We start from the raw sequence: 61,313 nt of genomic DNA, 5'->3' as shown, positions 1-61,313 counted from the left end.
GAATAGTAATTTCAATAAACTAAAACGCCTTTAAATAAGGCAAGGTCAGAATTTTTTTTAAGTACTTCGCAGTACAATACTACGTTTTATATGTTTGAATTATTGTTATGTCAGTTAATTATTGGTGGGGGCCAAATTAATAAAAAAAAATACCTAATTCGCAGTATAGTACTGCGAATTAGCTAAATAAAAAATTTTATGATACGCAGTAGAATACTGCGAATCAATAATTTTTTAACTAATTCGCAGTACTCTACTGCGAATTAGCTTAACGGCTAAATTTCCGTTAAGTCAATTCGCAGTATAGTACTGCGAAGTGCCTATTTGTGTAACTTTTTTTTTTAGCATTAAAAATGTGGTTTTTGTCCAAAAAAGCATCAAAAAAGTTTCGGACTCGTTGAATCACTTAAAAGTTATTGGGTACTTCTTTTGCCCCTGCAAATTACCGTTGTTAATTAGCTTGGATTTCTTAATTGGTATAGAAGTAGAGCTAATTAGCTTTGAGAGTCATATTAGTGCAGCAAAATAATGGATTAGACAATGCTAAAAGAGCCTTAATTTGAATAGCTGTGAAACATACGGAGTATAATTTAATGACAGAAGAAGGTTGCAGATTAATTAAATTGAACAAAGCGTGAATATAATATAATGGTAGAAGAAAATTATGTGTAAGTCTAGCTCTGGAGTCTTCAATCTTGACAAGCCTTTTATTTCTAGAATACATTTGACCTACAAGATTATGAGGATGCTGACGTGGATGTGCGGGCACATTAGGATAGACAAGATTAGGAATGAAAATATTCGGAAGAAGGTGGGTGTGGCCCCTGTGGATGACAAGATGCGGAAAGCAAGGCTCAGATGGTTTGGGCACGTGCAGAGGAGAAGCCTAGATGCGCCGGTAAGGAGGTGTGAGCGGTTGGCCGTGGTGGGTACGAGAAGAGGTAGAGGGAGGCCTAAGAGGTATTGGGGGGGAGGTGATCAGGCAGGACATGGTACGACTGCGGATTTCCGAGGACATGACCCTTGATAGGAAGGTCTGGAGGTCAAGCATTAGGGTTGTAGGTTAGGGGGTAGTAGAACTTTCCTTACTTCATTCCGGGGGTGAGGCGGGGTTGGATTAGGGTTGATCTTAGATAGCTTGCAGTTTATGCTGAATACACTCTGTACTTGCTGTTTATCTTAGCCCTGGGCCTTAGATACTGGTTACTGTTATTGCATGTCTTTCATCTTTTGGTTGTTATGCTTTCGTTACTATTACGGTTTATACTGGAGTTACTAATGAGTTGTCTTTTCTTGTTTTTTTTTTTTTATTTCCGTTTTTCTGAGCCCAGGGTCTATCGGAAACAGCCTCTCTGCCCTATCGGGTAGGGGCAAGGTCTGCGTACACATTACCCTCCCCAGACCCCACCTGATGGGATTTTACTGGGTAGTTGTTATTGTTGTTGTTGTTGTATTTGACCTACACTAACAAAAGAGATTTATTCCTATGGAGTAAAAGTCCTTTAATTTGCTCCATGAAGGAACATTTGCTAATAACCTTCCTAAACTGTATCCTTAGTTCTAACACCAGCTTTGGTTTTACTTTCTAATCAAAGTTTTTCATTTGTCTTGAGACTAATAATTAAATCACTTTTGTTTCCCCCAATGTAACAGAGGAAGGAGAAATTGAACTGCATTTACAAGGGAAACTAGACCATTTTGACACCAATTTTATCCAGTCTACAGCATATCTAGCAATTCATGAATAAAAGAATATACACCATCTCTAAAACTCACTCAAAACCCATGTCTTTACAAATAGGGAAAAATAACTGAAATCGAAAAAAGAAGGAAGTAATTCTTCTATAAACAACTTTGTCAATAACTTGTCCTCCTGTGACAAATATGATCTCTCAAACGTCCCTCTACATCTTCCTGTCTCGAATAAGACTGGATGGCCTTAAACCTTTCTTGATGTTGTTGGCTATCTCTGTCAAGATATCTTCAACCTACAGAAGATGTCCCTACTCCTAGCCAGAGACTTGAGCTTGGATTTCAAATTTTAGCCTACTTTGTCAAGTCTTCCAAGTATGAATATCAACTCTACTCACTTTCAAATTTCAATTCAATGGGACTTAAAGAACTAATCCAACTTACACTTGATCCGGTGAAATTAAATTGTCTTCAAACAATTTCCAGGGAACCATTTGATCTCGTGGACCCTGATTTGGTGGAACTGTTCTTGGTTACAGAATGAGGAATGGATCGCGTGGAACTGTTCTTCGTTACAGAACCTTCCTTAGGATTGGAATACATGATCAATGTTTTCACTACTTGTCTGAATTTCCTTCTATAAGTAGGAAACTTAGAAACACTTCTAACCATTCCCACCATCCTGCCAAAACCAACAAGAATAAATCTTGTTTCAACCCTTCAAATGTTAATGAAAATTTAAACAAGAGGCTTACCTTCGGCTTATGCCTTCAATTTGAGCAGCTCTAAGAGAATCTTGAGGCGCCAAGCTTCCATTTTCCCAGGCCTTAAAGCGTTCAGAATTGCTTTCGAAAAGTACAACTTTCTCTAAAAACCTCATTTCACCTTCTTCTAGACTTAGGACTCTAATTTGTTCCTTTAGGACCATAACTGGTTGGAAAAACCAGTCCAATAATCTGTCTTGAGGTCTGTTCAGGTGAGTGATCTCAAGATCCTCGAGAAGGAACAACCCGTACGATCCAGCTTTAATGGAATAGAAGATGATCTGTAGAAATGTATAACATGGTAAACCAACATTCACGACTGCAACATCAAGTCCGTGTTTCGCCTTCAACCAATCATCTAGGTCGCTGGGAGTTATCACTTTCGCGTCCAATAATTCCTTGCCCCTTAATTCACATGATCTTATCATGTTCTGCCACACCTGTTACATTTTTTGTGAGATGCCAATTACCCAAATTCATAGTTTCCTAGACAAGAAATAGGATTCAGTATATGAAATATAATTTGAATTGTGTGACCATCTCACTGGCCCCTTTCTTTACTTAATTATATTCTCAACGTAGTTATAGGGTCATAGGGATGTTTACTCGAGTAGATCATTTCACATGTTTGTCAGCATTCTTGCTAATTTAGCCTTTTCTTCCGGTGTACTTTTTACTAAAAAAACCTGTAAAACAATGCAGAAAGAAAAGCATACCTGCACCATTTTCACTTCTTGTATTGCCTCCCTGACTGATCTAGATGAGGTTAGGCTCGGCACAAGCATTGCAGGTGCTTCAGCAAATATAGAGTTTAATCTGCCTTGTACTGAACCATTTCGTTTCACAGAGTACTCGGACGAGTTGGATGACTTCTTGTTTCGATAACGAGGCCTGGCAAAGATTAAGCTGATCAGTAACTTAGATAAGAAAACAGCACAGAGTAAAAATGAAGAACTTGAGTAATTACTTTGGAAGAATGGACCCTTCTCGAAGATAAAGCCAATCGTTTGTATACTCGTCAAACTCTGCCACCATTGCAATCACAAAAGCAACACCTCTTTGGAAGGACCTTTCCTGAATTCAGATAGTTTTACTTATAATAAATCCGACTGTCACACTAAAATAGCAGAATTGAGAAAGTAATGAGGCAAAGAGATAAATAATTACCTGATAGACAATAACAGCACCATATAATCCAATGAAAAAGCTAGAGAAGATAGCCATTACAACACTTCCAATGACAACAAGAGGCCACAGAAGGATAGTCAATCCAGCAATAGGAATGCAAGCAGTTTCAAGAAATGGACCTTCGCGACTGATCAGATCATGTATGAGTCGGTACCATCCCTTGAACAACATAAATGGGCTCTTGACTACGGCTATAGCAGTGTAAAGAGGAATTTCCACAATCAGACCTAGTATACCAACCATGATACATCCTGGTACATGGATGAATCTGCAATAGAAGATTAAGCATATTACTATATAATGTGGGAATTGTGAAATACTGGTAATCAATTCCCTGGACATCCACCATTCAATTCAACTATCCGCTGGCTATTAGTGTATTTTAACCTTTTGAAGCAGGTTATTATACGACATAAGTTACCCAACTAGGAATACTATAGATGGTTAACTGTTGTTGTAGGTCATCTTAACTTTATGGTGTAAAAATATTGTACGATGTTCGTACACATAATTTAATCTCTTTTTGAATGGCTTCATCTACCTTATTTTTGGGTAATGTCTGCTACTTAATACTTATAAAACTTCCTAGAATTCATCCAAAAAAATTTCTTCTCATCTTCACTGATTAGTTCTTCAGACTTTTTCTTATCATTTTCTAGTTTCTACACTTAGCATTACCTTTTTTCCATCTTATTTTTCTTGATTGCTACTCTTTTTCTTTTCTTCCTCAGTATACTATTGCTAGTGTCGAAAATATCTTAATGTGATTATTGAGGGCACAGAGGCCGAGCTAGAATTTGAAGTTTATGAGTTCTGAATTCATCACCGAACCCATAACTCGTCTTAGCTAATGGGGTTTGCAATTAAATATTTATATGTATTTTATGAATTTTCTAATACAAACACTGAGTTTAAGGAAAAGTTACCGGATTCGTTGAACCCGTAGTTAATGCTCTCCCTCCGCCCCTGGGCACGGGGGAAAGTCAACCACATTTATTTTCTGAGTGAAGGGTAGTTTATTGACTTTTTCCTCAAAATAGAAAATGAGCATGATACCGTGTACAACAATGAGACATATGATTCTCCCCTATTTCTTTTTTCTCTGAAAGTTTATATATAGAAAGAAAAATTAGAAACAAACCTAAAAGGTTGAAGGTGAAGAGAAGAAGGCGAATCACGCAGCTCTTTCAAATACATTGGATAAGAATGATAACACATATCTGCACAATCTCGGACGGCAATGCAGCTACCTTTTATGGTTCCCCATGTTCCATCCTAAAAGTTGACCAAATAAAAAACAAAAACAAAAAGACATTACTATAATACTAACTAAACTGCAGTACCAAACAAGAAGGGATTCTTACCACAATGCAATGAATAAACTTGTTAAATTCGTCGTCATGTCTAAAAGCTTCAAAAGCAGAAACCCAGGGAGCAAAGAAGCCATATCCAACTCCCACAAGAAGAGTACCAGCTATGCTTAAAACCAACCATATTCCAAATAACGCAGGCAAAGCAAACAAGAAAACAACTTTAAGTGGCGCATCAAATCTATTAGTCCTGTTTAAGAACGAATTAAGAAATGCATGTTATAATCATAAAAAAAAAAAAAAAACAGAATTCAACTTTGGACAACATAATTGAATGGCCTAAGAAAAGCATTTAATTTACTTGAAAAGGGTGTAAACTGTCCAGAAAACATGTGCTGGGAAGAGACATAGGATTACTCCAACATTTCCTATGATAAGTATAAGGCCAGCAATTGGACCCACTAACACACCTGCATCATCAAAATTTTGGAATTGAGAAGCAAGAATGACACAGAATATCAGAGCGAATAATCACAAATTCAGATATTTAAGGGTACTAACTTTTAAGAGCACCCAAAAGTAAAGCAGAGCAAAACGCAAAAACCACATAGACGGCATTGACCCAATTGTCCACGTTGTTGGACATGTCTAGTTTTATGAACTAAGAAGGACAATTTTGTTGAAATTAAACTTGGGATGAGAGAAAAAAAGACAAGAGACAAAGTATGATTAGCTTGAAACCAAGACTCTTTAAGAGTTATTGCCTTGCTCCATGACGTAAGGAGGGTGCTAATTTTGCTTAGTCATTGGAACATAATTTTGCAGGACTTTTCTTGCTTGCCTATTTCTTTCATAAATTAAAGTCAGCCAACTTATTTTGAAAATCCTGGAAACACCAATAAAAAATATATATTTTTGTCTTCTAGAAACTGAGGCGAACAAGTTGAAATATTGTTTATGCTTCAAAAGGAATAGCTTCTACTACTTGATTTCTTCTCATAATAATTAATATACCTGAAGTTCTGCTACCTATTTTCAAATGACTAAGATATTAGTACAACTTAGACTGCAAGAAATCCACAAAAAAATTAAGCCGAATTTCTAATTTTAGATATTACCAATAAACTGCTACTATACTATAAATTGAAGTTGCAGTTTCATGATTTGTTTCTTTTTATTTGATTATCTGGTATTCAAAATCTATCGATTTCAATAATTCGGATTTTCGAAAGCACACTATAAAAAGTTTAGCATAACAAAATTCCCTCACACATTCACCGCCTGCTCGTATCTCAAAAAAAAAAAAAGAATTAAAAAGAAAAATGTTACAAATACTACTTATTTTTCTGTGTAATATGACTAGAAGAGAAATGGGGGTTAAAACAAATTTTCTTTTTGGGGCAAAATAAGCCTTACATACTAGATTTGTTGAAGATATATATGGGCAATGTATTTTTTTTTTCCTTGTAATTGCATGTGCTTTTATTACAAAAGATTATGAAATGAAAATAATAGTAGTGAATAGTGATAAGATAAGAAGCAAAGGAGGCATGTGGTGGGTTACGTGTGAAGCACAAAACAGAAAAGTTGCCGTCCTCCGACTGGGGATAGTCAACGCTAGCAGGCGATTAATTTTGACTCAAGTGAAGACACCGTCATGTTTTAGCTAATTGTTCCATAAACCTTTCAATTCATTTTCCTTAACCAATTCTCTTCCCCTCTGGCAACAACATAAAAAACATAACCACTAACCTCTAATACATGTTCCTAGTCCAAGAATGATTTGTTTTTGTCTTAGTTATCACCAAACCTCAATCAATAAAATAGTCTTTCAATTGAAAATTTATATTTATAAGCATAAGAATATAATTAACAAGCTGCTGATCAATTTTAATCAAACTCTTCCCCTTTTTTCTAATTCAACGCTTTTCTATCTTTTAATTGGTTGTTTTAATCTTCGCTTCATGTTCCTGCCATGGGGGGAAAAAACTATACACACATATATATATATGTGTGTGTATTAGTGAACCCCATCAATTTGGTCCCTAATCTACTGAATTGCATGTATATAGTTATCACAATATATATAGTTGTCTATAGTTCTTTCATACATTTTCCAAAGAGCTAAAAAATTGGCCTAAGTGATTAGTGAACCCCATCAATTTGCTTTATATATAAGTCAAGCATAGTTATTATAGTCTTTTACCATAAATAAAAGAGGAAAAAGTCATACCTGTTTTAGTATGTGGTTTAAGTGCACCTGATCAAAAGAGATTAGAGACCAAGCCAGGTAGCACTCTTGCTTGACATTGTGACGAGTAAGTCCTCTTTCTTTTTTGATATTTTCGAATTGCACTTGATGATTGTGAATTCACTTGATATAATTTTTCTTTGGAAAGCGGAGTTGTACTCGCAAGAAAATTGGATACTGAAATTATGCGTATGGAATTAAAACGATAAGGAAGTTTACAGAAGTAATCTGTACTTTTGGTAATCTCCTAGTTTGATGGCTTACTTCAAACAGGAGCAAAAGATAACATAAGATGAAGGTGCAAAAACTAACTCGAGAAGCTTCTTTAATTTCAGTGCTGTTTAGAGATACTTGAAAAGGGTCCTGAGCACTGGATCTAGCCTGGATACGAATAAGTATTTAACCTACTAGTACTTGACTCAAATTGCAACATCTTGACTAAATACTGGTTATACATGGGCCGCCGCTCGTTAATAGGTGAATGTTGAATACCATCCTCTAATTAACAAGTAGTAAATTATGATGTATGAAGTCGACTAATTCGAATAGGTAGTATGAATTTTGCTTGTTCCTTATATGCCTATTGTCAACGAATGGTCTTCTTTAGTCCCAAGTCTATTCCGTGTTTTACTAGACTGGCACCAACTCTTTCTCCAGTGTCAGGAAATCCAAGGAGTGTTAGCACACACGTGTAAACCAGGTGGCTAAGAATCATCGTTAATAACCATAACTAGACTAGATACTCCAACAGTAAATCAGTGCCCACTAATGACTAATCCCATTGTTGCAGGAAAGATCAAACCACAAAATGCATCTGTAATTGTGTTTGTGGATGTTTCTTTAACCGTTCAACCAAACGAAACGGCCATCTAATATACCCTCGACCCAACACCTAAGCTAAAACACCCCTCTCTCTTTTTCTCTCTACTAGTTTTCCAGCCAGGAGTGGTAGGAATAGGATCTGCTAGTACAATCCTTATTCCAATTATGAAGATAAAAGTAGTTCATCGAAGTGAACCCCCAACTCAAGAACATCGTATTTCCTATCCAGATACGCCCAAGAAGGAAGTTTTTGATGAGGAACCACTAGGAACTCAACTCCCTGAACCTGAACCTGAACCTGAGCCTGATTCTGCAATACCCAACTCAAGCAAAGACAACAATTTGATTCTTGTTGATGCCTCCAACCCTATTAACTCTGTAACCCCATCTGCCCAAACTCTCTCATCTTCCTTGCTGGTATTTCTTTTTGCTCTAATTTGTACGTACAAGTTTTGTTTTGCTTTTTGCCTCTCTTGATTTACTGAATTGATTGTTGGATCTGGTTGTTCAGGGTAAAAGAAGGAGGAAGCCCAAGGAGATAATTGATCAGATTTCACCAATTCCCTTCAGGAGGAAGAGGGCAATCAAGAAACAACCTTCTGCTTCTCAATCCAACAATGTGAGACACCCTTCTCTTAAATCAACTATGGATCACTTGATATTTGGTCAAATTTGTTGTTATACTCTTAGCCTGGTTATAACCTTACATTTATTCCCTCTTGTTTGCTGGTAAAGCTTCAACTAATTGCTACAGTAATTTGCAACTCCAAGTCTCTCTAACTGCTCGACCCTCCTTGACAATTAGGATCTCTTCAATTGCAACTTGCATGGACCTGTGACGGGACAATTTTAGCAATCAGGCTGGTGTAATATGAAACCGGGATTGTCTCTAGCCTAAGCCGGCTGTCAAGTTACTTAAGCAACCACAACATTTCCCTGTTGAAAAGACCTATTTCTGTTATAGATTTCTTTAATTAGTCCTTTCAGGTTTTTTGTATGCTTAAATCTGAATCTGAACTGGTTCTTATTAGGTATTTGATCAGTTTAAATAGGGTGGGAATGTTATATGATGTAGAGTTTCTAAAGTAGGAGTGATGATGAAACTAGTTGTGACAGCTGAGTACATCATGAATGGAGCTGATTGGGGTTGACTTAAAGTTGATTCGAACTCATAAAAAATTTGTATTTTTTGAGTGGCTTCAGATTACTCCCATTGGCTAATACTATAACGGGAGGAAATGAGCTTTCAGTTTTTCTGTTATTATTCTGAATAACAAAATAAATTACAAAATTTGAGATTTATATAGTGCAAACTGCATTCTCATTCCCACTCCGTGATGCCAAATACGTAGCTCACTTGGTAGCAATCCCTTTTACTGGGTATCATTTTCCTTCCTGTTGCATTCAATATTAAGATAGTATTTCAGGAGATCTCTGTTGTTATGCCAATTTTAGATTCAGAAAATAGTTGTGATCTTACAAAATTTCCTACATTGTCTGGTTCTAGTCACGTTCCATCACTGTTTATATGTACCAATAAATGATATTAACAGCTGTATTGCTGTTCCGCTTATTCTTGAGCAGGCAGTAGCTGATGCTGAGGGCAAGTCAATTATGTGAGTGTTTTTGTACAACATATTCTTTGAATATTCTTACACAATTGCCAACCTTTGATACTTGAGAGTGACAGTTTTTTTGTATTTTCATTAAGCACCAAACAAGAGAGGGCTACAGCTGATGGGTCTGGTAGTGCTACCCAAATGAAATCACCAATCATCATTCGAGCAGAGGAGTTCCTGTCAAGTATAGGGAATGAATATCCCAGCTTCATGAAATTATTAGTTAGATCACATGTTGGTAGTTGTTTTTGGATGGTGAGTTTTGTCTAAACAACTTAGCTTTGGATTTAGTTAAGGAAATATTTACTTAACCCTGTAACTTTGTTTACTACCATCCATACAATAGGGACTTCCGGTGCCATTCTGCAAGAATCATCTACCAAGAAAAGACACCCCAGTTATTCTTGAAAGCGAGACCGGCGAAGAATTTGAGATAAAATATATTGCTGAAAAGACCGGACTTAGTGCGGGATGGAGAAAGTATTGCACTGCTCACAAGTTGGTTGAGGGAGATGTTTTAGTCTTCCAACTAGTTGCGCCTACTAGATTCAAGGTGACACTCCAAGTTTCTTTTTATAAACATCTTTTTGCATGTTTGAACTAACCTTTATGCATCGGTTATATGCCATTCCCTACTAGTCCATCTACCAGTACAAAGTGCAGCAGATAACTGTGGTTACTGATAAGCGGGATTGATTTTCTTTTTCCCATTTCCTGGCGTATAAGAATGACGGCACCATGTAAAACCAACTTATCCACATATGACACGTCTATTAGAATTTTGCAACAGGAGTGTGAATTGCAGTAAAAACAATTTCAGCCGGTGCTGAACTATTCAAGTCCAATCATGGAGAGCAGGCATGTTAATCTGTTATAGGTTTGCAAAGAGAACTATCATCGTTGTAAGGTTTGTAGGTATCTGTGAAGAGCTTGTCCCCGGTAAAGGGTTCATTTCTCTTTAGTCTATCGTGGATCCAGATAGAGTATACTATTTGCTGTGGTACACTTCTTGCTTGGTTCGCAGTGTTGTTCTGCTAAGGTCTCATAAATAGTCTCTGGACACTGTCTTATCAACATTACGTTAAGCCCCATATGCCTTCGCTTTAGCAGTTGAACAACTGGATTTATAACAGTCGGCTAAGTCCTAGAACTGAAATTAACAGCCTTCAAACTGGCACGGCATCACCATTGATGTCAACCAAGTAACGTTAAGTAATCTAACTTGTTCTACGCTAGTATAAGATGCATCTAATGATGATATAAGCAGTTATACCTTGATTCCTCATGTAGGAAGAGTTCTTTTCATAAAATAATTGACTCAACTGTCGATAGAGATGGAATTTTAGCTGTATATTATATTTCACACCATTCAGGAGATTGTTGTGACCTTAACTTAGCTTGTGTAGTTATATGTCAACGTGTGTTTAATTCTTTTAAAAATTGATCAACATTAGATTCTAAGGAAAAACATTGGAGCAAGCAAGCTTAATCCTTGAAGGAGCTTCTGTTTACAGGCCAAGCATCTATCAAGGTATCTGTTGGGAGGAATATATATATATATGAGCGATACTATTAGTATGAATTTACATGTTTTCAACTTAACTATTGGGTCACATGGTACCTAAAATTGAGGGCCGGTATGCACTTGCTAGTCTTACTCGAGGAAACATTCCATGAAATATTGTGGATTCATTTTAAGGTACCGAAAATAAGAGGATACCAATTAGTCTTGTCATTGAGTGCATGCTTTTACTGCAAAGAATGGACAAGATGGAAAATGTATGTCGCAATTCCTTTTACTGCAAAGAATGGAGAAGGTGGGAAATGTATATCGTAGTGGATAAACATAATTATGGCAGACAATATCATTTGTATGCCACAGTGACACAGCCTAAACAATTGAAGGTGGGGATGATTATTGACTTTGTGCGACGGCTGTTTATTAGGGGCATAGAGAATCACAAATACGTTATTTCTGTAGCAACACTTGATGTTTACCAATTTTACAGGCTTGAGAGTCAACTTCTGATTGAATTAGGGCTATTAAAAACTGCTCTATGAATTGATATGAATTCTTATCCAGCTAACAGCATGATAAAATCCATTGCAAGTGATGATGGTTTTCATCATAGGCCTACTATCAGATATTGTACGACATCTCAGTATGAATTGTCCCCATGAAGTGAAGCAGAAATGTGGAAATTGAAGAATAGGTTTTTCTAACTTCAAATTCACAGATCTTTAGCAGCAATCTTAATCTAAACTTTGTTTCTGAATTCATAGGTATACGTCATAAGAGCGAATGATCTAAAGGAGGTGGATGGCGCTCTTAGCCTTCTAAATTTGGATGCACCTCCCAAGCAAAGTGATGCAGGTCCGTAAGTAAATTTTATACCGGTCATATTCTGTGAAACATAGTATATTTTGCGGTCATTAGTGGTCCTTCCAAGCAACTTTATTCCAACTTGTGACATGTCAGAGGGAGCTTCTGCTCATAACTTAAAGAAGCGTCAAAAGAAGTCTCTTCCCTTAACTGTTGTGCATAGGAGGAGACGAAAGGCAGATCTGAGTAAACAACTTCTGGCACTGGAGGCACAGTCGGGAAATGATAGCGATGAGGTTGCTTCAGAAATTTTAGAAGGCTCAAGGTCCTCTGGACTTGCTGTTAATTTTAGAGACATTAAGAGCCTTGAGGAGTTCCACATTTTGGTGAATGGAGTATGCATAGACTCTGAACTTCCTGAAGATATAAGAAGGAAGTACTACGAGTTATGCTGCAATAAAAGCGCTTTTCTTCATGATCGTCTTCTACAAGGCCTCCATTGTAAGTTGGTTGCTGGTGTGATTTTTGAAGTCGTCAACATTGCCGATGCGATAAGAGCTTGCAAGCTCACCACCCAGCGAACGGAATTTGATATATGGGAGAAGTCATTGAAATCTTTTGAACTTCTGGGCATGAATGTTGGATTTCTGAGGACTCGTCTGCGCTGGTTGGTGAGTCTTGCATTTGATTCAGAAGGTGCTTCAGACACCAAGAGGTACTGGGAAGCTAAAAACGAGTGGTCTCGAGCTGAAGATGAGATAAGGAATCTTGAAACAAAACTTGTGGAACTGAAAAAAACTTCTGAAAAATATGGTGCTGATGTTGAGGCTCTGAAATCAAAAGCTGAGAGCTATGAGCTTATGTTCCAAGGAGAAGTTAATGCCCCATGGTAGTGTTCTCTATGTTTCTACTTTATTTTATGCAGTATGCAGCAAATGGAGAATGTCATTAGTAACTCTACATATCAAGCTCATGTTTATTGTACTTTTGACTGCTAAACTCTGCTTTTATTGTGTTGAAGTACTATGTAAGCCTCAAGACCTAGCTAAGATTTTCCAAGGACCCGTGTACCAGCATTTCAAGACTCTATGATCACTGTTTCAGTTTTGTTTGATCATTGGAGTAAAACAAAAATTTCCAAAGGATTGTTTAATACTACCTCCGCTATAATTTTATATCTTGTTTTAGACAAACAAATTTAGTCTAAAACTAAGAAAGCGTTAAATTTTCTTTTTAAATATGTGATGTAGACAAGTTTTTCAACAGTTATTATTCATTTTGAGAAGAATAAATGGTAATTTAGTCAAACAAGTTTTTTTTATTAATACTATTAATTAAAGTGATTTTTCAATGTATGTGCAAAAATCGTCAACGTTGTTTAAAATGGACTAGACAAACATAGTATTATCAAATATCGTCACTTTGAACTGTACCTGAGATATCCAAGAAAATTCATTAAAAACGTTAATGTTGATGATTTTAGGTCAAAAAGAGAAGAGGTTTGATTGGAACATAGAAGGTTTACTCAGGTGAAAGGTCAAAAGTGCCCTTTGACTATGTGAAACTAGAGCTGTCAAATGGGCCGGGCCGAGCCAAGTCTAGCGGGTTTTTAAATTTGGCAGGCTAGGACAGGTCGGCCCACCACATGAACGGGCCTTAAAATGGCCAGCCCAACCCAGTCCTAGGAGGGCCGCGAGCTAGGGCGGGCCAGCCCTTCAATTGTTTTTTAAGAAAAAAGAATTTCTTTAAATCCTTAAATATTTTTTCGTGACATAGTCGATTAATCATGTAAATAACTTGTGTTTGCTTAGAGCATAAAAAAAACTTGATATTTGACGAGGAATCTCGTAATTGAAATGCAACTTCTCTATATCTCTAACTCTTCTTTTTTTAATGTTACATTAATATTTTCTTTCATTTTCCTTAGATTCGGGGATTGCTTCAATAAGTTTAAATGCTGAGGTTTTTTAATTTAGAGTTAATATCATTTGATGATTTCATATTATAGTCCATAAAATATTTAAAATTACTGAAATTTGTTAGTGGTCAATTTTTTTTGTGTATTTAAAATTAATCTTTTTCTATACTAAAGAGCGGTTTAAATATTAATGGTATATTAAAGTAATCCAAATTGATCATTTGGCCAATTAAAGTAATATTTTTTTTGAAAAATAATTATTATTGGCCAACTAAAACTTTTCGAGTTCGTTATTAATTAAGCAAAAGAAAAACTAATTTTGTCATATTACATGCATGTCAAAAATCTAAATTCTAGATGATATGGAATGGTAAATGAGCAATCTAGGGCTGGGGAATGAGGATTATAATTAATAGTTTTTCTAGTTTTTACGTTTTTAAATATTAAATATTTAATAGTTAATTAATTTTATTATTTTTTTGCCCACGGGCCATCCCATGCCCAGCCTCGGTCAAGCCTCAAGGGCCAGCGGGCTGACTTGGGTTGTGCTTATAAGCCTCAGTTTTAAATTGGCTCAAAAAATTCTAGCCCAACCCTACCCAAATAGCGGGCTGGGTTGGGCTGGCCTCACGGGCTAAACCCATTTTGACGGCTCTATGTGAAACAAAGCAATTTTATCCTTCGTTTAATTCTATTCCGGCGGTTACCAAAATGGCTCGAGTTTTTTCTTATGATTAAAAGGCAAATTCATAAACATAAGCAATCAGAACGTAAAAATTGCACGGGGCGCCCTATTTGGGCGCCCCCTTTTAACCTGTAGCCGCTTTGTCTTTCTATTTGCACCCGTACCCACTTTTTAAAAAACTTCAGCTTCCCTTTCCCCTCCCCTTCTCCTCTTCTTCTTCTTCTTCTTCTTCTTCTTCTTCTTCTTCTTCTTCTTCAATACCACAGTTCTTGCTCTTCACTGTAGTTAGTGTTTGAGATAAGCCTTTACAAATAGAATATGAGATTAGAACTTGCTAGTTTCATGCTTTGCGGTAACTGAAGAAGATAGATTTTCTGGATTTAGCTTTGCACGATATGTAATCGTCAGATTTTCATTGACCATTCTAACAAATTTTAACGGGAAATAATATGTAGCTACTTAAACATGATATTTCAAGACTATCCGCCAAAAATTGCTAGATATTTCCATGTAATTCCTTTGATGAATGTACAAGAAACAGTACAAGAAACAAAGACAAAAACTTCAGCTCTAGAGCTGAAGTTTCCTAGTTACAACATAGAAACTTCAGCTCTAGAGCTGAAGTTTCCTAGTTACAACATAGAAACTTCAGCTCTAGAGCTGAAGTTTTTATTTTATAACTGGCAAACTTCTGCTGTAGAGCTGAAGTTTTCCGGTTACAAAGAAAAAAAATTCAGCTCTAGAGCTGAAGTTTTCCAGTACAAAAGAAAAACTTCAGCTCTAGAGCTTAAGTTTTTATTTTATAACTGGAAAACTTAAGCTCTAGAGCTTAAGTTTTTATTTTATAACTGGAAAACTTAAGCTGGAAAACTGCTTAAGTTTTTATTTTATAACTGGAAAACTTAAGCTCTAGAGCTTAAGTTTTTATTTTATAACTGGAAAACTTATTCCGGTTACAAAGACAAAAACTTCAGCTGAAGTTTTCCAGTACAAAAGAAAAACTTCAGCCCCGTGGGCTGAAGTTATGTGAAAAAGCGGGTACGCTTGCAATTTTTTTTGCAAAGCGGGCACAAGTTAAAATGTGGCACAAAAAACGGGTATAGATGCAAATGCCCCAATCAGAACTTTGAAAAAGAAAAAATCTAATATTAATCCAAATATATCTTCCAAAAAGTTATGAAATGGGCAACTCGCCAACTATGGCCAAATTCATATACAGTCATAGAGACTGCCAATTCTGGTACTTGGCCTAAATATATTCATTCATTGACTGGTGGCTCGTATAGCACATTAGCACCATGCCACCATCCAATTGATTTGATATTTTAAAAATAAGAAGAGACAAGCAAATATTAATACAACAACTATATATGGTGATTGGTAATACTTAGCAAAATAGTTAATTAGGATAATCAAGGATTATCGCTAATTTTTGCTGGCACTATATATGCTTTTGTTTGCTGAATTTTTGAACTTTTCTTTTGAAAAATCATTTATTGCATAGAAACATTGTGAAAGGGAAAACGAAAGGACAATGGGACTTAAATCCATATCTACTATGTGGTAAGTTCTCACACATATTCTTTTATTTTTTGTTGAATTTAGAAACTTCACTTGTAAAATAACTTTTCTTTTCATATCATAATTGTATAATCGGTCGTGGGGTTTAATAAATAGGACATCACAATTTGTATAAAATATAAAAATGAATTTAGTAAGAGGGTATCAACTATAGCAAAAGTAACAAAATGGGTGGGGGCTGGGGAAAAAGATAAGTAGAAAAGAGGAAGCTTCTTTGCAAAATGACTTGTGAGGAAAAGAGTAGCTAAGTACGTTTTGACCGGCAGCTCCCACGCTATGGCATTATTTCACTGTAATAAAATTCAATTGCACATTTATCAATTTCTTAGTCAGATTCAGATTGGTAAAAGTGAAATTTAATTTGGAGTTTTGTGCTTCTTCCCTTCCAGCTGTTCCCCCTCTGTCATTTTGACTGCTTGACTTCCTTGTCTATTTTTTATTACTACTAATAACAATATGGTTGGGGGAAAAAACAAGGAAATTAGAAATAATTTGTCATGTACTATACTAGTATTAGCATTTAGGAACAATAGTACTAGTATAGTTTGTATGCACTAAGTACTAAATAGCATGTCAACAAGAATTCACTGCGATGGAAAAGGGGCAGTGGCCTGGGGGTCGCCTTCTCAATCATCAATCATTTATAGAGCCGCAATGCACTATAGCTGTCATTTCATCTGGAAATTTTGAGATGAAAATTATGATTCAACAATCTCATTTGCCAATTTTCTAAAACCCCCCAAATTCTACTACCAGTACATATTTAACAGTTGATTGAAACGAAAGAACACCATAGGACAAACGAATCCAAGGCTTGTAATTAATATAAATCAGAATCTGTATGATTCTCCCAAAAAAAACAGAAGCCTTTTCATCCCAAATACCTTGTTAAAATCTTTGTTATGTCCACTGCAGACAATATCAATTAAAACGAAACTCCATGTCTCTACAACTGGATCCAGTACCAGAACCATTGTATGCTTCCTGCAGAAAAGAACACTCATATCAAAGTCTTGATTTTACTAGACTAAAAATATCTCTCTCTATATATATATATATAAATGTACCTACCCGGGAATTGTTGTGAACTAGCTCGTCAGACCTCTTCTCTTCATTTTTCTTGGACCCAATATGAGATTTTTTCAGGCCAAGTAGACCTTTCCACCTAGTAGAACTACTACTACTTTTGGGTATCCTCAAAGTAAAATCATCTTCGTCATTATTAAGGAGCTCATCTCTTAGAGTAGTAGTAGAAGTAGAAGTAGTAGTAGTAGTAGTAGTCGTCTTCTTCTCTTTGAAAGGCAAAAGCCTACCCTTAGAGAAAAGCTCGTCAGCACCAGTAATCATAGAATGATTAGCGACGGAGAATTCAAAGTCAGAGGAAACAGGAGCATCTCTGTAGTAGGACGTTGTATCATTCTTCATAATATGTTGATGATGTTGTTGTTGAGATAAATCGATGAAGTCATTAGAGAAGGAGATTCTAGGACTAGTCATTGAAGAAAATAACTTGTGGTGGTCAGCGGAGTTATTTTTGTTGTTGTACATATTTTTGTAAGCTTGCCATGAATGAAGAGGACAAGTATGAGACCAACATATTGGTACTAATCTGAGGTGGTATTGCAAAATAAGACCCCAACCACCCTCACCATAGGGGACCCTCTTTCTCTGTTACTTACCCACCACTAGGTGTTTGTATTTATATCATCACCAGTAGAGGCCCTGCGATCTTGGAGCCACAACAACCAAGGGGCAGGGGGAGCTTTTTCTTTACAAATTTGGTCAAAACTAATTGTATTTGTTAGTCAAAAAAGTACCTAAAATATAGTACAATTTATATGAACCTGTTTGACTGGGCACGGAGTTTAAGAAAAACATGAAGATTTTTGAATTTGTTATCCTTAAGGAATCAAAAAGGATCCAAAGTATTTGTATGGTTATAAAAGCTTCTCATTAAAGGTAGAATTGAATGTTTAAGCTAAATTGCTTCAAAATTTAGAAAGGGGTCATTCTTTTTTAAAAGGTCCAAAAAGGAAATAGGTTTACATAAACCGTAATATAATACATATGCATACAAAAAAAATATTTTGTTGCTTGATAATAGGCTATATAGACGATATTTACACCCTAAGTGTACCATGCTTTATTGTTGTTTGAAAGGCTAAATGATAATTGGTGTTCTTTTGCTTCGCAGGGATTAATCCAAGTTAGGAAGAACTATGGAGTGTCTTGGAGTCAATAATGTGGAAAAAAAGGCCAATCAAGAAGCACCCGAGCGGAAAGAAGCAAAAAAAGAGGACTGGGATTGAGCCACTGCGACCGTGGTCGACCGCGGCTGGACCACGGTAAGCTAATGAAGCGAGGCAGAATGATAGGCTCTCACCGCGGTCGCGCCGCGTTTTGCCGCGGCCGCGGTGAACTGTGCAGCTGCCTGGAACTTTTGGGACCAAAGTGTAAATCGGGAAAAACTTATTCCAAACCCTTATAAACTCAAGAAGCTCGCCCAAGAAAAAAAAAAGAGCTTGTTTTTAGACTATTGTGGAGGCAAGAACAAGTGTGAGAAGAGCAACCAACCATTAGAGTTTTTCTATCTTCTCTTTATTATTTCAATTGCACATTATGAACAATTTAGTAGTTTTATCTTGTTTGGTTATGAGTAGCTAATTCCTTAATCTAGGGTTTTGATGGAACCTATTGAAGGATGAACTTCTTGTTATGTTAGTATAGTTTGCCCAGTTTATTCTCTATTTGTTCAACTGCGTCCTTGTTGTAGTTAATTGATAGGATCCTCAATTAGCTGTGCCTTTTTAGTGTGCATAACTCGGGAGAGAGTGCATATTTAGGTAGTTGTTGAATAATACCACCCCCAAAGTATATGAGGGATCAATAACCGAGGGTTCAAAGGCGGGATTAGGAATAACGAAGTCGTGGGTGCAATCTAAAGTGAGCTGTAATAAACAAAGCCAGCTAGCGTAACTCGGGAGAGTGCGTCTAGTAAATTTTCGTGATTACTCGGGAGAGATTTACGGTAATGAGAGTGCTTATGATTGATAGAGAAGATTAGGCGAATCTATATGAAACATAACCGGAAGGAATTCCATCAATAGGGAAAATCATAACCTTAGATCCTTCTCTTAATTGTTTACAACTTAATCATAGTTAGTATTTATTTGCTTAATTACAATCAGTCTTAGTTAGTAGAAACATCATCAATTATATTCAAAACGTTTGGGAAGTTGATTACGTAGAATTTCGTAAGTCTAACGAGAGTAGTTGATAGGTTAATTCCTTGTGGGTTCGACTCTGGGCTAAATACTCAGATTATATTTGCAACGTCCGCTTAGTCCTTTTTATAAGGCATAGTTGGGCGTGATCAAATTTTGCTCTGGTGCCCAAGTCAGTGACAGAAGTGCGGAGAAAAAGATTATGGGATGGCTTCGAGCGCTTGGACGAGCATGTCACCTCGATCCTGGCACCGTCTCCGATCAGGATTGAGCTTTAGGGAAGTCCCCTTACCTTACTCTACTTTATATTTGTTGACATGGGGACATGCCAAAATTTTAAGTGTGGAGCGGGGGATGGCTGTTGTTGTAAAAAGACTGTATAACTTTGTATGATGTTGCTTTCTTTTTGATTGTTTGGTATTTTAGGGTCATGTTAGTTAACTTCAACTTGGCCCGAAGACGGACACCTTTCGACAGGTCTCTTGAGGGACATTAGTCGAACAAAAATAAATAAAAAAACAAAAAAAAGGGAATATAAGGACTCTTCCTGATGATGGATCCTTTAGACAATTTCTTGAGGGAAGTACGTTTAAAAAAAACCAAAAAGAATTTTTATTTTAGGTAGTGTAGTAACTCCCCCTTGGTTTTTTTTTGGGGGGGCCACGGTTCTTTTCCAAGGGTTTAGCTGAACCGGGTGTAGGTAGTATTTTTTTTGTTTATTTTGTTTTTAGTTTTTAGTTAGTATTGATGGGTTACGAGCTGAAATAGAAAGAGAAACCCTTGGCGTTAATACACCTGAACACAGTAGACAATAGAGTGTAACACTTAGTCTCATTGGTTGACTCTTGCTAAAGTGCCTTAAATTTGTATGTTTGTAACTGACTTGAACACTCAAAAGAGAGTGTCTTGATAAATCAATCTGGAGTGAGTCATGAGCCATGTGTGTGTGAGCTGTACTGTATTCTATGCCTTCATTTGATGCCTAGAACTTGCCCTGTGTGTTTACAAAGCGAAATAGTAGCTTCATTCAGTCTTAGAAGTGATATAGGCATTTCTTTGTTAAGCCAGATATATAAAGTAGACCCACCTAAACGTAATACATCGTAGTTAACCCCGTTGAGCCTATAAGCCTGTTTCTTTGGCAACCACATTGCGAACATTACTCAATTGTTTGAATAGCCATTTGTTTGAACCCCTTTTACCTCCCATGAGCACTTGAATGGCCTTGAAATATGCAAAAGTTAAAGTGTGGGGTGGTGGTTTGATTTTTGAGTGGAACCAATGAAATAGAGGAAAGGTGCAGTTTTTGGAAAAGTAAAAGAAGAAGCACCACTTAAAGGAAAAGAAAAAAGAGAATGAATAAATGTAGTAGTTGATAAGTAGTGGCTTGATATAAATGCACCAAAAGAAAGGGGATGTTATAAATGTGGTGGAACGTCTGGTTGACATAAGTATGATTTTGGAGGTTAATGTGACTGTATTAAAAGTGCTTAGGGAGGTTAGTCACTATATCCAAATATATCCTACCCATCCCTTAGCCTGTATTACAACCAAGTGAAGTCCTAATTGATCTTAGACTGAATAGGCTCGATTAGTAGAGTAGTACACTACGGGCAAGGTTATGGTGCGTCTTTGTGGCATGTGAATGTTCTTTTTGAGAGTGAGTGAATTTTGTCTATCTGAGTTCCTAATTGTTCTTAATAATATTATTTGTGGAACTACTCTCTTGTGTGACGTGAGGGCATGTGATTCACGAAGGAAAGGTAAGTCTTGACCTATGTATAGAGTAGTTTGAGTAAGTATGAATATTGCACGGCACTTGAGATTCGACTTTTGAGGCAAAGGTTGTTCACTGCTAGGTGCAACTTTGGTGAATTTTTCTTGGTGTGATACGTTAAGGGAAAAGCTTGGGGAAGGAACTTTGATAGAGTGTGGTGGATTGCTCGAGGACTAGCAATGATTTAAGTGTGGGGTGTTGATAATAGGCTATATAGACGATATTTACACCCTAAATGTACCATGCTTTATTGTTGTCTGAAAGGCTAAATGATAACAAAATGCTCTAATTGGTGTTCTTTTGCTTCGCAGGGATTAATCCAAGTTAGGAAGAACTATGAAGTGTTTTGAAGTAATAATGTGGAAAAAAAGGCCAATCAAGAAGCACCCGAGCGGAAAGAAGCAAAAAAAGACTAGGCTTGAGCGACCGCGATCGACCGCGGCTGGACCGCGACAAACTATTGAAGTAAGGCAGAATGATAGGCTCTCACCGCGGTCGCGCCGCGTTTTGCCGCGGCCGCGGTGAACTGTGCAGCTGCACAGAACTTTTGGGACCAAAGTGTAAATCGGAAAAAATTTATTCCAAACCCTTATAAACTCAAGAAGCTCGCCCAAGAAAAAAAAAGCTTGTTTTTAGACTATTGTGGAGGCAAGAACAAGTGTGAGAAGAGCAACCAACCATTAGAGTTTTTCTATCTTCTCTTTATTATTTCAATTGCACATTATGAACAATTTAGTAGTTTTATCTTGTTTGGTTATGAGTAGCTAATTCCTTAATCTAGGATTTTGATGGAACCTATTGAAGGATGAACTTCTTGTTATGTTAATATAGTTTGCCCAGTTTATTCTCTATTTGTTCAACTGCGTTCTTGTTGTAGTTAATTGATAGGATCCTCAATTAGTTGTGCCTATTTAGTGTGCATAACTCGGGAGAGAGTGCATATTTAGGTAGTTATTGAACAACACCACTTCCAAAGTATATGAGGGATCAATAACGTAACCGAGGATTTAAAGGCGGGATTAGGGATAACGAAGCCTTGGGTGCAATCTAACGTGAGCTGTAATAAACAAAGCCAGCTAGCGTAACTCGGGAGAGTGCGTCTAGTAAATTGTCGTGATTACTCGGGAGAGATTTATGGTAATAAGGGTGCTCATGATTGATAGAGACGATTAGGCGAATCTATGTGAAACATAACCGGAAGGAATTCCATCAATAGGGGAAATCATAACCTTAGATCCTTCTCTTAATTGTTTACAACTTAATCATAGTTAGTCTTTATTTGCTTAATTACAGTCAGTCTTAGTTAGTAGAAACATCCTCAATTGTATTCAAAACGTTTGGGAAGTTGATTACGTAGAATTTCGTAAGTCTAACGAGAGTAGTTGATAGGTTAATTCCTTGTGGGTTCGACTTTGGGCTAAATACTCAGATTATATTTGCAACGTCCGCTTAGTCCTTTTTATAAGGCATAGTTGGGCGTGATCAAATTTTGCTCTGGTGCCCAAGTCAGTGACAGAAGTGCGGAGAAAAAGATTATGGGATGGCTTCGAGCGCTTGGACGAGCATGTCACTGTTATCCCCCCCCCCCCCCTCCAAAATTGTTGTTCTTTTCCTTTTCCAAAGCTTTTCAAACCCAATTTTCCTCTTTCTTACTAATCACCCAAAAATCTCTCTTTCTTATTGATACAATGCAGACGAAATTCGGAATATTACTTTAGAATCAAGCTGTGGGTAAGTTTTGAATCTTGTTTTATTTCTTTCTAAAACTTTTATTGTATGTGACTTGTATATGATACATCAATACCCAAAACAACACTTGATACAAATACTAATACAATTATGCTACAATAGATTTTTAGTATAGAGTTGTGAATGAAACTTGAAGAATATCATAATTGTATCATCATTTTTCAGAAATGTATCGTGATTGTATTGTTTGTATATGTATCATAATTGTTGAAGGAATTGTATTACAAATGTATGATAATTGTATATTTATTGTATATTATTACGATTGAGTTCATGACGAATTTCACAGTTTGTATTACAAATATATGATAATTATATATTAATTTATTAGTATTGTATCATGTATTATTTTGGGTATTAATATACCATATTGATACAATTGTGATACAAATATGATACAATTTTGTTTTAAGCATAGATGTATCTGATACAATTCAAATGCAATTATGATACAGTTATCTTACAATTTCTGAATATTTCTTCATTTTCAGTGTTGTCCAGTCTCCCAGCAATGGTGGGAAGAGAGAATATGGAGATTCTGGGCATAAATTAAACCATTAAGGGATTTTGATGTTAAAAAAAAAAAGAATGAGAGAGAAGAGGAGAGGGAAAAAAAGGAAGATTGTAATTGAATCTCTTAATTGAAGGCACTAATAATGAGGTGAGCCTTTTAAGGAGCAATTTACATAATTTGTAAGAAAAACCTAGATATTTTTTAAGAACTACAAATCATAAAGAATATGGGTAAATAAGTTTCTAATATAGTATAACTAGGTAAAAAACCCTTCAAAACAATTCATTAGGTTGATTAATTCAAATTCGTGCATAAGGCCCATTAAAAAACATTTCCTACTAAAAGGTATTTGTTTTCAGAATTCAATTAGAAGAAGTCCCGTTAAAAACGAAAGAATCTTTACCATTTGTACTTGTATGATGTGTTGGGAGGGATTAATTTAAAATAGAGCTAGATTCAGAATTTTAATTTGATGAAATTGATGTTTAAAATGTTTGACACTAAACTCAATGCATTTTTAAGCTTATGAGTTAAACTAGTAATACTGATTGAATTTTTTGTGAATTTTCACAATAAAATATACAGTGCGCAGAAAATATCTACTCCATATGGTCATTTTAGGTGAACCGGGTACTAGATGTGGCTCCTGCTTCAAAAGAAATATTACACTGTTAGAGGTTAGAGGGGATATAAATTGGATGTACATGGACGTCATATCAAGATTTTTGGCGTCACGTGTGTGTTTAAATCTAAAGTGACCATTAAATCTTGGATAGTATCCGATGGCAAAGGAAGCCAATTTTTCACTTCATTATGTTTTCATTTTCTTGAATGACATCTTATCTCTTACACGTACCGTTATAAAGTGTTTCGTGCATTCATTCTTCAAAAATCATTTCTTTGATATTTGACTAAGATTTCGGCTTCTAAGTGCCCATCCTTTGACACTATTTTGCACTACATACATTCAAACTTGCCAAGGTGGGGTCTCTCTTGGCAGTATATGATTCAAAGACAAGAGAGTAAAGATAATAAAGGGGATGGGGCATTGGGTTTGTCAACAGCTTAAAAATGTTATAAATGCAAATAGCTAAGACAAGCAGAATGGAAAGAGTGTGAACTGAATGCAGAAAATCAGAGGTTGGCTTTTTGGTTACAGAATTCAGAGAGACGCAGAAGATGCTGCTGCAGATGGCATCCATGGGCTAATTTGGTTGACTTGTATAGCACTGAATGAGCTGCCAGGGGGACCACGTGATCTTCATCTTCACCAGTTTTAAACTAGGGCTAGTTACTAAACTCCATTAATTCAACTTTATTTATAACCTAAAGTTTTTAAATTGCTATATATTGCTGCCAAAGCTGTTAGTACATGCTCTATTTTGAAAACTTAATTCTCACGTCTGAGTTGTGATTTGCCCACTTCAGTCTAGTGTTTCACTTATGCGCTTTCAAGTTACCTCAAAAGGGTCAACAAAATTTACTAATACATCATTTAACTTGCAAGTCATTTAGCTCCTGTTTGGTAATAAATTTTGGCGATTTTGTTTTTCAATTTTTTTTATTTTTTTTTTTGAAACATTGTTTATTCTTGTAATATATATTTGAAGAAAATTTGAAAACACAAGTTCCCAAAACTAATTTAAGAAAGTTTTTGGGTGAGAATTTTGATTCCACTCACAATACTTCAACTTTTTTTCAAATAAAATGTACTATGTCCAAACACAACTTCAAAAACCTTTTTTATCAGTTTTAACCAAATCTATGTCCAAATGTTAGGTCAGTGTTCAATTTATGTTTGTGTGATTCAGGCTTTTAGCCTCTAAGGATTGAACAAGTTTGAGGTGCAGCTTTTGCAGATATTCAAAGGTTACAACTTTGAAATGAGGAGTGAAAAGTAGAGTAGTGGATTAACTAAAACCCAGAAACAATAGGCACGCCTTTTCAATTCTATTCCCATTCAGAGCTATTAAAATTCACCAAATGGATTCAGTCAACAGAAGGTAAGTTCAGAGTTCCTCGAGCTGTTAATTATCTTCTCTTCTTTAAGTGAAACATGTCAATAACTTTAATGCTAAACCATTATACTATGCACCTATGAAATAGACTTGTGCTTTGTCTTTGGAGGGATATATTGAGTAATACAAGCTACTATATCATTTTCTTTTTCGTTCCAATATCACACGTCAAACTCGTATATTTTTTTCATTATATAAAATCACACGTCAAACTCATATATATATATATATATATATATATATATATATATATAAAAAAACATAGCAAGGAATTTCTTCTTATTAAAACGAAGTTTGCTAGAATCAGAGTCGCTTGGATCTAAATTTTCTACGACAGCGGGTCATAATCTAATCTGTTCAACTTAAAATCATTGTTATTAATTATAATATTGTTTGTTTTTATAAAAAGTTTAATATTCAAACCAATTCAAAGATTTTTTTCCATTTTTTTACCGAGTGAAAGCGTGAGAAGTAAAAATAAAGAGTTTATACTAAGATTGATTCGCCAATTAATATATTTCCTGAAACTTGAATAGATCGAACGGGGTACATTGTTGTGGTTAAACATTATGTTAGATTGGTTATGACATAAAAGGACAATATAATGACCCTGATTACAAATAAATGGGAAGGCAAGAATAGTATTGTGTGTGGATAAGTTAATACCTAGTTGACTATAAGGCATTTGCCACAAGATTTTTGTGGTTGAGTAGTTGTGGGTATCCCAGTCTCCTTAAATTTTTGGAAAGTGAGTACTGTTATTTAGTACGAGTGGAAGATAATATGGGATTAAAAGATCGCGTAATGGCTTCCTGGCCACTTAAATTTGTAGGGCTTTCAAAAGCCGATATATAAACTTGCATTTTTCCTGTTTGTCTAAAAAAAATAAAGTTGATTTTTTGGAAGAGTAAAAATTATAATTAGAAGAAGTTTCTAGAAAGTTATGGAGTAATATATTGGATATTTGTTGTACTTAAGAAATATCTAGATATTCTAGAATCTGGATATTTAAGGAAGATATTAGTAGAAGGTGATAGAATTGTCTAGATTATTTTTGTATCTAGAATCACCCCTAGATAAGTATAAATAGGAGTAGCCTTAGGCATTTGTAATGAAGCCAAATTCAAGAAAGTCTTCTTCAATAACAATGTTCTCCTTTCAAAAATTTCTCTTCTATTTTCAAGCTTCCTCGTCTTTAGTTCAATAACATGCAGAGGCAGAGGAAAGAATGCCAGCTTAAGTAGATTACGTATACGAAACAAATTCCAAAACAAAAAGAAGAGAGAAAAACACTTACCTGCAAAGCCATGCCGGAAACACTCCGCGATAGCTCCGCGTCACTCTCGGAAGCAGCGCACATAGGGGCAAACACCGATGCCGCCTGCTCGGTATTCGCCAGCAAGTTGTAATCTACGGGAATGACTATGTGTCGGTCGGGACCCTCCGTCCTCACTTCCACGCGAGGATGTCGCTCCAAGAAAGCTCGCACATCTTCGGGATCGACGTCCAAACATGAACCGTCGTCCTCGGCATGCACCACTCCACCTCCTCCGATAGCAGACGACGTACCACCCTCAGCAGATCGTACAGATCCCCCGCCTTGACATGCCCTTTCGGCCTTAGGGGACCTCCCCGCCAAAATGGCATCCGCCATAAAAACGGCCCATGTACCTGACCTAGGCGAGGACGCCAGTCCCGAAGTAACAACTCTTTTCTTTTCAAGATCGGTGGCGATGGCCTTCCCAAGCTCCACCCTCTTCATTTTCCGCGACGACGATTCATCCCCGTTGGAAGGCTCATCCACGAGGTGATAGACAGCTCGAGAAGAGATCTCATCCCGTACAACAACTTCATAAGGAGAGTCCCTTGTTGGTACAGTTTGAGTACGATCTCCTCAAACGAACTCAGCTAAGGTAAATTGCATCTCCGCCGATGCGAGGGCCTGACGAAATGCCGGGAACGGAGCCTTCTTCTTGAAAATCCTACGACCTATCACCACAAAGAGGTCGTATCAATAAAAGACGACAAACAACCGAAGGTCAGAGCAAAAGGTACACTTACCAGACGGAACATTCGGCCCAAAGCGTTTGAGGAAGGCAGGCCAATCCCGAGTCGCCACCACGTGAGGTAACACACGAGCTACCCAATCCTCATTACCGATGACGGGAAAGGGTGCAAGTCTCTCGGCTGCACAGAAAAGTCACTGGTAAATAAAAATTAGAAAGAACGAAAGTAAACAACAGGCGTGCGCTACAAACACCTACGGTTATGATTCCACTACTCTAGAAACCCAGCGGGGTCCGATACCAAATGCTCTGTTTTGATGAAGAAATATTTGTGCCAAAACTTTCGGCTTGCCCTGTCGTCCGTTCCGAACACCAAACCCCTGGTCCCACGATGTCGCAGATGTATCATGGTACCCCTGTGAAAACTTGGGGAAAATAAATGTAAAATGTGGTGAATGCCAACCTTACACCCAGCCAACTCTGCATACTTCATCAGCACCAAAAAAATCTTATACGTATACGGAGACAGCTGCGCCGTGCAGACTTCGTAGAATCGACAGAACTCCTCCGCCAGCGGAAGAAGAGGGAGGGTATGACCGATCACAAAAGGATACACGTAAAAAGCATAATATCCCGGTCTGTGGACCTCCACGAGGTTCCCCCCCCCCCCCTGCGGCTGGAACCATCTCTACATAAGGAGGAATATTGTACGTAGAGCGGAGTTCATTTATGTGAGTTGGACCGGTCTCAGAGATCACCAGAACGGGGGAAGGAGCAGGCTCCTTGTGGAAATCGTTCCTGAACATAGGCTTTCTTGGGAGATTCTCTTCCACGATGGGGAAACTATCGCCTCCCTCAACCGCTACATCCTCGCTACCGGAAGGAGGGGCCATGGACAACGGAGTGGCATCGGAAACCTCATCACGTGCACGGTGAGTTCGGGGCATCTTGATAATAGAAGTTGTGCTGGTAAACCTAAAATGAGGAACAGTGACTGAACGGAGAGATGAGAAGTAGAGCTACGGGAACTGGGCTAAAGAACTGAGAAAGATAATCAAAGGGGGCAATGTATACACAAGGAAGGAAATGGCTAAAAGTTTCTGAAAAAACAAAACCTTCACCTATTTATAGGGTTGGATGGCGCGAGAATCGAATCAGAAGACTGCCAATGGCGCTAAAACCAAAGCGACAAGCAATCAGATGTTGTCTCGGGAAGGTGCATAATGATGACACGCGTGGGAGTGACATCACATCCTGATAACTACATCAATTGGGATTCCATGGGACGTGTCGCTCTCTCGGCCTTGGCCAAACCGGAGCAATTCAACAGCCAAATTCTCCAACGAAAACGGATGATATTCGCTTATCAAGGATGTGTAGGGCCACGACCTCAATAAGCGGAGGGACTAACTGTATTGGTCCAAATTTTACAACCACGGCAACGGATAAGCAAGACATGGGACGGAGTCACTACAACACAACGACTGACGGTCGTTGTGGCAAAGGACGACGACCAGAGGCGGGCAGCTGAAATAAGATAGTATCGGTAGTTTAAACTTAGAAAAGGACAGGAAGAATATGCTTTTTGGATATTCTTTATGTTGTACTTTTTAGGGGTTTTGGGAAATTCTTTATGTTGTACAAAAAGGGGATCTGCCATTTTGAAAGAGAAGAGAACTGATTGTAAAAGAGAAGAGGGAATATACGAAAAAGTTGTCTTATTCGCTTCACTCAAGTACATGTTATTTAACTTTCATCCATAAATCTCAAGATTCATCACCCAATCATATAATCATTGGGAGGCACCCCTTTTCTACGACAACCATTATCTTTCTTCCATTTATTGCATATTTATGATATTACATACACTGTCAATCATAGTGCATTAAGTTCACAGATTAATGCTACTGAGATCTTCTCGTTATATCTGATTTTCATGCTATTTGATGTAGAATTTATTAAGCTCAACTAAGATTCACCCCATCAATTTGTTATCGATTGGTTCAGCAATTATTTGCCCAAGCACCTTTTAGAACACCTTTTTATTCTTTGAACTTCTAATTTTGAAGCTTATACGCGATTAATTTGTTATTTATATGATCAAGAAAAAGTACATTAAATAATTTAGCTCAAACCGTAAACCTGTTTCTCATTTCACGTGGACACAGCTTAAAGACTTAATTGAGAAGCATCGTAGTGAACCTTTTACTGTACTGAAAGAATAAGCTTTTCGAAAATATTTTAGTGAATAATTGAACTCCGGTACTTGGATTGCGCTTTGAAATGCTCATTTTCAAGCAAAAGAATGTTATAAATTTGTTACATTTGAAGAAGAACCTTGATAACACCACCAGAGAGTTGTTTTATGGATAGCTTGTATTCACTTTTGTATGTAGTGTATTTTTTATTACTCAATTTCTACAAATTAACACTCTTTAATTTTATTTCGAATTGTCACAACATTGTATCCACTACTTCATAGAAAGTGTACTTTCCCTCTCTTTTTTTGTCCTAATTTTTCAGAAAGTTAATTTCATCTTGACTACTGATCCATTTTCGTTTATCGACAAGTAAATTCCGTCAATTAACTTTCTTAACTTTGATTTTGGAAAACTAATAGGAGTATTCTATTCACCTCTTGAATGTGACAAAACTTGTTTGACCTTAAAGTTAAGTCAATAGTGAGATATCATTGCCGAAATTTTGAAAATGTATGACCCTCAATTAATATGACTCTATCAAAGTCTTTTTCTATAACAAAAAAATGTCTTTTTTTTCTATTCCTTTTGAGAATTTCATTAAGGAAAAATTACGCGACACAGTAAATATATACATTGTATTTATTATTTGTAGTTATACTTTCAGAAAATTATCGTTCATAGTTATATTTGAATTTTTTTTATTACAAATCCACCTGAAACAAGGGATCAGTTGTTTTGAAATGAAACAAGAGAGCAATAAGCTCTCGTAGTCCAGTTGGTTAAAGCACTGCTTAGTAAGCGAAGGTTGTATTCGTTGCACCGTTAAGACAGACTTTGATAATTAGGCAAATTATAGTTAGTAATTAGGCTTTATGAAAAGAGAGCTGCTATTCGGCCAAACTCAGTATGGCCCAAAAATGACCACACTGGTGAAATACCACTAAAGCCCTTCATTTCACATTTGGCTTAATGGTCATTTTTCCCTCCAAAATTATTTAATAAATATTGATTATCCCAAAACATTGGTCCCATAAATCATCATTCTCTCATGGGAAGACCAACCAACTTCATATGTATACCTATACTATTACGTATATATTTTATTTTTAAATAAAATTTATACGGATAGGAAGATCAAAAGCCTTCGTATATGTATACATATACTATTACGTATTTTTTTTAAATACAATTATACGATGGGAAGATCAAAAGTCTAGTATCATACATAATATTATTTTTTATACGGTATACAAACTTATACCATACACTTATGTTAAGAAAGCCTTCATTAAACGCATATATCACCACCCTTCCCCCTAACCTAAACATGAATGCTAACCTAGAAACTAGTTTGGAGCCATTAAACATGAAAAATAAAATATACATTGAAGAATAATGTTTGTAACATATTTTTACGAATATTCAAAGAATAATGCATATTCTTTGAACAGAAAGCTAAAAAAAGATCCATAAAAATTTGTACGAATATTTTAAGATACAAAAATACATTGAAGAATACTTGGACAATATTTTTACGAATATTCAAAGAATAATGCATATTCTTTGAAGAGAAAACTAAAAAAAGATACAAAAATGATATAGCACGTTGATGAGGTAGTTGTCAAATAGTAGTTTATATAATAGCCGTTATAATAAGGTCATTCGTATCGACCTATAGCTACCATATAAGTCCATTGACTAATATGGTTATAGTCATATAACCTATGCTAATTATATCGTTGTGATTCATAGTAATATCGACCGCTTGTATAATAGCCGGTTATATTAATTTCATTCATTAAGGTCATTCGTATCGGCCTATAGAAATCATATAAGTCCATTGACTAATATGGTTGTAGTCATATAACCTATGCTAATTATATCGTTATGATTCATAGTAATATCGGTCGCTTGTATAATAGTCGTCTATATAATTTCATTCATTAAGGTCATACGTATCGGCCTATAGCAACCATATAAGTCCATTGACTAATATGGTTGTAGTCATATAACCTATGCTAATTATATAGTTGTGATTCATAATAATATCGACCGTTTATATAATAGCCGGTTATATTAATTTCATACATTATGGTCATACGTATCGGCCTATAGCAACCATATAAGTCCACTGACTAATATGGTTGAAGTCATATAACCTATGATAATTATATCGTTGTGATTCTTAGTAATATCTACCGTTTATATAATAGCCGCTTATATAATTTAATTCATTATGGTCATACGTATGGACTATAGAAACCATATAAGTCCATTGATTAATATGGTTGAAATCATATAACCTATGGTAATTATATCATTGTGATTCTTAGTAATATCGATCGTTTATATAATAGCCGTTTATCTTAATTTCATACATATCGGCCTATAGCAACCATATAAGTCCATTCACTAATATGGTTGTAGTCATATAACCTATAATAATTATATCGTTGGGATTTTTAGTAATATCGTCCGTTTATATAATAGTTGTTTATATTAATTTCATATATATCGGCCTATGGCAACCATATAAGTCCATTCACTAATATGGTTGTAGTCATATAACCTATGTTAATTATATCATTGTGATTCTTAGTAATATCGACCGTTTATATAATAGTCGTTTATATTAATTTTATACATATCGGCATATAGCAATCATATAAGTCCATTCACTAATATGGTTATAGTCATATAACCTATGGTAATTATATCGTTTTGATTCTTAGTAATATCGATCGTTTATATAATAGTCGTTTATATAATTTCATTCATTGTGGTCATACGTATCGGCCTATAGCAACCATATAAATTCAGTGACTAATATGGTTGAAGTCATATAACCTATGGTAATTATATCGTTGTGATTCTTAGTAATATCGACCGTTTATATAATAGCCGTTTATATTAATTTCATACATATCGGCCTATAGCAACCATATAAGTCCATTGACTAATATGGTTGTAGTCATATAAACTATGATAGTTATATCGTTGTGATTCTTAGTAATATCGACCATTTATATAATAGCCGTTTATATTAATTTCATACATATCAGCCTATAGCAACCATATAAGTCCATTCACTAATATAGTTGGAGTCGTATAACCTATGCTAATTATATCGTTATGATTCTTAGAAATATCGACCATTTATATAATAGCCGTTTATATTAATTTCATACATATCGGCCTATAGCAACCATATAAGTCCATTCACTAATATAGTTGTAGTCATATAACCTATGCTAATTATATCGTTGTGATTCTTAGAAATCTTGACCGTTTATATATAGCCGTTTATATTAATTTCATACATATCGGCATATAGGAACCATATAAGTCCATTCAATAATATAGTTGGAGTCGTATAACCTATGCTAATTATATCGTTGTGATTCTTAGTAATATCGACCGTTTATATTAATATCATATATATCGGCCTATAACAACCAAATAAGTCCATTCCCTAATATGGTTGTAGTCATATAACCTATGCTAATTATATCGTTATGATTCTTAGTATAATCAACTGTTTATATAATAGACGTTTATATTAATTACATACATATCGACATATTGCAACCATATAAGTCCATTCGCTAATATGGTTGTAGTCATATACCCTATGCTAATTATATCGTTGTGATTCTTAGTAATATCGACCGTTTATATAATAGCCGTTTATATTAATTTCATACTGTCACGACCCCAGTTCACCCTCCATGAACATGTCGTGATGGCACCTAGTTCCTACAACTAGGTAAGCCTAACAATGCGGAAATAACAACCTAACTTGCGAAATGGTTAAATAAAGCTAGACATATTAAAATAGTAACTGCATATAAGGCCGCTCGGCCTATACAACTCAAAAGAAATGCGGAAGTCTACAACTCAATCCCAAAACCCGGAAACTCACGGGAACCACAAGCTAATAGAAATACTGTAAATGCTCTAATCTCCAGAATGTCTACATCAAAAGTATGATAGAATCTAGACACTACAGATAGAATAAGGAAGGAGACTCTTCGGTCTGCAGACGCTGCAGATATACCTCGAATTCTCCGTAGCTCTCCTCGCCTCAAGGATAGTGTGCCTGAGTGGAGGTACCTGGATCTGCACATGAAAAACATGCGCATGAAGGGCATGAGTACACCACAGCGGTACTCAGTAAGTGTCAAGCCTAACCTCGGTTGGGTAGTGACGAGGAAGGTCGGGCCCTACTGAGATAAGATATAATAATAAATTAACAGTATGAAAAACTGACAATAATAATGAGTATAGCAGTGAGATAAGACGGGTTAAACAAGGCAATATCAAATACACAAAGAACGGAACAACCACAGAATAAGTACAACTCAATACCAATGGTAACAATGAGGATCTCCCAAGATACCGTCCTGTAGTCCTTTTCTCAACTGTCCAGTGGATCTCCCGGGATGCCTTCCCGTAGTCCATCATATATGTATATCCGAAGGATCTCCCGGGATACCGTCCCGTAGTCCAGCTATCAACGTGCAGGGGGATCTATCGGGAATCTAACCCGCAGTCCCAAAGTAAATGTACAGGGGGATCTATCGGGAATCTAACCCGCAGTCACAAAGTAAATGTGCAGGGGGATCTATCGGGAATCGAACCCGCAGTCCCAAAGTAAACAAACAAGGGGGGGAGCTACCGGAATCCCACATTCGTGGTCCCAATGTAAATGCGCAACCACAACCAGAAGATATTCATAAATGAAGTACAAAGGCAAACATCAGGTAGTACTAGCTAGCATGCTTCACGTAGTACAGTCAAGGCAACTTAAACAATTAGGCAAGTTAAATCAACTAAACATGCTTTTCTAATCTAACACAGGTTATAATTGCAAGTAAAACAAGGCAAATATGAAGGAAACTCAGTCTCAATATCTGAAGTAAAAAAAACCGGGTTATCAACAATTAGCTCAAGTACGCGCTCGTCACCTCACGTACAAGGCACTCAATTACCACATATCAAATCCTAAGGGGAAAGGTCCCCCACACAATGTTAGACAAGCCACTTACCTCGAACCGGCTCAAAATCAACTAGAAACCACGCCTTTGCCACGAGTATCCGACTCCAAATGGCCCAAATATATTCAATACATTTACATATCATAAATAACATCGCAAACAACTGGTTTTGCTATTTAATTCAAAGCTACAGCGTGAAATTAGGTGAAATGACCAAAATGCCCTTCAGGCCAACGCCTCAGAATCGAATAATTTTCACATTTTCAGAATCCTCGTACTCTCACGAGTCTAACCATATAAAAATCTCCTAAATCGGAGGTCAAATGCTCACTCAAAACTCAATGGTTTAGCCTATGAAGTTTTGCCCAATTTCTTCCAATTTTTGATCCCAAATTCGAATTTAAAGGATGGATTTAACTACAAAATGATGAAATATAACTAGAAGGGATTAAAGAAATGTTACCCAATAGTCTTATCTTCAAAACCCTCTGAAAATCGCCCTTGCCCGAGCTCAATTTGGTTTTTCTAACTTATGAAATCAAACCCTCGAATTTTCTATATCAGAACAGGCATTTCCGCTTCTGCGGACAAGGAACCGCTTCTGCGGTCCCGCTTATGCGGAAAATGAGTTGCTTATGCGACTCTCACTAAAGAGCCAATGTCCGCTTCTGCTGACCATTAACCGCTTATGCGGTTCCGCTTCTGCGGAATTTAAGCCGCTTCTGCGGTTCTAACAAAAGTCCAAGTTTCCGCATCTGCGGTTCTCTTTCTCGCAGATGCGAGGCCGCTCCTGCGAAATTCCCTCCGCATCTGCGGTAACTGAAAAAATCTGCCCAAACCCGCTCCTGCGATGACCAGGCCGCTTCTGCGGCTCCGCTTCAGAGGTTCCCAAGCCGCAGAAGCGAAAATACCAGAAGAGAGAAAAACCAGCTGCTGCAACACTTCAAAAATTCTTCCGTTAACCACCCGAAATCATCCCGAGGCACCCCGGGACCTCAACCAAAAGAACCAATAGCACCTAATACCTCATTCAAACTTGTACCAACCCTTAAACCACCTAAAACAACGTCGGAAAGTCGAATTAATCAATGATTTGAGCCTAAGAACTTCAAATTCCATAAAAATACATTTTCGATCAAAAACCTAACCAAAACACGTCCGAATGACCTGAAATTTTGCACACACATCCCAAATGACACGACGGAGCTACTGCAACTTCCGGAATTCCATTCCGGCCCTCGAATCAAAAATTCACTATCGGACCGGAAACTTCAAAAATTCAACCTTCGGCATTTCAAGCCTAAATGAGCTACGGACTTCCAGAATACATTCCGAACACGCTCCCAACCCCGAAATCATCTAACGGAGGTAACGGAACCATTGGATTTCCATTTCGAGGTCGTCTTCACACTGTTCCGACTACGGACCATTTTTCAACACTTAAGCTCTCATTTAGGGACTAAGTGTCCCAAAACTCTCCGAAACTCAACACCGAACGTCCCGGCAAGCCAAAATAACAGAAATGAACTTAGGGGAAGCAGTTAATAGGGGATCGGGGCGTTAATTCTTAAGACGACCGGCCGGGTCGTCACAGTCAAAAGAATTAGGCAAAGAGTTGGTGGTAGAGACTTGTAAAGGAATGGGAATAAAACCTATTGTAAATTGATTGTACTTTATAGAAACCCTACCTAATGATATCATCTTAGGTTCAAAGGGACAAACAAGTAATGTTACAATAATTGAGTACATTAATAAAAATTTCATTTGCAGAAAACTTGTGATAGATGTGCATATTCCTACTGTAGAGGAGGATGAGATTTTATTCTCTTAATAAATCTATAAGATAGATTTCGGTTGGGGTGTGTTGGAACACTCTCGATAGATTTACCAATACTTTGCTATGAAGAAGGGTGAGATTAATTTCTCTTAAGGAATTCATAGACTATTTTGTCGGAGTATGCAAAGTAATTCTTGATTAATTCATCGCTCTAACTGCGAAGTGGAGGCCGCTTCAATAAGATTTTAGACAAGAAAATCTTAAAGCACTTAGATAAAAGAATTCAGGACACATGGCCGTAAGATGTCAAAGGATATCGATTTTCACCGCAAAAATAGTAATGTGTGTAAGGTACGTATTTTCTACTTCATTCAATGAACTACTTAGTTCAAGATTCGTTCACCAAGTAGTCAATGATTTAGAATGCCTTCACTAGCTAATGGATCAAGTCCAAAAGACACCATTATTGATGCATGTTACTAGACTAATGTCTCAAAATTTTCAAAATTTCTTGAAACAAGTGGGGGATTGTTGGAATTAGTGTTTAAATAAATTTGAAACAATGTATTTGATAAATTGATGTATTTACAAAAGACTCTTATTTTTCAAAGTAAATGAATGTGAATTCATTCTTGATTTACTACATACGATTTGGTTTTAGCAAAAACATTTGATCTTCCAAATTCATGAACATATTCATGAACTTATTAAATGATAAACTTATCTTTCAAGAGTCTTTAGCCTATAAATAGGGCTGATTTCTTTGGAAAATACAAGCAATTCACAAACTACTTTTCCCTTAAAATATTATAAGAGACATTGATCAAATGGTGAAATCATAGATTCAAGAATAGAAGAGCAACATTCTTGAATGCTACTTGTTGTGTGGCTTAGTTGAATGCCGGAGATAGAGTTGTCATTTATTCTTCTGTTTGCTCGTGGAAGAGTCTCCAACTATCTTCAAGAAACATTTTCTCTACGTGCCTTTAAGCGAAGCAAGTTTATTTTCTAATATTGTTGTTATTCTTGTTCTAACAATTCTCAATACAAAACTACTCCATCTGTTAAATTTAGACATAAAGTTTTAATAACAACACAAGATTTTCGACATATATGATAAATAGTAAAGTTGTCCTACTACCACAATTCAAATTGAAGAGGTAAAATTATATATGTCCCTTCACATTTATCTCTCCTAATAGAAAAATAAACTTTTTGTATCAAATGAATCTCACACTAATGTTTTTTAACATAAAAGGTACTTATATTAATAATAAGTAGGGTACGTGACCCGTTGGACTGTCGTTATTACACATGCCTCGATAGGCTATAGTTATGCCTTCTAAGGCATTGTCATTACCTAATGCAGCCATATTACAACACATAGCAGTTGAACATTTTCTTATATAGACAAAACCATCCTGATATTTGTGATAGGCATCTATTACAAATTCAGGTGGTAAAATAAAGGTACATAGCTTATTATAGCTAGTTTGCATAAGAGATGCTTTTTCCAAAAGATATGCTACCATGTTCCCCTCGCGGAAGCTATGCTTCATTGTGATCTCCCGTAGTATTGCCTTCTCCATTAACCACCTGCATTCATAGATTAAATCATTGTAAGTTGGATAATCATCGTGAAGAAAATGTATGACCTCCACGGCATCTGTCTCTACTTCAACTGGGAAGATTTTTGCCCTGATAATTAGTTGAAGTGCATGCCATAATGCTTGTAATTCCGCTTGGATTGGCGTTGTTGCATGTATTTTTTTTGAAATACCCCATTCTCCATTGTCCTTTGTTGTTTCAAATGGCTCCGCTGATTCCCCCTTGAAGACAGTTTCCCCTAAAGGCACCATCAATGTTGATCTTATACCATCCTTTTGGAGGAGCCAGCCACTTAACATTAATGCTCATTTTTATGTTATTAGTTGTAGCCCTAGACGTTAATAGGTTGTATTCAACAGCTTGGTCAGCAACTCTTTTCGTATTGATACGATTAGTGGTATTGTTTTGGTTGTTGTGATTTCTATTGTTCCAAATTGCCTATAGGGCGAACGGGAATATATCATCCCATGTTATGTATTTATTGAACTTAGTGGGATTTACATTCCTAAGATTGTCAACCCAGTGTGTTGTATGCTTTTGGTGGTTGATAGTCACACCCATTGATTGCCAAAATGATTGAGCAATGGTACATTCCCAGTAGATATGGATTATAGACTCATTGGTATCTTTATATATTGGGCAGTCAGGGTCTATGTTAACACCAATTTTGCCTAGGTAAGCTCTAGTAGGAAGACATTTATGGTAGCATTTCCATGTAAAATTTTTAATCTTGTTAGGGAAATTGAGGTCCCGGATCCAATTGAAATTGAGGCTTGGAGATGCTTGCTCATCAATTAGCTTGTAGCATGAATTTGTGGAGAACACACCACTAGGGTTTATACTCCATATGAGATTATTGGGAGGTGTAATATGCCTATTGGGGTTTAAAACATTGATGTTAGTGATAATACTTTCGGGGAATTCAAAGGATATTTTCCTTAGGTCCCAAGACTCTTTATCACAAATATTCTTAATTTTTAAACAATCCTTATTAAGAGTTAAGGGGCCTATAACATTACTTCGAAGGTTGGTAATATTTGGGATCCAATTTGTGTCCCAGATATTCATATTTGAATGTTGGTTTATTGACCACCTAATGCCCTTATTACAAACAGTCCATCCTTTAAGGAGACTATTCCAAGTATTTGAACAACTATTTGTTCTTCTACTTTTCCCCTATATACTAAGAACTTTAGCCCAAAGAGAGGATGGATTATTAAGCATTCTCCATGCTAGGCTGGTTGGATAGTAGGGCTAAATTTTTTGACTTAGCTTTTTTAATACCTAGGCCACCAAGGGCTTTTGTACTAGTAACAATGTTCCACTCAATTAGGTGAAGCTTTTTCTTTTCCCTCGTAGTTCCCCATAGGAAGTCTCTTTGTATTTTGTCTACTTCCTTTAGGGTTTCGGTTGGTAGAAGAGATATTTGCACCAGGTGATTTGGAATGGTATTGAGAGTAGAGGCTACTAAGGTACACCTGCCTGCCATACTTAACCACCTAGCATTCCAATTGTTTAATCTAGCACGCATTTTGTCAATTAAAAGTTGATAATCCTTGTGCTTAGGGTTGTTGTTAAGCATGGGAAAGCCTAGGTATGTGCCAAAAGTGTTTCTAATTTTAATGTTAAAGATCCTTGTAGCTAGGTCTTTGGTAGGGTCTTGCAGCTCTTTGACACAAATAGTTTAGATTTTTCTTTATTGATATTTAATCCAGAGAGGCAAAAAAAGCGCTCCATGCTTCTCTAAATTGTTCTAATAGTTAATGTATTGGCTTGACCCATTAGGGTGAGGTCATCAGCAAAGAATAAGTGTGATAAGGGGGCACACCTAGGATTTAGTTTAATAGGATCTCAACTCCTTGTATCTACTTGATTATCAATGTTTTTGGAAAGCATATCCATGCATAATATGAATAAGTAAGGAGACACAGGTCACCTTGTCTAATACCCCTTGTGGGACAAAATTCTTTTATTTTGTTACCATTTACCAGGATGGATATGGTACATGTGGTAATGCAGCTAAGAATTAGGGCTGATATGTTAGGAGGGAAATTAAAACTTTTTAGTGTTATGTAGATATAAGACCATTCTAATTTGTCGAATGCCTTTTCCAGATCAAGCTTAAGGATTAAACTGTGATGACCCAAAGGGTCATCTTTTGTTTTAGAATCCGGTTCCATTTTCCGACGCCTTAAAAACCTCTATTTATCTCTCCTCGATTTGTGTGTGCAGTTCGAGCGCATATCCGAAAAGCTTTTATGTGAAAAATTTAAGAAAAGATTATTTTTGGCTTAAAAAGATGATTTTTGTTGACTTTGTTCAACGTTTTGGTTGGGATTATTCATTTCTCAAATTTTCAAACCCTACGCTTCAAGAGACGATTTTCCTAGAGCAAGTTTTTCCCCAAATCATAGGTAAATGATTCTTAACTCATTTCTTTCAATCTATTTCATCTTTTTAAAAGCTTTCATCATAAAATCTAGGGTTTTCCATGGTGGGATTGGGTGTTTTTGGGTATAACCTAGAAATTTCGAAATTTGGGGATTTGGATCTCAATTTGTGGTCGGATTCCAAACCAACTGTATATTCGGGCTCGCAGGTGAATGGGTTATCGGGTTTTGGTCCGAATTTCGAGTTTTGACCAAGCGGCCCCAGGGTCAATTTTTGACTTTTTTGGAATAATGTTTGGAAATCTATAATTATGCATTGGAATTGGTTTCTTTAGCGTTTATTGATGTTATTAAGTTAAATATGGCTAGATACGAGTGGATTGGTGGATGAATCGAGAGGTAACACGGTGTTTGAGCTGTGAATTACCCGTTGGCTTGAGGTAAGTGCTTGGTCTAACCTTGACTTGAGGGATTAGGGATCCCCGACTTGCTTGCTATGTGAAATACCATGTGTGTGGCATATAGGTGTGGTGACGAGAACCTATGCGTTGCCAAATTACTTGTTTAGCCTATTTCCTTTCCCTGTTCCCTATATATTGCTCTCATGTCTTGCTTGCTACTTGCTTATTGATGCTTCCATGTCTAATTGCTTCTTGTTTAATGTTGTTTCTCTATTGGTGTTGTGAATTGTTTCATTGTTCTATTATATCACACTGTTGGTTTATTGGTGCTTCATGGTACACTTTGGTTGGTCTCGCTGTGTAGTTTTAACTGGTGAGGTTTCATAACTGTAGTGATATTCCATTGTGTTGGTTTGAGGTATAAGTGTTGTGGAGGATTTGAGTTAACTTGTGAACACTTGTCTCTATTTTGTGATTGGTGCTGATATATATATTGGGATTGGTTGCACGCGGGAACTAGAGGAATAAGGGTGAATGTGATTGTCTGGTAGGATCGGGTTGCACGTCGCAACAAGGAGTAATAAGAGCGGACAGGTAGGATCGGGTTGCACGCCGCAATAGGAGGAATAAGGGTGATATGTTGAGGAGTAATAAGGGTGGACTGGTGGGATCGGGTTGCACGCCGCAACAAGGAGTAATAAGGGTGAATGCTTATACTGTTATTGATTATATGGTGGGATCGGGATGCGCGCCGCATCATTTGTTGTTTATGTATTCATATTCTGCTGAGGTTCATTATTGTGGTGTTGAAATTCCCTTAAGGATTGGTAGAACGATCGGGTTCCGTATTTATTTAATGCAAGTTACTATTATACTTCATTCTATATTTCCTTTCTATTTTTCGTATAAATTGTTGAAGGTTATATATGTTGTTATGCCCCCCCCCCCAATCACTACTTCGTCGAGGTTAGGCTCGGCACTTACCAGTACATGGGTCAGTTGTACTGAGACTACACCCTGCACTTTCTGTGCAGATTTCAGAGCTAGTGGCTGATCGAGAGGTTGGTTGCTGTCACTGCATTTAGGAGACCCAAGGTAGTCCTGCAGGCGTCCGCAGGCCCTCGCGTCCCCTCCTATCTTTACTTCATTTCTGTTTTACTTTCTCCGAGACAGATGTATTTTCTTTACTTGTAGTATTCATAGACTGTTCGTGAGTTGTGACACCAGTTTCTGGGTGGTATCTATTTTTGCGTTCGTTATTATTATATGAGTAATTAGTTAAATCATGTACTTTCGCCTTTATTTCCGCTGATTTAGTTTTTGTTAAATTTTAATTATAAAACGATAAAGGAAGAGAGTGTAATATTATGTAATGTTGGCTTGCCTAGCGGGTGAAAATGTTAGGCGCCATCACGGTCCCGAAGGTGGGAAAATCGGGCAGTGACAAGTTGGTATCAGAGCACTAGGTTGCCTAGGTCTCACAATTCACGAACAAGCTTGGTAGAGTCTGAGAGATCGGTATGGAGACGTCTGTGCGTATCCCCAGAGGCTAGAGAGTTAGGAACAATTTCATTTCTATTCATCTTTGTCGTGCGATTTGGTCTCTCAATGCTAATTGAACTTCTACTCTGTTCTTTTGCAGATGGCGAGAACACGTACCGCTTCATCAGCTGATCAGCAGCCCGAGCCCCTAGTGGCAGCTCCTACGAGGGGCAGAAAATGAGGCCGAGGCCGTGCTAGAGGCCGAGGCAAGGGCAGGGCTCAGCGTAGAGCTCGAGTAGCAGCGCCAGCGGCGGAGCCTCAGGTTGAGTTTGATGATGAGGTTCCGGCCCAGACCGTGCCAGCGGGCCCAGCTTAGGTTCCAAAGGGGTTCATAGCTACCCCGGTACTTCAGGATGCTTTGATCCGTTTAGTGGGCCTTATGGAGAGTGTTACTCAAGCCGGCATACTTCCTGTAGCACCAGTCATCTCTCGGGCCAGGGGAGGAGCACAAACTCCCCCTACTCACACTCCGAAGCAGATGGCTCCCCAGTTTCAGACTCCAGCAGCTCAGCCAGTTGGGGTAGTCCGGCCGGGTGTTGTAGCACAGATCGGTGATGGAGCAGCTATGTCTTCTGATGCCTTGTGGAGATTGGACAGGTTCACCAAGCTTTTCACTACTACCTCTAGCTTTGCATCTTCAGAGGATCCCCAAGACTATTCGGACAGTTGCCTTGAGGTTCTACGAAACATGGGGATAGTGGAGACCAATGGGGTCGACTTTGCTATTTTTCGTCTGTCTGGTTCCGCTAAGAAATGGTGGAGAGATTATTGTTTTGGCCAGACCAGCTGGGTCACCAGCTCTCACTTAAGACCATTTGTCGCAGCTATTCTTGGAGAAGTATCTTCCTATCACTGAGAGAGAGGACTATTGGAGGCAGTTTGAACGCCTTCAGCAGGGTTCTATGACCGTCACTCAGTAGGAGAACAGATTTGTGGACTTGGCCCGTCATGCCCTTCTTATACTTCCCACCGAGAGAGAGAGGGTGAGGAGGTTTATTGAGGGACTTGCTCATCCTATCAGATTGCGGATGGCTAAGGAGACAGGGAGTGAGATTTCCTTCCAGGATGTAGCCAATGTGTCCGGACGAGTTGAGATGGTTTTGGCTCAGGTGAGTGGTCAGGGGTCTTACAAGAGGCCTCATCACTTCAGTCGATTCAATGGGACCTCATCAGGAGGTCGAGGTACTTTTGGTAGAGGCCATCATCCCAGGCTGTTTCATTCAGTGCTTCAGGCGTCCCATGGAGCTTCAGGGGGTCGTGGTCCTTATGTACCTCCTTCAGGGCAGCCATCTTATAATGCCCCGCCAGCTTCCATCAGAGCACCTCCTCTTCAGAGTTATTATCACGGTCAGTCGGCCCGTCAGGGCCATTCTCAGTTTCCCCAGCAGCATTTCAGATGGATGTTTTGAGTGTGGTGAGTATAGGCATATCTGGAGGACCTGTCCGAGATTAGTGGGTGTTCGGTCGCAGTAGCAGTGTTCTCGTGCTATGGTTCTGGCACCGCCTGCCCAGCCAGCTAGAGGTGGGGGTCAGCGAGCCTGAGGTAGGGGTCAGCCCGCTAGAGGTGGAGGTCAGGCCGTTAAAGGTAGAGGCCAGGCCGCTAGAGGTGGAGGCCAGCCAGCAGGAGGTCGTCCCAGTGATATGGTTCTGGGTGGTGGGGCCCAGCCCCGATGTTATGCTATTCCAGCCAGGCCTGAGGCTGAGTCCTCCGATGCAGTTATCATAGGTACGGTTTCAGTTTGCAGTAGAGATGTTTCAGTTCTATTTGATCCAGGGTCTACATACTCCTATGTGTCATCTTATTTCGCTCCATATTTGGTTGTGCCTCGTGATTCTTTGAGTTCTCCATGTTTGTGTCCATGCTAGTAAGGGATTCTATTGTTGTAGACCATGTCTATCGTTCATGTGTGGTTGTTATTGCGGGTCGAAGGACTAGTGTAGATCTCTTACTTCTTGATATGGTGGATTTCGATGTCATTTTGGGGATGGATTGGTTGTCACCTTATCATGTTATATTGGACTGTCATGCCAAGACCGTGACCTTAGCTTTGCCGGGGTCGCCTCGATTGGAGTGGAGAGGGGATCCTAATCATTCTATCAGCTGGGTTATTTCTTATATGAAGGCTGGCGTATAGTAGAGAAGGGGTGTTTGGCTTATTTGGCTTATGTTCGTGATTCTAGTGCCGAGGTTCCTTCTATGGATTCTGTACCAGTTGTTAGGGAGTTTCCAGAGGTGTTTCATGTAGACCTGCTGGAGATGCCACTCGACAGGGATGCTGACATTTGCATTGATTTGGCTCCGGGCACTCAGCCCATTTCTATTCCGCCATATCGTATGGCCCCGCCAGAGTTGAAAGAATTGAAGGAGCAGTTGCAAGATTTGCTTGATAAGGGCTTCATCAGGCCCAATGTCTCGCCCTGGGGTACGCCAGTGTTGTTTGTAAAGAAAAAGGATGGATCAATGAGGATGTGCATAGATTATCGGTAGTTGAACAAAGTCACCATCAAGAGCAAGTATCCATTACCGAGGATTGATGACTTATTTGATCAACTTCGGGGTGCCAGGGTGTTTTCGAAAATTGATTTGAGATTTGGCTACCATCAGTTGAGGATTAGAGCATCTGATGTCCCTAAGACAGCTTTTCACACTCGGTACGGGCATTATGAGTTTCTAGTGATGTTATTTGGGTTGACAAATGCCCTAGCAGCGTTCATAGATTTGATGAACCGGGTGTTCAAGCCCTATCTGGTTTGCTTCGTGATTGTTTTCATTGATGATATTTTGATCTACTCCCGCAGCCGAGAGGAGCATGAGCAGCATCTTCGGATCGTTCTTCAGACTCTGAGAGACAGTCGATTATATGCTAAGTTTTCGAAATATGAGTTTTTGGTTGAGTTCACTGGCTTTCTTGGGTCATGTTGTATCAGCAGAGGGTATTCACGTGGATCCTAAGAAGATTGAGGCAGTCAAGGACTGGCCTAGACCCACATCAGCTATAGAGATCCGGAGTTTCTTGGGTTTGGCGGGTTATTATTGTCAGTTTGTGGAGGGGTTTTCATCCATAGCAGCTCCAATGACCAAGTTGACCTGTAAGGGTGCCCCGTTCAGGTTGTCGGACGAGTGTAAGGCGAGCTTTCAGAAGCTCAAGACAGCTTTGACTTCGGCACCGGTGTTGGTGTTGCCCACAGGCTCAGGGCCATATACGGTCTCGTATTGGACTTGGTGCGATGTTGATGCAAAACGGCATGGTTATTACATATGCTTCACAGAAATTTAAGATTCACGAGAAGAATTATCCAGTTCATGATTTGGAGTTAGCAGCCATTGTTCACGCGCTGAAGATTTGGAGGCATTATTTATATGGCGTGTCGTGTAAGGTGTTCATGGATCATAAGAGTTTGCAGTATTTGTTCGAGCAGAAGGAGCTCAATTTGAGGCAGAGAAGGTGGTTGGAGCTATTGAAAGACTATGATATCACCATCTTGTATTATCCCGGGAAGGCAAATAACCTGAAATGGTTATTCCAACCAATATTTTATTGCAATTTATCAGCTCATTCCTTCGTGGTTACTTAATTAAATTTTAAAAAGAGTATTTTTGGAAAAGTATTCGTCTACTGACAAAAAAATAATAAATTTTAGGAGTTGAAAGGTGTGGTGGCCGATGCTTCGAGTAGGAAGTCGGCTAGTATGGGTAGCCTTACATATATTCCAATCAGTGAGAGATCTCTTGCTTTGGATGTTCAGGCTTTGGCCAATCAGTCGCTCGGTCTTCATTTTTTGAGCGTATTAGAGATCGGCAGTATAATGATCCTCATTTGCTTGTCCTTAGGGACACAGTGCAGCACGGAGGTGCCAAGCAGGTTACAATTGGAGATGACGAAGTTCTGAGGATGCAGGGTCGAGTTTGTGTGCCTAATATGGATGGACTTCGTGAGTTTATTCTAGAGGAGGCCCATAGTTCCCGGTATTCTATTCATCCGGGCGCCGCCAAGATGTATCAGGACTTGTGGCAGCATTACTGGTGGAGAAGGATGAAGAAGGATATTGTTGCATATGTAGATCGGTGTTTGAATTGTCAGCAGGTAAAGTACGAGCATCAGAGACCTGGTGGTTTGCTTCAGAAGATAGAGATTCCTGAGTGGAAGTAGGAGCATATCACTATGGACTTCGTTGTTGGACTACCAGGGACTAAGAGGATGTTCGATGCAGTATGGGTTATTGTTTTCATTCCTGTGGCAGTTTCCTATTTCTTAGAGCGGTGGGCTAAGATCTATATCCGAGAGATCGTTTGTCTTCGTGGTGTGCCCGTGTCTATCATTTCTGACCGAGGTACGCAGTTTACCTCGCATTTCTAGAGGGCAGTACAGCGTGAGTTGGGTACGCGGGTTGAGTTGAGCACAACATTTCATCATCAGACAGACGGATAGTCCGAGCGTACTATTTAGATTTTGGAGGATATGCTCCGCGCCTGTGTCATTGACTTTACAGGTTCTTGGGATCAGTTCTTGCCGTTACCGGAGTTTTCCTACAACAACAGCTATCAGTCGAGCATCCAGATGGCTCCTTATTAGGCATTATATGGTAGACGGTGTCGATCGCTAGTTGGGTGGTTTGAGCCGGGAGAGGCTCGATTGTTGGGTACAGATCTAGTGCAGGATGCCTTTTATGTTGTTACCATCTACCAGAATGGAGAAGGTATTTGTGGTAATGCAGCTAAGAATTAGGGCTGATATGTTAGGAAGGAAATTAAAAAAATTTAGTGTTCTATAGATATAAGACCATTCTAATTTGTCGAATGCCTTTTCCAAATCAAGCTTAAGGATTAAACTGTGATGACCCAAAGGGTCATCTTTTGTTTTAGAATCCGGTTCCGTGTTTCGAGGCATTAAAAACCTCCATTTATCTCTCCTCGATTTGCGTGTGCAGTCCGGGCGTGTATCCGGAAAGCTTTTATGTGAAAATTTAAGAAAAGATGATTTTTGGCTTAAAAAGATGATTTTTGTTGACTTTGGTCAACGTTTTGGGTAAACAGACCCGGACCCGTGTTCCGACGGTCCCGGAGGGTCCGTAGAAAAATATAGGACTTGCGCGTATGCCCGGAATTTGATTCTGAGGTAGCCTGAGAATTGAATTTTTGAAGAAAATTGTTAACTGAAAAATATAATGGTTTTTAGAAATTGATTAATGTTTGATATTGTTGGTATGGACCTGTATTTTGGTTCCGGAGCCCGGTACAGGTCTGTTATGATATTTATACCCTATCTGTGGAATTTTGTGAAAAACAGAAGTGATTTGACGTGATTCGGACCTTTGGTTGAGAAAATAGGAAGTTTGAACCTTTCTTGAAAATTTCATGCATTTTGGTGTTGAGTTCATAGTTCTAGGTGTTATTTTGGCGATTTGATTGCATGAGCAAGTTTGTATGATGTTTTAAGACTTGTGTGCGTGTTTGGTTTGGAGCCATGAGGGCTCGGATGAGCTTTGGATAGGCTACGGAGTATTTTGAAACTTAAGATTAAATGCGATAACTGCAACTGTTAACTGAAACTTAAGATCCCAGGCCAAGCTTCGCATTTGCAAAGTATTGACCGCATTTGCGAGTTCGTATTTGCGAACCTGTGATCGCAAATGCGATAACTGCAACTGTTCAAAACGAGTTTTGGTAGGAATTTTTGATTCATTTCTCAAATTTTCAAACTCTAAGCTTCAAGACACGATTTTCCTAGAGCAAGTTTTTCCCCAAATCATAGGTAAATGATTCTTAACTCACTTCTTTCAATCTATTTCATCTTTTTACAAGATTTCATCATAAAATCTAGGGTTTTTCATGATGGGATTGGGTGTTTTTTGGTAGAACCTCAGAATTTAGAAATTTGGGGATTTGGATCTCAATTTGAGGTCGGATTCCAAAACCAATTGTATATCCCGGCTCGGGGGTGAATGGTTAATCGGGTTTTAGTCCAAATTTCGAGTTTTGACCAAGCGGGCCCGGGGTCGATTTTTGACTTTCAGGAAAAATGTTGGGAAATCTATAATTATGCATTGGAATTGGTTTCTTTAGCGTTTATTGATGTTATTAAGTTAATTATGCCTAGATACGAGTGGATTGGTGGAGGAATCGAGAGGTAACGTGGTGTTTGAGCTGTGAATTACCCGTTGGCTTGAGGTAAGTATTTGGTCTAACCTTGACTTGAGGGATTAGGGATCCCCGACTTGCTTGCTATGTGAAATACCATGTGTGTGGCTGTAACGACCCGGTCGGTCATTTTGAGAAATCAAGCTTCGTTTCGCAGCGTAAGGTCTGAAACAGCTTCATAATAGGAGTGTCGACTTGCGTGTATGGTTGAATTCAGTTAATGGATGATTCAGAGTCGGATTGGGAGAATAAATCTAGTTTTAGAAGCTTAAGCGGGAAGAATTTGACTGGAGTTGGACTTTGGAGTAAAACGTCTCTAGAATGGGTTTTGGAAGATCTTAACAGCTTCATATGGTGATTTTGGACTCAGTCGCGCGCCCGGATTTGGAGTTGGAGGTCCGTAGGGTAATTTGAGGCATTTCGGCGAAATTGGAAAAGTTGAAGTTTGGAAAAATGGAGAAGTTTGACCCATAGTTGACTTTTGTGCTATCGGGGTCGGAATGCGATTCAAGGAGTTGGAACAGCTTCGTCTTGTCATTTGGGCCGGGTTTGCAAAATCTGGCGTCATTCCAGGTTGATTTGATTAGTTTCGGCACGAGTTTTCAAAGTTAGAAGATTTGGAAGTTCATAGTTCGATTCATGGCGCGATTTGTATTTCCAGCGTTGTTTGATGTGATTTGACACCTCGAGCGAGTCCGTTTATCTTACACAACTAGTTGGTGTGTTTAGACGGGGTCCCAGGGGCCTCGGGTGTGATTCGGACGAGGTTCGGATGTTTTTGCATAGTTCTAGCAGGTCTGGTTCTGGTGTTTTCGCACCTCCGACTTTGGAGTGCAGGTGCGGCTCCACTACTGCGTGAGCCAGACCGCTCAGACGGTCATGGAGGCCTGGGATCTTGCACGCTTCTGCAGAGGCTGGTACGCAGGTGGGATGGCCGCTTCTGCGATCCGGCGATCGCACTTGCAGAGCATTTTCGCTTCTGCATTTTCCCTTTCGCTTCAGCGGCACCGCTGGTGCGGCTGTCTATCCGCAGATGCAGTCCCAGGCCAATTAGCCAGAGTTTTCAAAGGCGGCCTCTTTCTCGCAAATGCGGTCCCGCAGATGCGGTTTCTTGACCGCAGATGCGAAAGTCCTTGCAGAATCATATAAGTCGAGGGTTCGGCCATTTCTTCATATTTTTGAGTTTTACACTTCGGATTTGGGAGCTTCTTTTGGGGTTTTCCAAGCAAATCGTTTGGCTAAGTGTTTTTCACCTAGAATCCAACATATTCCATGATTTAATCTTCATTTTTAACTTTTAATTTGTGTTTTGGGTTGGGGCAAATGTTGGTTCTTGAAGAAAATTCCTACAATTAAAAATCATGATTTGACGGACCAAATGGTATCGGAATTTGATAAATTTTGTGTGGTTGAACTTATATTGGAATGGGTATTCGGATTTTGTAAAATTTGACGGGTTGCGAGGTGCGGGCCCGAGGGTCTACTTTTGGACCGATATTTGGATTTTGTTAAAGATTGAGACTTTGTGATCCGGAATAGTTTCTTATGTGTTTTATTTGTGTTTTGAAGTTATTTTGGTTGGATTTGAGCCGTCCGGAGGTCTTTTCACCCGAGAAGTAAATTTTAGAGTATCGGTCTGTCGTCTTTGAGGTAAGTATCTTGCCAAACCTTGTGTGGGGGACTTCCCCTTAGCATTTGAGCCTTCTATGATGATTGTAGTTCGTGTATGCGAGGTGACGAGTGCGTACTCAGACTTATTTGTGGGGAATTGGCGTTTTAGGGTTCTTAGGTTCTCATATTCACTATGTATGGACTTATCCTTGGTATGACTGAGTTCCTACTTATTAGTGTCGTCTCTACATGCTTAATTGTAATTAATTGCTTCATGATTCACTCTTATTGCCTAATTGTCATCATATTTGATTTAACTGAAGAATTTTGTCTCTCCTATCGTCATGCTACCTTTTCATTACTGCCTGTGTTATTTGAGATTTATTACCATCCCTCCTATAATTGTCTAGTCTTAAGTGAAGCTTAGATCACTTTTCCTTAACTGAATTGTCGAATATCCTCGTAACTTCCAACCTTAAAAGGAGTTTAGATAACCTTTATCTTTGTTGACTTGCCTTTATTTGGGACTACTGGACTCGTGTTGATTTCCTTGTTACTGACTTGTATATTGTGGGGTCGTTACTACATGTTAGATTTTCCTATTTGCTGAATTGTTCTCTTTATGCCTTTCATTTTCCTTACTGTGGTTATTCCTTGTGAACTGGTTCTATCGTTTCTTTGTGGTTTAAAGTTTTGGAGTGGATTCACTCATTGTACTTTGCATTGTTGTCATTGTTGTTATGGTACTGGTTGTGTTGGTGCACGAGGATTCTGCCATGCGGTTGTGTTATGGGGTTGCACGAGGTTTCTGCTGTGCTATTGTTACTATTGATATATTGCACATGCAGCGTGATAAGGCGGGAAATATATATGTTTATATATGGGTTGCGCATGTGGCAAGACAAGGTGGGAACAATATGATGCACGTGTAGCGAAACAAGGCAGGTACTTATTATGTTATTATGGCACACGTGGCAAGACAAGGCGGGCTATGTCAGGGATTGATTGTGATACTTTGTGATGGTTTGGGGGCATTCTTGTTGTTGATGATGTGTTATGGTACGTTTACCTGTATGAGTTCTACCTCGTGAAAGCTGTGAGTAAAAGCCTTACGTGCTTTCTGTTCTTTTCCTTACATTTTTATGCTTGTATGATCTATGTTAGAACACTTGCACAAGTATACACGTAGCTAAATACTCCTATTGGTTAAGAAGTTTTCCCCTGGTATTGTTAAGTATAGAGGTACACCCTCGTTTGCTTGTCATATATGTAAGAGCGGCTCTAGTTAGTCAGTGAGTTGTCAGTATGATCATGAGGTGTGATGAGGGCACGGGGTGCCAAGTGTTAGGGTTCAGGTGTTGAGACCCATGAGCAGTAATTTTGTTCGAGGTTCGAAACTTCGTGGAGTTGTTGGCTAAGACCGATATGAACACTGTTATAGTTTCTGAGTTATTACTTGTTGTTTTCTTCCATATTGTGATTGTTGTATTGTTAACCATATCGTGTAGCCTTTATATATACATTATGTCATGTTGTTCCTATGCTTTTATTTATATAGTTTATTGGACTAGTAGGTGTCTTGACTATTCCTCGTCACTACTCCACTGAGGTTAGTCTTGATACTTACTGGGAACCGCTGTGGTGTGCTCATGCTACTCTTCTGTACATTTTTCTTGTGCAGACCCAGGTATTGTTCGTTTGTAGCTGTGCGGGCCGTTGCTGAGGAGACTCAAGGTAAACCTGCTACTGCGTTCGCAGGCTTCGGAGTCACCTTCCTATTTTGTATTCACACTATTGTACTTATTTCCATACAGTTGTAGTTAGAAGTCCTAGCGACACTCTGTAGAGCTTATGACTTGTACTACCGGTTTTGGGTTGTAAAGTTTAAAGAGATTTTTAGTTCAAATTTAATAGATGTCATTTAAATGTTGTTGTAATTTCATTTAATAGTAGGCTTACCTAGTCCTTAAGACTAGGTGCCATCACGAAACCCAACGGAGGGGAAATTGGGTCATGACAAGTTGGTATCAGAGCTCTAGGTTCATACGTGCTACGAGTCATAAGCGGGTTTAGTAGAGTCTTGCAGAACGGTACGGAGACGTCTGTACTTATCTTCGAGAGTCTACAAAACTATTAGGACAATATCACTTCCTTCCTTCCTATCGAGCGAGCTTATTGATCTCGGTGTCTGAACTTTTATCATTCCATTCTCTCAGAGATGGTGAGGACACACGCTGCAGTTACCGACGATGCTACTTCTGGAGCAGGGGTCGCTAGAGGCAGAGGCAGAGGCCGACGAGAAGTACGTGCCACAGCTAGAGCACCCACCAGAGCAGCGGTTGAGGAGCCGCCAGTAGCTCCAGTTGGGGGGCAGGTACCGGAGGCGCCTGCTGTTACCCCCGGACTTCAAGAGACCTTAGCACAATTCCTGAGCATGTTTGGCACATTGGCTCACGAGGGGTTGGTTCCGGTTGCACCAGCTACTTCACAGACTAGGGTAGGGACTCAAACTCCCGCCGCCCACACCCCAGAGCAGCGAGTTCATGTTGGTCAGGTTCCAGGCGTCATGATGGCACCGCTTGTGGTTCAAGTTCAGCCTGTAGTCAGGGCAGCCGCTTTTGAAGAAGAGCAGCTTAGACTTGGAAGGTTCAAGAAATATGACCCTCCTACATTCAATGTTGGCTTCAGAGAGTGCACAGGGTTTTTTGGAGGAGTGCCATCGCATTATCCGCACTATGGGTATTGTTGAGTCTACTAGAGTTGCTTTTGCTACGTTAAAGCTTAGGGGAGCGGCTTATCAGTGGTGACGGGCATAAGAGTTGGGTAGCCCGGCCGAGTCAGATTCACTTACATGGGTTCAGTTTTCAGAGATGTTCCTGAGAGAGTTCGTACCTCAGTCCCTTCGGGATGCATGGCGCGCGAAGTTTGAGTAGCTGCGCCAGGGCACTATGTCAGTATCAGAGTACGCCATCAGATTCAGTGATTTGGCCAGACATGCGCCCACTTTGGTTCTACTGTTCGGGAGAGGGTCCGCCGGTTTATTGAGGGACTCTATCCCACATCAGGCTAGTATGGCCCAGGAGTTGGAGATGGATATTTCGTATCGGTAGACCGTGAGTATTGCTAGGAGGGTGGAGGGCATGCTAGCTCGAGAGCGAGAGGAGAGAGAGGTCACGCGGGGCCATGAGAAAGAGGTCAGGCGAGAGGGAGATTACAGGGAGGCGAAGGAGCCTCGTAGACTGGGGAGATCCACTGGTCCTTATTATGGAGGTAGGGTGCGACATGGCAGAGGTTTTGTGGGTCCGCCAGTTCAGTTTTCGCTTCAGGCTTCGCACAGTGATTCAGATGTTCATGGGTCTCGGAGTACCCATACCGCACAGTTCCCACAGCCTCGTCAGCAGAGAGGTTGCTTTGAGTGTGGAGATACTAGCCATATGGTGAGAGATTGTCCCAGACTTTGGGCCAATGTGCCACAGCGGGGTGTTCATGCGGGTAGAGGGCGCCCAAGAGGGGGAGGCCCGGCCCGTTGATGTGTTTCATATGGTAGGCTTGAGGCTGCTGCGCCAAATGATGTCATTCAGGTATGATTTTGATTTGTCATAGAGGGGCACCATCCGTAGTTCATTACAGTTCTGCTTATTGGGGCGAGTTCCCCTATTTACTGCTCTACTTACGGGTGCGTTTTATGATTTGCACCCTGTTTATGTTTTACCTTATTGGGAGGTTCTATGAGTGATAGTTGTTTCTATCGTCTGTTTTATTCATTATTGAGAGTTATGAGACTAGCAGTAAATTCCTATTGTCCATTACGGTAGGTTTGATGTGATTTCTGAGTATTTTTGGCTACGAGCCGTGATTTTTGTGCTCCACCGGTGCGGAAGCTAGCACTTGTTGTGATTTATGACAGAAATTGATCTAGTGAAAGCTTCCAGCTGGTTTAATGTATATCCTACTTGTGATTCAGAGTCGAGGGCGGGAACCTCGTGGTTCCATATGATTTGATGTGTTTGAACCGGGCGGTGTACCGCGGTGGAAGTTATATCAGTACGAGATCCTTGTAATTTGTTTACATGCTTTAATTCTTTCTTATTATATTGTTTTGTAGGTTAGTACTGATAGAAATTTTTTCCAGTCGGGCTTGTTGATTCGGGTGTTAGTCACGAGGCTTCCGTGGTTCTTGTATCATCGTTAGTGTTATGGAGGTTTGAAACTGGTTCCTATTGAATATGAGGCTTATGGCCGGTGTTGGATTTGATTTTCTTGCAGGTATTGTGATCAACGATGTTATTATAGGCCCATGTATGGTGTGCATATGTGGTTGTACTATGTGGTTGTAGGTATAGTGGTTGCAGCTAGTTGAGGCTGATACCGGATATGGATTTAGAATCGGGTCTCTTGGAAATCTGTAAGAGATGAGAATTTTGGCTCTAAGGCTTATTGGTATTGGGTAGGAAGGCTTAATTGCAGTTGAGATGGTGTCGTCAAGCTTATGTAGATTGGGTGATGTGGGATCACCCGCGGGTGTATGTTGGAAGTGTGCATTCAGCTATTTGAGTGCTTCGAGGAGAATCTTGGCACGTTCGAGGACGAACGTTTCTTTTAAGAGGGGGAGGATGTAACGACCCAGCCGATCGTTTTGAGAAATCAAGCTCCGTTTGGCGGCGTAAGGTCTGAAACGGCTTCATAATAGGAGTTTCTACTTGCATGCATGGTTGAATTCAGTTAACGGATGATTCATAGTCGGATTGGGAAAAGAAATCTAGTTTTGGAAGCTTAAGCGGGGCGAATTTGACCGGAATTAGACTTTGGAGTAAAACTGTTCCGGAATGGGTTTTGGATGATCTTAATAGCTTTATATGGTGATTTTGGACTCAGGCGCGCGTCCGGATTTGGATTTGGAGATCCGTAGGGTAATTTGTGGCATTTCGGCGAAATTGGAAAAGTTGAAGTTTGGAAAAATGGAGACGTTTGACCCATAATTGAGTTTTGTGCTATCTGGGTCGCAATACGATTCCGGGAATTGGAACAGCTCTGTCTTGTCATTTGGGACTTGTCTGCAAAATTTGGCGTCATTCCGGGTTGATTTGATTAGTTTCGGCACGACTTTTCAAAGTTGGAAGATTTGGAAGTTCATAGTTCGATTCATGGCGCGATTTGTATTTCCAGCGTTGTTTGATGTGATTTGAGACCTCGAGCGAGTCCGTTTTAGCTAATAGAACTGGTTGGTGTGTTTGGACGGGGTCCCGGGGGCCTCGGGTGTGATTCGGACGAGGTTCGGATGTTTTTGCATAGTTCTAGCAGGTCTGGTTCTGGTGTTTCCGCACCTACGACCTTGGAGCGCAGGTGCGGCTTCGCTTCTGCATGAGCCAGACCGCTCCTACGGTCATGGAGGCCTGGGAGCTTGCACGCTTCTGCGGAGGCTGGCACGCAGGTGCGATGGCCGCTTCTGCGGTCCAGTGATCGCACTTGCAGAGCATTTTCTGTCACGACCCAAAATCCACTAAGGGTCGTGATGGCGCTGGACACCACCGTCAGGCAAGCCAACCAAATTACTTAATAAATTCTTGTTTTAATACTCTTGAAATCTATGATTTTCCTCCGTATTTGCAGATAAAAAGATAATCGCTCCAATTCAAATTAAATGATAAGCAATTAATACAAAATACTTCATAACCATCCCAGAACCCGGTGTCACAAGTACATGAGCATTTTTCTAAGAATTTGAACAAAGTACAACAACTGTCTGGAACACAAATGGACAGAAATTAAACACAATTCTGAGAGAGACTATACTAGCTGCGGGTCGCCTCGAGGAAATACAGCTCACCTAGTCTCCGGGTCGCCCGTGCTGCTACGCCCAATGGGCCAATAGAAATACATGTACCTGTGCAACAAAAATACACAGCAAGTGTAGCATGAGTACGAAAACAACGTGTATTCAGTAAGTATCCCGCCTAATCTCGAAGAAGTAGACACGAGATGGCAACTTCGACACTTACTAATGGTCAAATAATAATATTATTAAAGCGATGACTCACGAATTTATTAAGGACAGCAGTAGATTCAAATGAATTCTTAAATAGGTAAAAGTTCCTTTTTATTAAAAGTCTCCGGATTCATAATCCGTTAATCAACAATTATCTCAAGTCGGGGAGAGCAGATGGCAATATCAATAAATCTCAAGACAAGCAATTCAAACATGCGCAACTCATGCCGAGGTCATATGGCCCGATCCAACATAAATGTATAATGTGCATTGCCGAGGGTCGAGCGGCCCGAACCATAGATGCATCTATTACCCCCGCTCGCGAATCATACGTGCGACGCGGTCAAATATAAATAGACACAACCATCAGTCAATCATGAATTTATCAGGGAACAATTATCCAAGGAAAAGCCAATTCTCTTTTAACAATTCAAGGAAATGAAGTTTAATCTTTTAGAAATTCATTTACCAATCCGATAGGATTTAAGAAATTCAATTGTCAATAAAGGTACAGATATTCCAAGTATAGCATGCTTTTGGGTCCTAGACTACCCGGACTTACACATATTAGTTACGCACGGACTCTCGTCACCTCGTGCGTGCATAGCCCCCACAAATAGGAGCACATAACCGTTTATTTCATCTATGGGGACAATTCCCTCTTACAAGGTTAGAAAGGAGACTCACCTCGCTCCGAAGATTCATAACCGGCATTTCACGCCCTTCCGAAGACTTGAATCGATGCTAAGTGCTCCAAAACTAGCCAATGATTATGCAATTCCATTAATATACGATAAACTACTCATATTAATCCAATTTATAACAATTCCTAACCCCGATCGAAAAGTTGACAAAAATGCCCTCGGGACCACGCCCCCGGATTCCGAAAATTTTCGAAGATTAAGCTTACCCATAACTCCACGAACTCAAATATATAATTTACTCTAAATTTCATACCCAAAATCGTGGTCAAATTCCAAGAATATCAATTTTCTAGGTTTTCCTCAAACCCCCAAATTTCTACCAATTTACATGCTAAAATCCATACATATTCGATATATTTAACTCAAGATAGGTGGGATTAGCTTACCTTATCGTTGATGATGAAAAATCCCACTTGAAGCTCACCAAAATCGTCCACACCCAATGAAAAAATGGGGGAAAATGACAAAACCCCCGATTTTAAAAGAACCATTCTGCCTCCAGCTCTTCCGCACCTACGGTCCCTTGACCGCTTCTGCGGTTCCGCAGGTGCGGCACTTCTACCGCTTCTACGGATATCTCACCAGTCCCCCTTCCGCTTCTGCGATTCGACCGCCGCAGGTGCGGTCCTGCTTCTGCGGCCGCTTGACTGCATCTGCGGTCCCCTTCACTTCTTGTCCAAACCGCATCTGCGGCTCCTCTGGCCGCTTCTGCGGCTCCGCACGTGCAGCCCTATTCTCGCAGGTGCGGTTATACCAGCAACTTCAGCCTTCCAAAAATTCCATTTTCGATCTGTTAACCACTCGAAATCCACCCGAGGCCCCCGGGACCCCAACCAATCATGCCAACCAGTCCCAAAACATATTTCAGACTTGCTCGAGACCTCAAGTCATATTAAACAACGCTAAAACCACGATATCGACCTCCAATCCAAGCTTTATGAACTTTAAATTTCAAACTTCTACTTCCGATGTTTAAACCTATCAAATCACGTTTGATTGACTTCAAATTTTGCACACAAGTCATATTCGACATTACAGACCTACTCTAACTTTCGGAAACGGACTCCGACCCCGATATCAAAAAGTCCACCTCCGGTCAAACTTCTCAAAAACCTTCAAATTTCTATCTTTAGCCAAATGGCTCCAAAATGCTCCACTGACATCCGAATTCACTTCCGATCGCGCTCCTAACTCCAGAATCACCATACGGAGCTACTCCCAGAGTCAGAATCCCAAACGGACCTCGATAACATTGAAATGCACTTCAACCCAAACTTATGAAATTTCTTCCAAAATGCTGACTTCCACAATATGCTCCAAAACGCTCCCGGGTCACCCAAAACCCGATCCGGGCATACGCCCAAGTCTGAAATCATCATACAAACCTACTGAAACCATTAGGTCCCGATTCCGAGGTCGTTTACTCTGAAATCCAATCCTAGTCAATTTTCTCAACTTAAAGCTTCCGAAAATGAGAATTTCTTCTCCAAGTCGACCCCGAACTTCCCGAAATTTAATTCCGACCACGTGCACAAGTCATTATACCTAAAATGAAGCTGCTCATGGCCTCAAACTACTGAACGGCATGCTAGAGCTCAAAATTACAGGTCGGGTCGTTACATTTTCGCTCCTACGTTTTCCCTTTCGCTTCTGCGGCGCCGCTAGTGCGGCTGTCTATCCAAAGATGCAGTCCCAGGCCAATTAGCCAAAGTTCGCAAATGCGTCCACTTTCTCGCAAATGCTGCGGTTTCTTGACCACGGATGCGAAAGTCCTGGCATAATCATATAAGTCGAGGGTTTGGCCATTTCTTCATATTTTTGAGTTTTACACTTCGGATTCGGGAGCTTCTTTTGGGGGTTTTCAAGCAAATCGATTGGGTAAGTGTTCTTCACCTAGAATCTAACATATTCCACGATTTAATCTTCATTTTATCTTTTAATTTGTGTTTTGGGTTGGGGAAAATGTTGGTTTTTGAAGAAAATTCCTACAATGAAAACTAATGATTTGAGGAACCAAATGGTATCGGAATTTGATAAATTTTGTATGGTTGAACTCATATTGGAATGGGTATTCGGATTATGTAAAACTCGACGGGTTCTGAGGTGCGGGCCCGGGGGTCGACTTTTGGACCGATTTTTGGATTTTGTTAAAGATTGAGACTTTGTGATCCGGAATAGTTTCTTATGTGTTTTATTTGTGTTTTGAAGTTATTTTAGTTGGATTTGAGCCGTCCGGAGGTCTTTTCACTCGAGAAGTGCATTTTAGAGTATCGATCTGTCGTCTTTGAGGTAACTATCTTGCCTAACTTTGTGTGGGGGACTTCCCCTTAGGATTTGAGTCTTCTATGTTGATTGTAGTTAGTGTATGCGAGGTGACGAGTGCGTACTCGAACTTATTTGTTTGGAATTGATCTTTTAGGGTTCTTAGGTTCTCATATTCACTATGTATGGACTTATCCTTGGTATGATTGAGTTCCTACTTAGTAGTGTCGTCTCTACATGTTAATTGGAATTAATTGCTTCATGATTCACTCTTATTGCCTAATTTTCATCCTATTTGATTTAACTGAAGAATTTCGTCTATCCTATCGTCATGCTACCTTTTCGTAACCGCTTGTGTTATTTGAGATTTGTTATCATCCCTCCTATAATTGTCTAGTCTTAAGTGAAGCTAAGATCATTTTTCCTTATCTGAATATCCTCGTAACTTCTAACCTTAAAAGGAGTTTAGATAACCTATATCTCTGTTGACTTGACTTTATTTGGGACTACTGGACTCGTGTTGATTTTCTTGTTATTGACTTGTATATTGTGGGGTCGTTACTACATGTTAGATTTTCCTTTCTGTTGAACTTTTCCCTTTATGCCTTTCATTTTCCTTACTGTGGTTGTTCCTTGAGAACTGGTTCTATCATTTCCTTGTGGTTTAAATTTTTGGAGTGGATTCACTCGCTGTACTTTGCATTGCTATCATTGTTGTTGTGGTACTGTTTGTGTTGGTGCATGAGGTTTCTGCCATGCGATTGTTGTTATGGGTTTGCACGAGGTTTCTATCGTGCTATTGTTACTATTGATATATTTCACATGCGGCGTGATAAGGCGAGAAATATATATGTTTATATGTGGGTTGCGCATGTGGCGAGACAAGGTGGGAACAATATGATGCACGTGTGGCAAAACAAGGCGGGTACTTATTATGTTATTTTTGCACACATGGCGAGACAAGGTGGGCTATGTCAGGGATTGATTCTGATACTTTGTGATGGCCTGGGGGCATTCTTTTTGTTGATGATGTGTTATGGTACATTTACCTGTATGAGTTCTACCTCGTGAAAGTTGTGAGTAAAAGCCTTACGTGTTGTCCATTCTTTTCCTTACGTTTTTATGCTGGTATGATCTATGTTAGAACATTTGCACAAGTATACACGTATCTAAATACTCATATTGGAAAAGAAGTTTTCCCCTGGTATTGTTAAGTATAGAGGTACACCCTCGTTTGCTTGTCATATAAGTGAGAGCGGCTCTAGTTAGTCAGTGAGTTGTCAGTATGATCATGAGGTGTGATGAGGGCACGGGGTGCCAAGTGTTAGGGTTCAGGTGTTAAGACCCGTGAGCGGTAATTCTGTTCGAGGTTCGGAACTTCGTGGAGTTGTTGGCTAAGACCGATGTGAACACTGTTGTAGTTTCTGAGTTATTACTTGTTGTTTTCTTCCATATTGTGATTGTTGTATTTTTAACCATATCGTGTAGCCTTTATATATACATTATGTCATGTTGTTCCTTGCTTTTATTTATACAGTTTATTGGACTAGTAGGTGTCTTGACTGTTCCTTGTCACTACTCCACCGAGGTTAGTCTTGATACTTACTGGGCACCGCTGTGCTGTGTTCATGCTACTCTGCTGCACATTTTTCTTGTGCAGACCCAAGTATTGTTCATTTGTAGCTGTGTGGGCCGTTGCTGAGGAGACTCAAGGTAAACCTACTGCTGCGTTCGCAAGCTTCGGAGTCACCTTCCTATTTTATATTCACACTGTTGTACTTATTTCCATACAGTTGTGTTTAGAAGTCCTAGACACTGTGTAGAGCTTATGACTTGTAGTACCGGTTTTAGGTTGTAAAGTTTAAAAGATTTTTGTTTCAAATTTATTAGATTTCATTTAAATGATGTTGTAATTTCATTTAATAGTAGGCTTACCTAGTCCTTAAGACTAGGTGCCATCGCGAAACCCAACGGAGAGGAAATTGGGTCGTGACAGTGGCGTAAAGGTGTGGTGACGAGCACCTATGCGTCGCCAAATTACTTGTTTAGCCTTTTTCATTTCCCCATTTCCCTATATATTGCTCTCCTGTCTTGCTTGCTACTTGCTTATTGATGCTTCCATGTCTAATTGCTTCTTGTTTAATGTTGTTTCTCTATTGGTGTTGTGAATTTTTCCATTGTTCCATTATATCATACTTTTGGTTTATGTTGGTTTATTGGTGCTTCATGGTACACTTTGGTTGGTCTCGCTGTG

General features: G+C 39.0%; 3 protein-coding genes across 5 annotated transcripts; 1 reads left to right on the top strand and 2 right to left on the bottom strand.

The window, feature by feature from the left end:
• Positions 1-1,608: 1,608 nt before the first annotated feature.
• LOC109209325 (uncharacterized membrane protein At3g27390) lies at positions 1,609-5,768 on the bottom strand. Its single transcript, XM_019372584.1, has 9 exons — positions 5,516-5,768; positions 5,316-5,424; positions 5,009-5,204; positions 4,786-4,919; positions 3,624-3,912; positions 3,424-3,530; positions 3,173-3,347; positions 2,448-2,896; positions 1,609-2,374 (listed from the first exon to the last, which is right to left on the bottom strand). The coding sequence occupies exons 1-9, from the start codon at positions 5,598-5,600 to the stop codon at positions 2,164-2,166; spliced, it is 1,755 nt and encodes a 584-aa protein (XP_019228129.1). The 5' UTR covers positions 5,601-5,768; the 3' UTR covers positions 1,609-2,163.
• A 2,055-nt stretch (positions 5,769-7,823) lies between these two features.
• LOC109209324 (B3 domain-containing protein Os01g0234100-like) lies at positions 7,824-13,114 on the top strand. Its single transcript, XM_019372583.1, has 7 exons — positions 7,824-8,444; positions 8,539-8,646; positions 9,612-9,643; positions 9,739-9,901; positions 9,993-10,199; positions 11,930-12,020; positions 12,126-13,114. The coding sequence occupies exons 1-7, from the start codon at positions 8,193-8,195 to the stop codon at positions 12,860-12,862; spliced, it is 1,590 nt and encodes a 529-aa protein (XP_019228128.1). The 5' UTR covers positions 7,824-8,192; the 3' UTR covers positions 12,863-13,114.
• Positions 13,115-14,803: 1,689 nt separating this feature from the next.
• On the bottom strand, positions 14,804-17,843 carry LOC109209328. 3 transcript variants are annotated; one of them, XM_019372590.1, is made up of 3 exons: positions 17,225-17,843; positions 17,038-17,137; positions 14,804-14,875 (listed from the first exon to the last, which is right to left on the bottom strand). In XM_019372590.1, exons 1-2 carry the CDS (start codon positions 17,699-17,701, stop codon positions 17,075-17,077), a joined length of 540 nt encoding a protein of 179 aa, XP_019228135.1. In that variant the 5' UTR covers positions 17,702-17,843; the 3' UTR covers positions 14,804-14,875; positions 17,038-17,074. The 3 variants fall into 3 exon arrangements, with proteins under 3 accessions (XP_019228135.1, XP_019228134.1, XP_019228133.1); XM_019372589.1 differs by lacking the exon at positions 14,804-14,875 and adding an exon at positions 16,742-16,830; XM_019372588.1 differs by lacking the exon at positions 14,804-14,875 and having other exon boundaries at positions 16,742-17,137.
• Positions 17,844-61,313: the final 43,470 nt, after the last annotated feature.

This window comes from Nicotiana attenuata, unplaced genomic scaffold (genome assembly GCF_001879085.1).
Source record: "Nicotiana attenuata strain UT unplaced genomic scaffold, NIATTr2, whole genome shotgun sequence".
In the NCBI taxonomy this organism is placed as follows: Eukaryota; Viridiplantae; Streptophyta; class Magnoliopsida; order Solanales; family Solanaceae; genus Nicotiana; species Nicotiana attenuata.
This window is presented reverse-complemented; position numbering and strand designations above follow the sequence as displayed.

Coding starts and splice junctions, on each gene's coding strand:
- LOC109209325 (XM_019372584.1), bottom strand. CDS start 5,600: ATGTCCAACAACGTGGACAATTGGGTCAATGCCGTCTATGTGGTTTTT. Junction 3,531..3,623: donor GTGCTGTTATTGTCTATCAG/GTAATTATTTAT, acceptor ATCTGAATTCAG/GAAAGGTCCTTCCAAAGAGG. Junction 2,375..2,447: donor ATTGAAGGCATAAGCCGAAG/GTAAGCCTCTTG, acceptor TGGTTTTGGCAG/GATGGTGGGAATGGTTAGAA.
- LOC109209324 (XM_019372583.1), top strand. CDS start 8,193: ATGAAGATAAAAGTAGTTCATCGAAGTGAACCCCCAACTCAAGAACAT. Junction 9,644..9,738: donor GCTGAGGGCAAGTCAATTAT/GTGAGTGTTTTT, acceptor ATTTTCATTAAG/CACCAAACAAGAGAGGGCTA. Junction 10,200..11,929: donor TTGCGCCTACTAGATTCAAG/GTGACACTCCAA, acceptor CTGAATTCATAG/GTATACGTCATAAGAGCGAA.
- LOC109209328 (XM_019372590.1), bottom strand. CDS start 17,701: ATGTACAACAACAAAAATAACTCCGCTGACCACCACAAGTTATTTTCT. Junction 17,138..17,224: donor TAGTTCACAACAATTCCCGG/GTAGGTACATTT, acceptor TCTTTTCTGCAG/GAAGCATACAATGGTTCTGG.